This window comes from Poecilia formosa, unplaced genomic scaffold (genome assembly GCF_000485575.1).
Source record: "Poecilia formosa unplaced genomic scaffold, Poecilia_formosa-5.1.2 Scaffold486, whole genome shotgun sequence".
Classification (NCBI taxonomy): domain Eukaryota; kingdom Metazoa; phylum Chordata; class Actinopteri; order Cyprinodontiformes; family Poeciliidae; genus Poecilia; species Poecilia formosa.
This window is the reverse complement of record NW_006800425.1, coordinates 205,276-276,928: the sequence shown is the minus strand read 5'-3', so window position 1 is coordinate 276,928 and position 71,653 is coordinate 205,276. Positions and strand designations below refer to the sequence as shown.

General features: G+C 37.8%; 4 protein-coding genes and 2 long non-coding RNA genes across 10 annotated transcripts in view; 3 read left to right on the top strand and 3 right to left on the bottom strand.

Annotated features, from left to right (window-relative positions):
• Nucleotides 1-11,369, bottom strand: part of tmem198aa (transmembrane protein 198aa) — a 34,954-nt gene extending 23,585 nt beyond the window's left edge. Inside the window, exon 1 of the mRNA XM_007578644.2 lies at nt 10,935-11,369. The gene's annotated coding sequence lies outside the window, so the exon portion shown is untranslated. The remainder of the gene's footprint in view (nt 1-10,934) is intronic.
• Nucleotides 11,370-13,132: 1,763 nt separating this feature from the next.
• On the top strand, nt 13,133-29,243 carry bin1a (bridging integrator 1a). Of its 5 annotated transcripts, XM_007578638.2 has the most exons (20): nt 13,133-13,466; nt 15,293-15,373; nt 15,494-15,548; nt 15,646-15,740; nt 16,992-17,087; nt 17,434-17,544; nt 17,628-17,720; nt 18,451-18,536; nt 18,679-18,754; nt 19,163-19,218; nt 20,124-20,168; nt 21,267-21,336; nt 21,789-21,911; nt 22,092-22,175; nt 23,357-23,377; nt 25,696-26,082; nt 26,550-26,612; nt 26,837-26,911; nt 27,029-27,130; nt 27,414-29,243. In XM_007578638.2, exons 1-20 carry the CDS (start codon nt 13,380-13,382, stop codon nt 27,513-27,515), a joined length of 1,908 nt encoding a protein of 635 aa, XP_007578700.1. In that variant the 5' UTR covers nt 13,133-13,379; the 3' UTR covers nt 27,516-29,243. The 5 variants fall into 5 exon arrangements, with proteins under 5 accessions (XP_007578700.1, XP_007578702.1, XP_007578703.1 ...); XM_007578640.2 differs by lacking the exon at nt 20,124-20,168; XM_007578641.2 differs by lacking the exon at nt 22,092-22,175 and having other exon boundaries at nt 13,134-13,466.
• LOC107833957 (uncharacterized) lies at nt 19,225-20,021 on the top strand. Its single transcript, XR_001659724.1, has 2 exons — nt 19,225-19,896; nt 19,939-20,021. It is a non-coding gene; the product is annotated as an uncharacterized LOC107833957 (long non-coding RNA).
• A 3,476-nt stretch (nt 29,244-32,719) lies between the features above and the next one.
• Nucleotides 32,720-42,337, bottom strand: LOC103156546 (indian hedgehog B protein-like). Its single transcript, XM_007578637.2, has 4 exons — nt 41,560-42,337; nt 39,430-39,587; nt 39,099-39,202; nt 32,720-33,646 (listed from the first exon to the last, which is right to left on the bottom strand). The coding sequence occupies exons 1-4, from the start codon at nt 41,863-41,865 to the stop codon at nt 32,910-32,912; spliced, it is 1,305 nt and encodes a 434-aa protein (XP_007578699.1). The 5' UTR covers nt 41,866-42,337; the 3' UTR covers nt 32,720-32,909.
• A 7,602-nt stretch (nt 42,338-49,939) lies between these two features.
• LOC103156545 (uncharacterized) lies at nt 49,940-52,447 on the top strand. The gene is made up of 2 exons (XR_478156.2): nt 49,940-50,099; nt 50,383-52,447. It is a non-coding gene; the product is annotated as an uncharacterized LOC103156545 (long non-coding RNA).
• A 3,243-nt stretch (nt 52,448-55,690) lies between these two features.
• On the bottom strand, nt 55,691-65,307 carry LOC103156544 (indian hedgehog B protein-like). Its single transcript, XM_007578636.2, has 4 exons — nt 64,530-65,307; nt 62,400-62,557; nt 62,069-62,172; nt 55,691-56,617 (listed from the first exon to the last, which is right to left on the bottom strand). The coding sequence occupies exons 1-4, from the start codon at nt 64,833-64,835 to the stop codon at nt 55,881-55,883; spliced, it is 1,305 nt and encodes a 434-aa protein (XP_007578698.1). The 5' UTR covers nt 64,836-65,307; the 3' UTR covers nt 55,691-55,880.
• Between the last annotated feature and the right edge of the window lie 6,346 nt (nt 65,308-71,653).

The following is a 71,653-nucleotide window of genomic DNA, read 5'->3' as shown; positions in this document are numbered from 1 at the left end:
TAAATTTTCAGAAGATTTGAGTTATTCGTCTGTTAGATTACAGCTTTGGATGAGAAAGCAGTACATACTGTGAATAGCAATTTCCTATGTATCAATCAAATCAATCAAATTTTATTTGTATAGCACATTTCAGCAGCAAGGCATTTCAAAGTGCTTCACATAATTAAAATAAAAACAGAAAAAAAAATAAAAAGAAAAGAGGTCCGAGAAATATTTTGACAATATATTCTGGAGATGGTGACAGTTACCAGACTGTCCGTTTCTCAGGGTGATTGTATGCATTAAAGTGGATAAATCATGTAAAATCCACTTTTTAACCCTCAAATACCTATGTTGTGTACTTTGAGTGCAAAACATTTTAATGTATTCTCTCCCAAGGTAGCATGGATATGTTTATATTCATTTTGGGTCATATTTTTCAGTCTGTTCGTTTTTCTCTATTCTCTTACATTTTCTTATCTATTACTTCACTGTATTTGCTGTGGAACATCATGTGCTAAACAAGGTCATGGACTTTTGGGTAATCAATTTTGTGAATCGGCCATTCTGTTCCCCCCGCAGTGATTTTGTACTTAAACTTCAGTTGTGCCGAACAGCAGGACAATGCCAATAGAGCATACTACTTGGCAAAGTCCACCATATTCAATATTTTCATCATTTGTGGATATTGGTTCTAGATACCTTTTTACTTTGTCCAGGTGTGAGAGTAATCATGCCTGACTATTAATGCTGGTGAAAATACCTGATTTTGAGTTGGTGTGGACAGCTTACTAAACAAAAAAATCAGCCCTTGAGTGTTTTTTGTGCTTACTAAGATCTTGTTTGAAGAAGCTGGTAAGGGGTTAGATACATTTTCAAAGCATTGTGCAGTAAATTTATCTCAAGCGGAGCCACACTGCAACAAATTTCTAGGGCAAAGAAGACCATCACAACTCAAAAATGCCATGCATACAGAAATATTCTGCCACCGAAAGAAATGTAACTAAAAGCTATTGAGATGTTTCTGTTTACTTTGTACCCTGCCTCACTTTGCACACTCTGTCTGTACAGTACAAACTGAGTCACCGTGGCATGCTGAAAGCTTGGATTGATTAGATTTATGAGATGACAGATTAGCTAGACCATTTTTTTCCTGTTTTGGATGTTTTATGAGGCGCACTCATAAACATCATTCCTCATCATTTTATTGCCTGGCGCTTCCAGAAGCACCATGTCTTTCTATTTTTTTCTTGGCGCTCCTGGATTGGTTGCCCTCCCAGTAGCAGAAAAAGAAACAAATAGACGTTAACTTCTGCTCTGGTGCTAAGACGGTTTCCACCATGGATATTAATGCACATTCATTTATTACATTATATTTGTGTGTTAACTACTGACATAGGTAGTTATAACAAAAAGTCTCAAATATTCACAGATTTTAGCTATGCAAAGGTGACTTTGGTCACTAACCCACTCGAATACCGGAGGTATCAAAACAAGAAACAGTGTGGCAGCAGCTTATATCCGATCATTCTTAAGTGAAATGTTACTGAGTTAAACCTTGTTAATACCACTGAAGCTAATACCCAAATGTCAAGCTTGTTTGCTTAATGAGGCTAATGAGTATTATAGATACAACAAGGATGAGAAAAGAAAGAAAAGAAAAAAAAAACAAGATCAATTGAGCAGCTTGCTTTACTAAATTAATTCGCAGCATCTGGATAAGCCAAAAATTGCTGCAGTCAAAATGTGATGGGTATTATTTTAATTTACTCCAAGTCTTATAAACCCATCCGACAGTGCAATGTCTGGATGTACAGAACAAAATAAAATAAATGCACTGACGGAGTACCATTACATATTGTTCATGAATTAGGCAGCAAAAAAGAAAAAAAGTCAACTCCAACATCAACAATTTGTGTTCAGAATATCTGATGCTCATATTCCTCAGGTTTGAAATATTTGCACAGGGTTGCTTCCTATCCGCACAGCTGCTTACCACGTCTAACTCCTCGTCGGCTAGCGTAGTGAAAACAATATGTTTAAAAGTGTTGTCATTTATATGCGGCATTGAAGGAGAAGAGAAAGTGAGAGCATGCATGAGCATATGAGTGCTGATCTAATGATTACTAACAGTGTGACTGAGCCTCAATCCAGGCCATCTGCCACAGGGAAGACTACTGCTGTGTGCTTGTCTGCGTTGGCAGCTGGGGGGGGATGAGCAGAGAAATAGTCTGCTTGGGACTCAATACAAATCACAGATGAAACTGTCATCCCAATCCTGCTCAGTGTTGACTAAGAAATACAGTATGTATGTTTATAGGTATTGCATTCACTTACTGAACGATTACTGGTCAGACATCGCTTTGAAGATGTTATTTTTATTTTAATGATGATGAGAGCAGCTTACTAAACTCTGTACATGTAACTATTGACCTCTAATCCAAAATACCATCCTCTTGAGAGATAATGGATTTGACATTGATCTGCCGCTTGCAAATATTTGCTACGATGACTTACAACATGTTTTCTTACATGGTTACAGTTTAAAAAACTCTAAAAATGCCTCACTTAAAAAAATAAAACATGCTATCAGTAGTAGAAGTCCAAACATTCACTATTTCCATGCAGTATTAAGCATATTTTGCTTAGATATGAATTTTGGATGTTTGGATGTTTTGCTTTACGTGCAAAGAGTGGACTTTGGGGATTTGTCTGCTATCTAATGTAATTTACAGACAGAATATTTGATTAATTTGTCAACAAATTCACTCCTGATGAAAATGATGCAGGAATGGTAACAAAGTAGATTGTACAGTAATAGTGATCTACACCTCCCATCATCACAGTTGGCATAGTAACCAGAAAGGAGCAGACAGCCTTGCTTCATTGAAAATAACTTCACTGTTGCATCCTTGATTGACTGGCTTGCCAAGATGGAAATTTTACCCTCTGTACAGATTCTGCATATATTGGATATCCAAGTCCTGCAGCTAAGCAATATAACTGAACAGGTTAGATGAATTACACCTTGACACTTCATAGAAAATCCAATATCGCTCATGTAGGATTCTGTAATTTTGTATCTGTTGCTCAGGAAACTGGTTTTGAACAAATGTGAGCTCAGTTTCACATTTACCACAAATTTAAGATCTTCCTCACAAATAAAATAAAGGAGCAAACACATGCACTACACCCTAACAAAATATAAATTTTTAAATGGAAAAGAGATATTAACAAAATAGGTTTCGTGACACATTCAAGATAATCTCAGAAGCCTGACTGTTTTCTTGCTAAAAAAAAGGACTGGAATGATAACCCCAGCTTGAAGAGAAACACTATTTGGTTCATAAGAGACACGCCAATTTGGCAATGCTACAGGGAAAATGAAGAACATAAAATTTCTGATTTAACAAAACAAAACGAAAGTAAGATTTCACAGATCATTGTGTTTTAAAGAACCAATGGTCAAAGCAAAATGTCCCAGTCAGTGTTTGACCAATCCACATTTTAAGCTTTCGGTATATGAATGCCAAAAAGGTATTGAAAATGTGTACATGTCATCCTGAATTTTCATACTGACCCATAAAAAAAGCTCCCATCTTCTCTTTGCATCTGATTTCCACTATCTACAAAACGGCCGAAACTTAGTTGAGAATAAAAAAACAACTAAATTTTGGCCGTTGTTTTTTTTTACAACAGATGGAACTCTGTTGTAGCTGCAACAGAGTTCCATCAAACTACTCTGACAGCGATATCGAAGGAACAATAAACGAACAAGATTGAGTCTTGAAGCACCTATTACTAAAGTCAGACGCTGAAAACAGTAAGAGGTTATAAGGAAAAGGCAGTGGAAGCTCTCAGGGCGGGGGTAAACTGAACAGCAGTCAGAAGACGGTTGCAGCCGCTGTCACGCAGCACCGATTTCCCCCCACAATTTCTGACACTGATCGACATTTGTCACCGCTCATTTGCTGTTGTGCGAGAGCTAAATCTGGCAGTTGTTTTTTTCTGTCACACCGAACAACTGCACACCATCAAATTTAGCTCACTGATGGAAATTTTCTTGAAATTCTTTCATGATGAAAGACTGAGTAAATGATTCCCGTGTAAACGTAGCTTCAAAGAAGCTCTGTTCAAAGTAAATCATCTGGTTCAAGTTTGTTCAGTTTATGTGTCTTGAAATTTGAATTAGATTAATAAAATCCAGTCCAGCGTCACCAAAAAAACTTCTGAATAGCCCTACTTTAAAAATTGTTCAAATGTACCAAAAAGAACAAACTTTTATGGTGGCTAACAGAAGCAAAGGTTCCGTTACAGGAACTTTAATATGAGAAACAATTATGTCCTCAGTAACGTGTATGTAACTGTGTGCGCCTTAAAGTTGGTGGCCTCAGCATTGATCCATATGTAAGCCTTGGTCATTGCTCATGGCCTGAAGGAGAGGTGACAGGGGAGTAAAGAGGCTTTCATCAGATTACGGCTCATTCTCCGTCTTTCACCGTCCCTCTTTTCAGCACTGAGTATCTCTCAGCTGCTTTCAGCCACTTGGCTCCATCCCTCCTCTTTTCACTGCTTTGCTGAAAACTGGACCTGCTTTAAGCGACCGCATTAAATTCGTCTTCAGTCCCACAAGGATTCATTGCCTTTTCTGACCTAGCCTGAAAGTGGCTATTCAAGAGCAGGAATGTGACAATTTGAAGTACGATGTATTTTTGAAATGTTTTTTTTTTTTTTTTTTTAATCATATTCAGGTATTTGAGGTCAGAGTTTTTTGTTTTAGTTGAAAAAACACTTGTGTTTTTACCAGTAATTCCTCCATTATTGGGGCTGATAAAACAGCAGGGATGCAAAAGATCAAGTGATATGCGCGTTTGGCCGCTGGCCAATATTGTGTGGCTTCTGGCCTGGGCTAGAGTGGAGTAGAGGGAGATGTTTTAATATGATTAGCTCCGGTGAAGCAAATTGTTTCACATAAGTCTTGTCTAATCTACCACAGCTTTGAGAACACCACACCAGTATTGGCTCACATCCTTTGCCCTGCAGCTGTCTCACAAATTGAATTGTTGCCGTTTCAAAAGAGTGAAAGTTAAACATCCTGCCGCTGACCGCATCAATGTCATTATCTCAACCCTGTAGAGTGGAGATTGCAACAAAGGCCTTATTGTTTAAATAGAGACAACTGCTCTTAAACCATGACAAAATGATGATATGATGGTAAAAGCTTTCATTAATACATTTACTTGTAAAACGTAAGGAATCTTTCCTTTTGAGTATAGTCTTCAACTGTAACTAAAGACTCTTCTTTGTAATAGTTACCAGCTAGTTTTTGTTACACGTATATACAAGTATACAAGTTTGAAAATTGTTACTTCAACATTTGCATGCTAATAGAAGGACATACACTTCTAAATAAGTGCAAAGTATTAGTGAAAGAGTTTTAATTTAATTGTGTAAGCTAGAATCTCATAATCTTTCATACACAAAGACCCAACTGTTCAAATGGCGATCAAAATTACAATTAATGGAAAATCTCTGTAATAAAAAAAAGTCTTAAAAGATACAATTAGCTTCCTACAGCTACCTGTTTGCTTTGAATAGTTCTAGGATTGTTTTATCTGCATAACTTATTAAGGTACCCAGCAAGAATAAAATCAGAGGACTGAAAGGTTTCTTTGTGCACATGAAATAAAAGTAGGTTGGAATGAAATTGCATTGTGTGGGTGTAAAATTGGAATATAAACTGTCAAAGGGGTGAATAAACTATTCTGTTCTATTAATGGCTGCCTCACACAAGCTGAGACCTGGAGTGAATGAATTCAATTTATTTCCGCGAGCAAAACACAAACAGTAGGTTTTGGCCGAGTAGGGGCGAGCAACTAGGAGGAACACACTCACATCACCTGCTGTTTCTATTAACCGTGCCTCTCACATGCCTGTCCCTCTGTAGGCCTGTCCTGAATAACTGAATTTCAATGCAACGTCTGCTTCAACCACTTTAATTTGTTAGCCAGTTTCACTGTGATCACACCACCACACACACACACACACACACACACACACGCACACACACACCTACACACACACACACACACGCACACACACACACAGATCAGTCAAAAATATCCAGTCACAGTTAGATTTAAATTGAAAAAGCGAACAAATCTGCTTAGAAAAACACAAAAAGAATACCATGCAAAATGATCCGAACCCCTGGATGTTTCCACATCTTGTAAAGTACATCACCAGCTTTAATGTAGCTGATTCTCCCACCTGAGCTGTAGATCTCTGTAGCTGCTGCACAGTTACAATGAAGCCGTTTTTAATGCTCTCCTTGGGCTGTTGATGTCCTGATATATTTGCTGTTTTGCCAGATTCCATTTTCAGATGATTGACATAGGTGGGGTCAACTAATTAGGCGACTTTTGAAGACTAATGTAAGCGCTAGACTTTATCTATGGGTATAGGTAGAGTAAAGGACACTAAACAGAAACACAGCACACTTTTTAAATTTTTATTTGGAAAAAAAAATAAATGTTTCATATTGTGTATCCTTGTCCTTCTGATTTATAATTAGGTGCTTATTTGTGTTGGTGCCTGATAAAATTTTACAGTGACAGTGTTGTGTATTTTCCAGACACATAGTGTCATGTCATTTTATAGCACAAGCAAGTAACTATGTTACCATCAGCAGTTAAACAATGGTGTATATATCAAACGTGACTTAAAAGAAATTTGACTTTATAATTTGAAATTAATTTGGACTCTGTCTCTTTAAGAAACCCCTGCTCTTTCTGACACTCTACCTTCACCATGTCATCACAACAGTGCCTTCCCACTACGCCGCTTACGTTCTTTGGAGCTTTGGACTGAGAAGTAGATTCTATGATAAGCACGGCAGGTGCGCACTCCCACCAGATGTGTGTAAATTGCTGCTGCCGCTAGTCTGAAGGAGCTGTGTGGGGGAGGGGTGCTATGTGAGGCGGAAGCTCAGCCGGAGACCCCAGCTTCATGGAGGGGCTTTGTGGAAACAGGCAGCACTTTGCATGAGCAAGTGATTAGACTCCCCTGAATGGTTGCCATGGGAGATCAAAGGATTTTTTTTTTTCAAACATGCATGACAGAATCAAGGTATGTTTTTGTATTTTGTGTTGCCATTATAACATGTTATAAAGCTAAAAGAATTGTTGATATTACATAATACCCCTTCTTTAAGAGTATACATTACAGTTTCTGCTTGTTACATAAAAAAAGAGCTGAAAAAGCCCAAGCAGTCTCAATACCTTTTTAAGGCACCATATTTTAGATTACTGGAACCCGCTACATGGCAGGAGGTAAGGGCACTAATGTGTCTGTTGTGATGGTATGCAAAGACCCTTCCAGCAACAATATAACAGCCAAACACAAACATGCAACATAGTGCGCTGCATTGCCAGAGGGTTGTTCCACGCTGGGATTTCAATGAGCTGTTTGAAACCAGAGGCTCCCAACATGACACTATCTGCATCATGCTGATGGTGCACAGATCGGTGTGGAGAATTTAGCCTGAGGTGCTCTTATATTGTGAAGGGAGCGCACTTGTGAGCTGAAAACTAACACGGAGGCATATCCGGCCACACCTTTCTTCCAGTTTGAATGGCGTTTATAAAATCAGCCCAAGTGTGTGTTAATGATATTAGGATTGACTTTTTACCCTTTCTGGGCTTTATTCTCTCATACTTTAATTTCCTTTCTCTGTTAAATTTGCTTCCCCGTCTTTGAGCTCACATCCTTTCTACAAACACATACCAGAAACACTTATTTCCTCTAAACTTCATATATCAGTTTTAGGAGCTTAGGCTCCTAAAACTCCAAATATACACACACAATTCAATGTTCCCCATCCACCTTATTTGACCTCCTCCCTAAAGCAAAATGAAGAAAAATACTAAGGTTTTCTGCACACTAGACACAAGTCTCTGCAGTTTTCTGATCGGTTTTCTTAGCTTGTGTTTGCCACACTAATATAACTCTTTGTCAGAGTGGACAGTATCTCAGTGATGTCCTCCAGATGAACGATAAGTTGCCTTGTATCGATTTTCAGATTAGCTTTCGATTCTAACTTTTAATTATTTTGGTGGTGAGATCTGTCCTTTATCATTAAAGTGTTGGAATGGAAGTATTTCGTCTGTATACTTATGATGTTAAAAATGTCTCCCTTTTCTTCAGGCGTCAGACTGTTTTTTGGAGAGGATATAATTTAACACTTTTGATAAAAGAGAGATGCCATAAGGACAAGGAGCTTTTCAGATCTGGCCAGACTCCTCATCAACTGAGCCTGTCGCTTTGGCTAAAGTCCCAAGTCTGAGGACTGGTTGGCTCACAGTAATGGTTACATAAGTGTCAGGGAAGTGCCATAAGGGAAACTCACTGGGGATGAATGCGTAGGTTTAAATTTCAATACATGTCACACATCTCTATAGCTGCTTGGTGCACCCCAGTATCTCTGCCTTGTTATTTTATTTTATTTTTTTTGCTAAACAATGTAGTATTAAAATACAAAAGTCACTAGGATGCAAATGGGTCATTAGTTAAGCAATATCAATGTCTGTACTATGATATAATAACAAATTACTGCAGAGGATCCTTTTGTGAAACATCATGAATTACACCTAGTGTTAATGAACTTCCTGTCTTTAAATCTATTATTGTAGATCAGAAGCTGAGCTCTGGTGAAACAGCAATGATTCTAGACATGCTGTGCTGGAAAAAAAAGAAGAAAAGAAAGTAAAAAAGAGACATAAAGTCAATTGTGTGTTCCAAGAATTGATTATCTTATCTATTTACTCCCCTTAAGGTTATCTGTTTGAACAGAAATATCAGCTCAAAAAATGAATCACAAACCGAAGGGGAATTTTCTTAAGGGAAAAAAACTTAACACCTTTCAAGGCAAGGATGCCTGTAGGCAGACATCAGGACGCTCTCTGAGGCTTCTTCAGACCAAGACCAATGTATGATGTTGACAGAATGCTATTTAATAAAAACCTACGTGTTCTTTTATTCCTTTTCATATTTAGCTTTATTGATTACTGTGCTCTATGTTGTTTCTGTATCTCTGTTTAAATCAGTACCAGAACTATGCGCACACAACTTTCACAGCGCCATGCAAATATGTTCACACCAATTGAAACTGTTGATATTTGCCACATCACAATCAAAAGCTTCAACGTTATGTCAGAAAGCAATGCACAGCAGTATAAAACAGTTCTGAAGGTTCTCAAGAGACAAGGCAAAATCCAGTGCATCCATGGTATGCAAAAGGGACCTAATATGTACATACCGCAGTAGTCAACTATAAAGAAAGGCGAATAAAATGGCTGACCACTTGAGGTTACAAGCGAGGTGTTGAGAGTGTTAAAGTAGCATGATGGGACGTAAGGTGTGATCCATGGTAGAGCTGCAGGAGCTGCAGAAAGTCACGGCTCAGGTGGGCGGAATCTGACAACAAGATAACCACGAGGTTTGCTGTGAACTCGATAAATCTGAAATTTGTGGAAGAGTGGTAAAATAAAAGAATCTTTTGATAGAAAGCCTTATAAAAATATATGGTAATACAAGGTATGTTTGACATGAGCTATATGTTTGGAAGGACACCAACTCTGCACATCACCATGAACACACCAGTCTCCACTTTGAAGATTGCAATGATGTCATCATGCTTTGAGAATGCATTTCTTCAGAAGGAACAGAGAACCTGGTTTGAGTTGACAGGAAGATAAATGTTCCTAAATATCAGAGAGTCCTGGAAGGAAACAAGTTAGAGGCTGTTAGACAGAGAGAAGGCCGACTTTCCATCAAGACAACAACCTAAAGCCAGGGCTGCAGTGAAATGGTTCATATCAATGCTTATAATAGGTTTTAAAAGTACACTGAAATCCCTGCTGAGCATGGACCTCACTTTTAAAGTCATGTTCCATTTATTTTCCATTTATTTTTAAGAGGCGTCAGTTGAGAGAAACCCTTTTCTTTTCTGTGACCATATTTCTGTCGGCAGATGCTCTCCATCCAGTCTGCCTGAGTTTGAGCTGCTTTGGAAAGAGGAATGGGCAAATGGCTAAGTCTCTGAAGCTGTTACACACATCTCAACTATAGAGAATGTTCAAACCTTGCATTGTCTTTGTCCGATTGTCAACAATTAACGTCATGCTGGTCTATCACAAAAAAAAAATAAAATAAAGAAAACACATTTAATTTATGTTTGTAATGGGAGATAATGTGAATAAGTTTGAGCAATATGAATACTGTACTTGTATTTTAACCACCAACCATAGATAGATAGATAGATAGATAGATAGATAGATAGATAGATAGATAGATAGATAGATAGATAGATAGATAGATAGATAGATAGATAGATAGNATAGACAAATAGATAGATAGATAGATAGATAGATAGATAGATAGATAGATAGATAGATAGATAGATAGATAGATAGATAGATAGATAGATAGATAGATGCAGGCGCGAATCAATTTGACTTTCTGTGTTTAACCCGTGTCCAACCCCGTTATGTCCAGAGGAGTCAAATTCACCCTTTATTCTCCTCTCCATTATGTATTCCTCACACACGGAAAGTATCCGTGTGGCTGTCACTGATATGTGACCTGTGAGTGGTCTCGGAGCGCCCACCTCTCTCGTTGTGGAGCACCAAATGTTCTCTCAGGCATCGGTTTGAAAACAATAGAGGGAAAAACAATAGCAGCGCCGATGCGCCATGTGTCCACGGTTCAAACTGACAGGCATGTACTGACCACAGAAAAAACCTGCCTAAGAAGCTGCGCTGTGATAAAGGTGGACTGTTCATTCACTAAGAAAGAAAGAAAAAATAGACTAAAAACAAAAGTCGTTTTTATTTAAAGCTCGGCGATCTATAGTTGAAATGACTGTAATTTGCGGTGAACAAAGACATCTCACTCACCTCAGAAATGCAACATATTGGCGTTCTCTTCTATTGTCATTTTTCGCAGCTCCAAAGCGCAAAAGAAAAAAAAAAAGAAAAAAAATCCCCGTCCCTCGTCGAACTTGGTTAGCTTTTCCAGTCCAACATCACGTCTCCAAAGCACGCGGGAAACTCCAGAAACCTCACCAAAGCGAGGATGAAACAAAGCTCAACTCCTCTTCCCTTTCCTTCACTCTTGGCTTCAGTTCCCCACTCTCTGACTGCCTTTCTTTCTCTGCACAGACAGACAGACAGACAGACGCGCAGCCAGTATAGCTACGACCTCATATATTATTAAACACCTTTAATGGACAACTGCGGCGGATGGACGGAGAGGGGGGGTGCAAAAACAAAAAAAATGGAACGATGCCTTTCGATATTTATTCCGTGTTTACATCATGTACCCAATTATCTCCATTCAGAACCATCAGAATGTGCACTTCCTTTGTGCGCCCAGTCTCCCTCTCTCTCCCTCTCAGCGGGTTGAACCATTCCCTCAGCGCAGTAGGGGGGACGTTAGGATCTATTCATGAGAGTGTATGGGAACGAATGGGTTTGGTGACTCGTGGCCAAATGTTGTTATTGTTGTGGGATAAAGAGATGGGGGAGCTGTGAGGGTGATAGGGGTGGGAAGAAAGTGAGAGAGGGATGGGAGAGGGGATACATGCAAGTAACTGAATTAAAGTGGGAGATTTTTAAGGCAGTAATCTATAGAAATGGAGAACAAAAAGCCAATCTGAACAAATGTTCTGCTTTGGTGTGAAACAGGCTCCGTCTTTCTTTGTTGTTGTTTTCTTACACTGCGTCATACTGGAGACTGGGTGATACCCTGAAACGACGCCTTCACACACCATTTGTTTCCCCCGCCTCTCATGTACAAACAGAGGTTCTCTCAAGCATCCTGTCAAGCTCCACTGTGGAACAAATTTATAATTACACCCCGCATCCTCACGGTGGAGACGTAAAAAAACCAAACAGACTGCTGCCTGTCTGTTCCTGTGAGTTCAGGACCTAGGAGAGCTCCAATTTAACTCAACTCCACCTGTTTACCAGTAGCGCTACCAATGGGTAATGGAAACACCCGCAAATGTGGTGCCCTTCTTTCAGGCAGCACATTTAAAATTCAAATGTATTTATTTTTGGTTTCCAGTGCTTCTGTTGTCTATCTACACCTAAAAGTTTAGATTTCATACACAGAACTCCATAGAATTTCATCACTTGACTATTAAATAGATCAACCATCGTGGACTTTCGCTTGTTGTATTTGTTTACTCTTTTCCGTCTGATCACACTGCTTGTTCTGTCTGTTCCACCCCACAATAAATTAAAGGTTGGGGAAAACAAGTGACGTGCTGGTAGCGCCCCCTCCTGGAGAAAAGTTCGCTACTTGTTTGGAAGTCAGGCACATTTTGAACAAGATCAAACCTGTTGTTTTGTTGAACTTGCTTCAATACTGACCCTATTAGAAAAGACAGCGGGGGTTCAAAGTGCTGCTTGATGAGAAAGCGGAGCTGTCAGCTCGTGTGGTGCTGAAGCAGGTTTTTGTTCTTGAGCTGCTGGGACATCAGTCTTAATTATTATCAACCTGACGCAAGAACGTTGTGAAAATAAAAAATAAATAAATAAAAAATAAATAAATAAAACGAATGGACGTTAGCAGAATACAAAACATATAAAAATCATAGAGTATTTTACAGGTTTCAGTTACACTTTAAATCTATTCTGATCGAACTGCAATTCTTTCTAACCTGTGCTTTTCGAAAACACATATTTTATACAGCTATACTTGAATAGCTTGTTTAAATATGTTTTAGGGAATTCAAATAACCGATTCATTTAACAGATGAGTTGCTCTTTAGAGACAGCCTACTTTAGGGGGGGGGGAAAAAGCCTGTCATGATCCTTCATGTTATATAATATTAATAGCTGACTCCAGCTGTAATGCCGCACTACTACCGTAAAAAAAAAAAACTGATAAAAACAGTTCATGTTCACTTTAGATTTTGAAAGGAAATTAATACCTCCTCGCTCCCGCTTCAAATTTTATAACAGTAAAAACAGAGTTCATGAATTTTCCCTGTCTGTTTGTATTTTGCGTACGTTTACATAGGTGTTCAGTTTTTCCGTGCAGACAAGAGGAAAAACGAGAGTATCTGTACCTTTAAGATCATCGCTCAGCATCCTCCTCCTCTGTCAGGGACGCGCGCACACGTACAACAGCCCAACATTACAGAGAACAGGCTACAATCACGCTTTGCCCACACATCATCATCATTATTATATAGAAGTTATTATATAGAATTTGCATTTGTCATCGTCTTTTTCCTATTTGGACATTGATGAATTTGCCTCAGCGGTCGCCGTAGCGGTCCAAGCGATCAATTTCCTTCCCTCCTGCATCCAAAGACTGATCTGCGCTGCAAGATGGCTGAGCTGAATTTGGGGAAGGGGCTGACAGCTGGGAAAGTGGCCAGCAACGTTCAGAAAAAGCTCACCAGAGCCCAGGAAAAGGTAATATGTGCCCCGCCATCTGCCTGTTTAAAAAAAATTAATAAATACATGGGGAATTATGGTGGTTAGGCCTTTTACGCGCTACGGAGCAGCGCTGCCGCATCCTCTGCTGAGGCGCAGTGTCGCATCACGACACCATAAGAACAAGGATGATGTGTTTGTGGTTGTTCGTTTTAAATATGTCCTGTCCTTAAATATTCTATCGATGGACACGTGCAAATTGCTTATAAAGTGCATCTCATTGTAGGCTCACGCATATTTTAGTCTTATATGCCTGGTATTTTAAAAACCCGATGGTATACAAACAGCTAAACGAGTGGATTTTTCTCAGTTAAGCTCCACTCGTGTACACTGTGTATCATTTCAGCATTAAACACTTACGCTTTCTGCAGGAAGTGACATATAATAGGCCTGTGCTTTCAAGCACCTGCACGTTGCGCAGAATGAATGCGAGGTGGCGCTGTTGGTCATCCAAAACACATGTATAAATAGGAACAGGGCAGATGTTTTGCTACTTTATCTATGCAGGACGACTGCGCATTTTCCCGTTTAATGTAATTGAGTGTTTATTATGTGCCTAGATGTCCTTCACTGTCATATGCCTTGCAAAAATAGTAAAACCTTATTAACATATTTGCATGTTGCCACAAAACAACAAATGCTAATGTATTCTGGTGGGATTTTATGTGATAAATCGACCCAAATAACTGCCTAACTGTGAATTACAAATAAGTTGTTTCAATGAAAAAAAAAAACCCTCTGAAAACTGTGACATGCATTTATATTCTGCCCTTTGACTACAATTCATAAAATCCAGTAACCAAATGCACCCACAGTCACTCAATTAGTTAACAAAGTCCATTTGTGGCATCAGAGATTTGTTTTAGAGAGCATTTGTGAACAAATTAATCATTGAACACAGTTACATTTATTAAACTAAAATGGTATGACATAAATGCAAATATACTAAGTATGGTGATCCACAAGGCCGGCGGTCCTGGCAAGGAGAACATTCATCAGAAACAACCAACTTCTCCATGAAATCTCTGGAGGAGCAGCAGTGAGCTATAGTTCAGGTAGCTGTTGGGAAAAAAAAAAGTAAACATTATAATGCTCCATATAAATCTACCTTTTTTTGAAAATCTGCAAAGAAGACATTCAATTTTCAAAAGAAGCCAGTAGACTACCCATTTGCAGTTTTCCACAAAGTCATGAAGTTTACACACTAAGCAAGTACATACATTTCATGGGTCAAAAAAGAGCAAAACATTTCAGCCAACAAGCAAAGTGTTATACATGGCAGAAAACTAACTGCACATCACCCACCATCTCCTCTGTGGCATACTGTGGTTGCCATATGCTGTGGAGATGCCGAATCCCAAACATAATTCAAATTGGAAAACGTGCACAAAATTTAAAAAACATCTCTTACTTCCAGACACTCTTCATCCAGTCTGACTGAGGTTGACCTATTCATCACAAATCAACGGGGAAAATGTTCCCTCTCTGGATGTGCACAGCTTGTATAGACATACTGCAGAGAATTTGCAGCTGTAATTACAGAAAAAATGACGATACAATCCATCATAGTCAGTTCTTGTGAGCGCACAAGTGTAGCTCAGCTCTTCTCTTTTTACATTTCGAAAATATCTTTCTTATTCTTTCCACTCTACATTTATATGCTGCTTTGTGTTGTCAATTACATAAAATCCAATTGAAATGCATCGAGGTTTGTGGTGGTTACATGCCCTCTCAATGTTATGTTTACTGATCCATCTAATGTTATCATTTCCCTGGTTTTGATCACTCATTTCTTTGTTTGACAGGTTCTACAGAAGCTTGGCAAAGCAGATGAGACCAAAGATGCTGCTTTTGAGGAGTGGGTCATCAACTTCAACAAGCAATATGTGAGCCTACATGCATACACTTCGTTATATGTGCAAGTTACTGAATAAATCAGTGCAACATTAGTTAAACAGCTGTAACACATATTTTAACTATGGACTTATGTTAAACCTCATCCTCAGACTGAAGGCAGCAAACTCCAGAGGGACCTAAGAGCATACCTTGAGGCAGTTAGAGGTACGGTCACATCCATCCAAGTCAAGCAAGTCTGACCATCATTGGGGGAAAGAAAAAAATCACTTCCGCTTATTTGCTTTTTGTTCATGTGTTTTAGCTATGCACGAGTCCTCCAAGAATCTACAGGCATGTCTAGGTGACATGTATGAGCCGGACTGGTATGGCAAGAATGAAGTGGATTCTATTCTGGAGGTCAGAAATGATTTTTCTTTATTGTGCTGAAGTACACCACAATGGTCTTTGTGTCTGCATGAGGGGATGAATTTCTTTTCACTCAGAGGTCAGAACTAACATTAGCAGACTAGGTGTGAAAAATCTATCCTGCTGGCTACTACAAAGATTCTGGCTAGCAACAGCTGCAAAAACCAGTGTAAAGCAGAGGTGGCTAGAAATACATGGGGCATTCATTTTAGTTTTATTTATTTAGCAGCATAATATTCTATGAATCATTTTTACAGCATTTACAATATTGAATTCTAAACATAGCAATGATAAAGACTAAGAAAATGTACGCCACAGATCACTGCAAATATAATTTTATCGAGCAGTAAGAATTTGTGCTTACTGTGAGAGAAAAGAAGGGTCAAGCAATGAAACATGGTGGTCTTAAAATGTAGCAGCAGTACTACAATACATTTTAGAATAATCTGGACTGGCTCTGGCTTTAAACAGCAATAAAATAAATATTTACATCAGGAAAAATAGAAGGGGTGTCCACTTTTTGATCTTGCATTTATTTTTTGTACAAGGCTAGAGCAACATAGCTGTAGCATGACTTTTATTCACCCCTTAGTTAAAACGCAAAGAAGGAAAATATGCTTTGTATTTAAACGACACAGTAGGAAAGGAAATTTGGATACTAAAAGTGGTTGAAACATTGTCAGGGTGGAATAGATGGTTCAATAAAATCTGATGTTTGACATTTTTGTTCAATTTAAATTTGAACAAGGCAATGTGTTTTCTTTGGTGAAGTAAAGAAGATGGACTGATAACTTTCTAATGTGTTTAAGAGCAGCTCTAGGAGTGTTTACACACCTTAAGCATGCCTGCACTTCAAAAGGAAAGTATTATTTACAATAGCATGATTCCCTGATTCCCAATGCATGTTTGGTTTAAAATGATAGAGGGGAAATAAATAACTTTGTGTTTTACATCAAAATATTAAAAGCAAATACAAGAGGGATCAACAACGCCTCTTTGAAGTCTGACCTAAATGAACAGCGGAGAGGCAGAAGAATTTGTGAAAAATTAAGCTATTTTTACAATGTAGTTCTTTTTCTTAGCATTTTAAAACCCACATACAATAAAACATTATCAAAAAAAAAAAAAAAAGACTGACCATGCCGCTCCTCATGACTTTGTAAATGTGCAACACTGATATTAGATTCTAACGGCATGCCTTCTGTTATTGTTAATGACCGTGCATGTTAATCCATCATGCAGGACTGTGATGTGCTTTGGACTGATTACCATCAGAAGTTGGTTGATCACGCTCTGATCTCCATGGATACCTACCTGGGTCAGTTCCCTGATATTAAGGTAAGCTGTGAATTCATGACCTCAACCCAGGATTCGTTGCATTAGTCACCGATCCACTGGCACCCTGGATTGATTTGAATGTAATTCGTAAACCCAGAGTATTATAGATAAAGCAGGCTATGCATATTTTACTAAACTGAGATCCAAGTAAAGAGTAAAACTTGTACTGATGAAGGTTCTGTCTGCAGCTCAACACTTACTGTAGTTTTTTTCTTTCTTTCTTTTTTCTTTCTTTCTTTCTTTCTTTCTTTCTTTCCTTCTCTCTTTCTTTCTTTCTTTCTTTCTTTCTTTCTTTTTTTCTTTCTTTCTTTCTTTCTTTCTTTCTTTCTTTCTTTCTTTCTTTCAGGCTCGCATTGCAAAGAGAGACAGGAAACTGGTGGATTACGACAGTGCCAGACATAACTATGCTGCTACACATAAGACTAAGAAAAAAGACGGAGGCATTAAAATTACAAAGGTAAATGTAATTTATGTGTTTCAACATAGATTGCAAATAAAATGAACACAGGCTAATACGTAAATATGTTTCCACTTTTTTAGCCTTCCACCTTGTTGGAAAGAGCCACTCCAGGCTGGGCTCAGGGCATCCTGTCTGCACACAACCTTGCTCAGACCAGTCTCTCCAAGAGCCAGGTACTCTGTAGAGTTTATGGACAGTGAGATTACTTTATAAAGAAATCAGTGATGAACGAGTCCTTATACAAATACTGATATCAGATAGTTGGAATTAACTTGATTTACTATTAAAAATTAAAAAAAAAAAGTGCTAGATAAATTCTCCATTGAATAATGAGTGCATATTGTTTTTGTATAATTTATAAAAATAAAATAAAAAATCACATGAACTATTAGCAAGTATGACTGTGTGCATGAGTAGTGGATGGAAAGTTGCAGCCGCCATCTGGTTGGGTGCAGCACTTCTTGTTATTGACATTTCCAGGATTATGTAATATGCAGTTAAAGAGTATTGTGAACATTTCACCTCATTGTCTGTTGTCTGTGTATCCACTCCTATGTCAACAGATACATAATGAGGAATCAGAGTTGTATTGCAGCTGCATTATTGAGATTTGAAAAACCCTCTTATGAACGTCATGGAAGAAACGTGGTGCAATAGTATTCGTGACTTTTTTTTTTTTTTTTACATTGTGATGTAATAACCATGACCGAGTTTGAGACTACAGCAGGTAGTACTTTAAAATAATAAAAGAAATATATATTTAATACATACAAACAAATACATTTGAAAAGCTTAGACTGTTCACGAGGCCGCCAGGGATGCAGCATGAGTGAAAACACATAATTAAGTTAACACGTCTTAGCCAACAACGTGGGTGTTTGCTTGTTTGTTTGTGTATTTCAGGCTGAGGAAGAGTTAGAAAGAGCCCAGAAGGTGTTTGAGGAGATTAATCTTGACTTGCAAGAAGAGTTACCTTCACTCTGGAACAGGTGTGTAATTTTTCTGCATACAAGTGCCTGTTTAGATTGTTTTATTTGCTCACTAAGATACCAACCAAATATCAATGCTACAGTTACCCACGTTGGATTCAGCAGTGACATTAATATCTTTTTCTCTCTCTGCTTTCTCCAGTCGTGTTGGATTTTATGTCAGCACCTTCCAGAGTTTGGCGGGCTTTGAGGAGAAGTTTCACAAGGAAATCAGTCGGGTAAGACCCTTCCACAGACCTCCAGTACAGACAGGGCTCAGGGTGGATACGGGAGTGGATTAGATTACTGACACAGTATATCAGGTGGTAGGTAATGGAAAATGTTGACTACGTGAGACAGAAACAGTCTCGCATCAGTTGATCTAGACATGTTGAAGTGTCTGCAGGTTTTATTCTTCTGTCTTAGCATGAAATGTGTAAATAGTGTCTAATGAACATTGAAAACTAGGCAAGGAAATAAAGGGAGTTACATTTGGCAGTACATTGTCAGAAAATACAAAAGAGAAGAGAAAAAAAGCACAACATAGTAATACTGGTGTCACATGAGGCAAAATACTTTGGAATTATGAAATACTTTTTTGTGTTGCATGTCGCATTTCACACTTTCACTCTCTGATATATTTGCAGTTGGATCAGGATTTGTATGATGTGTTGGAGAAATTGGAGAACAGCGACACAACCAGGTTGGTTTCTCGTATTTTAATAAAACTCCTAAATGCCTTCTAGTGGGTTTGATGAGCAACAATCATGAAACAGTATATAAGGATCAAAAGAAAATACACCCTCAATTTACTGTGTGCTTGACCTCAGTGTCAGGAAATATTGGTTCAAGTTGGCCCCATTTCTAGCAAATAAACTGGTGACCTCTAAATGAGTTTAAGCCAAAGCTCAAGCATGAGAAACAGATTCTGCTGTGGCCTCATTTATTAACAAAGATAAAACAAAATGAGGTTTGTGGAAAGCTAAGTACCCTAGTATACTGCCAGCATGCATTTTTTAAAAGGCTTTAATAAATAAAACCAAACAAGTGTCAATGTAGTACAAGCAGCTTAGATTATGCCTGAGAGAATTTAAGAATTTTATTTTATTTTTATTTTTTGACAAGAAGCATTGCTTTGTTCCTTGATTTAGATTGGCAGCTCAAATCGTTTTGAAAACCGTATCGGAGTAATCATTTTCAGGGTAGTATATCTCTGATTTTGTATTCCTGACCATTGATAGATGAAAAACTCTGGCTGGTCTTTTACCCAGCACAATAATTAGTGGTTTGTGTCATATAAATCAGTTTTTTTTAGACCTTGTTGCTTGTTTGATAAATGTTTATGGATAATGAGGTTATTACATGATTAACGTGAAGAGAAGTTTCACAAAGAAATCAGTTGGGTAAGACCGACTGGTTTCAGTCTTACCCGACACATATCTTACGCAAGGCACGTATCTTGCCATATGTGTCAACTGACACCTGAATTTTATTTTGGTTTAACATGAAAAAAAAAATAGATAGCATTAATAAATACATCTAGCACTGCGAAGAAAGGAAAATCAAGCAGTAACCCAGAAACCCCCTTACCTTAACTTCCCCTTTCAGAAGGACTAGTGACCTTGGCACAGCATCGTCAGGACCCAGCAGGAGGTAACTGGCAACAGTTGTGGTAACAGCGGTGACACAATGTTTGTCTGTCCTTCTAACCTGACCTGTCTGTACAGCTGGTGTATGTCAGTCAGTCTGCAGATGTGGGTAATTTCAGGGAAACCAATGCTTGATTGTGGTAGTGATTTCACATAATGAGAAAGTTGAGTGCTTGGAGCTGGAGCTAAAAAAGGAGCAGAGCAAAACCTGCACATGTTTATTTGATGCCACAACAGGCAAGAACGGTCCGCAATAATTAATCCTGAAGATGTTGCTTCTCTCCCCAAATGGGCCTTGAAGGTTCTAAAAATAATAAAACTGAAAAGAAATGATTCCATGGTGTTGGCAGAGCTTCACCTAAAGGTGTGTGTGAGGAAAAACTCCTCAGCAACTGGGACAAACTATTACATGGGAAACGCCTCAGTGAAAAATTTTATAACATTATCAGATCTGGTAATGTATCTCAAACAATAAAATATAAGCATCTATCTCTCTATCTGTCTTATTATGCTACTACATTTGGAGATTTGATGACTTTAAGACGTTTCCAGGTTTATTGCGTTGTTAATAACTTTGACTGACACCAAGTGGATGGGAGCGACTGTCAACTTATGTATAGCGAATATTCTCCTCAGCAGTTGCTGTTCAAGTGTTATAGCAACAGGTTTTTCAAAAATGCATCTTGGCTGGCCTTTTGAAATGACGACTGGACAATGTTGCCTGTTGCAGCAGTGATGTGCAAGTGTATGCTCGGCTCTTCAATAACCTAAAGCTTGGAGTTTTTGTTTATCAGCGGCAGAATATTTTCCCTACAACAGCAAATGCATCTCACACTGTTCACACATAAGGATTTATTGGAGGCACCAAGTCTGCTTGCATGGTAGGAGACGGACGGCGAGAACGGATGCTCACTTTTCTTGCATGACAGCTTTTACAGTGACATGTTCTGCTTGGACTCTTGTAGAGCATGCCCTGCTATCTTCCTCAAGTCGGTTTAACTTTTGAAAGCTGTTCAATACTTTCTTTCTTGTTGCTGAGCAGCTGTTTGCCACTACAACCTCTATACTTTCTTATTGTCTTTTTCATGTCCTTTTTTCTTAGTGAAAGAGAGGACTCTAACCACACTCTCAGACCAGGAGGACCACCTCCAATCCCCAAATCCCCATCCAAGGTGAATTTTCGCAGATGTTTCCTTCTCAGAGTTGAAAGAGTTGGGCCTGAAAGTATCATCATGAAATATTGCTGTTTTTAAAGGGCAAATAATATTGATTTTTTTTTTCTTTTACAAATTTTCATTTTCAATTGTGTTCATGCTTGTAGATCGTAATAAAAAAAACGTAGTTTCTGTGTCAGTGATCAAGAAATAAAAAAAATAACACAAGATAAAAAGGAAAAAGAGGCAGCAAAAGGTTATCTAAACCACAGAATGTTGAACTTGTGGAATGAAAGGAGAAATAGCAAAGTCTCCTGTTGTAATGTGATTCATGAACTTATGTAGTGATTTCTTAATTAAAGAGGAAGGAGAAGAGGAGAAATGTTATTTGAGTTCGGGAGCTTATAGACCTAACAAACCGACACCCTACAGGGGAATTTAAAAGTGCTCTTTTATCTTCTAAATTTTAGTTAAGACCAGCAGTGCCTCCGCCACCTAAGGTAACCCCATCTAAGGAACTAAAAACTGAGAACATCATCAACCTGTTTGATGCTGCAGCAGCTCCTGATATCAATGTCACCTCTCCTACAGAGGTAAGTGAGTAGCAGCTCTCAATTAACCATAAACCAGCCCTCTAACTTTCCTCTTTTCCAGGACAGAAGAGCCAACCTTTAATTCCTGGCCTCCCAAAAACATATTCTATTCTGTTTCCCTAAGTCGTTGAACTTTAAACCCAGTTAGCCAATGAGTGCTCCTGTTCCTGTCATTGTCAGTTTGACAGTCCTGCAGTCAACAACCTGTTGGATATGGACCTGGAGTGTTTCAGTGAAGCAGCCAAAGTCTCCACAGTCTCTCAGGTGGACCATTCATGGCATGAACATAGCGATCGTAGAGACCTCCACCGTAAGAAGTGCCAGTCTTTACAAGAAATTTCATGTTCTGCTCAGATTCCCCTGCGGTTTATTTTACAGTATTTATGAATGGACTCATCCACTGTCACATTGCTGTTCCGATTAAAGATGTCAGCCAAATAAATATTCAACTTTTGGTGACATATTAAATGCTCTACATATTGTGCAAATGGCAGTTGACCTAAAATATACTGAATTAGCGTGACAGGTCTGATAGAATATGAAATTGCTTGGTAAGCTTGGCACAGTTTGAGGTTTTTGCCTGCTCTGTTTCTTTCCAAAACAACTAAACCCAAGGTGGATGATGGCATGACGATCTTTTTAGACCTGCTTCTAGTGACCACTTCTTTCTGCTTTGGCACTATATCCACGGATCACATTTGGCATGAACTCCAGACTGTAGCCCTGCTGTGATGTCATTTGTTTCTCTTTAGTACTGGACAAGTCTAATATGACGGTAGTGTCACCAATAGATACTGGTTATTTATATTTATATTTATAGATTATCGTTCTAGCGATCAATACAAGGAAATTTGATTGAGATTTTCTGTCTGAAAAAAATGCATATTATCTTAATTAATGTTTTGAGGTGTGGAAATCATGTGAAGATTAAATGCTGGTTTGAACATAAAGATTGTTTGTATCAAGCCTCTGTTCAGAAACTTTAGATTTTCCGTGACAGATAGTGTAGACTGGCGCCATTTTGGGTGAAACAAAGTCGTTCCACTGCAATTATTTACACTGAATAGAACGGAGTAATTGCTTCGGCTTAACAAGAAACTCAATTGACAGATTAAGGCATCAGAAAAATAATTATCGTCATCATAATAACAATAAAGGAAAGCAGAACCAGTCAAAAGGTGTACTCTGAATTTCTGGATTATTGTGTGACGCTCCAGAAGGCTTTGTCGTTGACACATTTTGTACAAACCCTTTTTTTTATGCGTGCAGTGATTAATCCTCCATGATTTAGAGCTCCCTACATTATTTTATTTTCTTCTTAAATCTAGTGCTGTGGGCTTGTAGTTTCAGAGCATGGGTCCTGCTGTGCAAGTTTTACATTAAATTCAACAGAAGTTATGAAAAATTATACTGTCATGCTCATGTTGTCTCTCTATTTTCCTCAGCCAGCTAACTGGGACTCATGGGTAAGTATAGCATAAAATGTACAACGGTTATAAAGAAAATATGGAATGTGCTCAAAATTGTTACTTACAGAAAGATTTGAAGATGTATCTATGAAGTAGCAATGAGTTAATTAACGTTGTGAACCCATTCACAAGTCACACCCATGTCTTTTCCATTGTGTTTCTTTTGCATTTTTCCTTTTGGTATAAGAAAACATTTTCCATCTTTTGGTCTCGCTTGTTTTTCCCAAATCTGTGTGAGTTTTGTCTTTGTGCTCAATGTTGTAACAAAACACTGAAGAAATTGCTTTGCAACACAACTTGAACTTGGGAATGTGCTCGAGTCAATTCAGTTTCAAATTGACAGAATACTGACTAGCAGTAAAGTGGGTGACTCACCGTGCAGTTTCATGTTTCATGTTCAGATTTGACAGCATGGCGATAAAATACAGAATGTGTACGAGACTAAAACTCAGACATCGCTTGTTTATTTCAATATAAAAAGATGTAGTTCTTAATCTGTGTGGTCTGGAAGAATTTGTAACTGAATTCCCTCCTTTCTTTGGTTTTCCTTCATGTCCTCGTGTGTTCACATGTTTTTATAACTAAACATGTAACACTTGACCTTCATGCTCACATGTGACACACATGGATTGTGATTTTTTTTTTTTTTTTTTTTATAAAAGCTTAGTGAAGTTGCTCACATCCAAATTGCTTGTCAAGAATTCATAAGCAGCTTCCCCAAGCCTTGCGTGTTGGTAGACCATGTGACCATCAACTAACCCTTTTTTTAAAAATCCTGCCACTGTAAAAAGAGATGTGTCTCAAAAATCATTGTGTACTTGTATATCAGAACTAAAGATAGAGCAAGCTTTTTTTCAGAAATGTTCTGATGATACAAAGGCACTAAGACCACACCTGCAACGCAAATATTCAACATTTGTTTTGGAGGTGAAACAATACTTCTGTTTTGTATTTCTGCTTGTTACTGCTGCCCTCCCTGTTTTTCCTTAACCTTTGGTTATAACTGAGCAATATCTGTAAAGGTTAATACTTTATGCTAAGTTCTTGTAACCTAATATGGGTATCCTTAAATCTGCTGCAATTAAAAATTGCAAAACTAATTTGTGCCACATTAAAATAATGCAGATAAATTGAAAAGTTCTGTGCGGAATTTCTTCTGTTATAAATTATTAATAATAATGTTTTTTTAAGACTTTAAGTATGTAAAGTATTAACCTCATTACTTACTGTTTGATTTTTTTTATAGACTAAACTCCTCTTTTGACAATGAATATACATATATACAACCATGTTTCCAAAAAGTTTTAAATCTGTGGGAAATGAGCAAAAGGTGCAAAATGTTCATCTTTTTGTTCTTTTAATTTGCAAGAATGCAAAACGGTAGAGTTTAGTTTGCTAGTTTGCTTCCTATTTTGCATGAATTAAGTAGACAAAAAGTTTTTGTCAGATTTTACATTGAACCGAAACAAATGCATCATCTTTTTCCCTCTAATATGCAAATAATATATTTTAACTGTGGGCAAATTTTTAACTTTGAGGACAAATTATTCTTTCACCACAGTGTGCAACTTTTTTGGAAACAAAGCAATAACCCAACCCTTTTGAACCCTTTTTCTATATTAGATCTCGCTCCTACATTCTTTTTTGTACAGTTGCATTTAAAATTATTCAACCTTCATTTGCTTTATTGGTAAAATATGTAAACTTCAAGCTGTTTGCAATAAACAAATTAAGAAAATGTTATCTATATAAAAAAATCTCTTCATGGGGTTGAATAATATTGGTACTGCAGTCATCATTGAACAGAGGGTTTAACCCTGACTTTTGAACAAAATCTACAGAAGCCCTAAGGGAACATGGGTAAAAAAAAATATGTTGGTTTCTTGTATTTGAAGCACATGAGAGAATAATATTAAATTTGATGAGAGATATAACTTACCTTGTCTTCTTTTAGTCTTTTTTAGATGACATTATCAAATTCTTATTCTCGTAAAGTTATGCAGCCATTTTATATTTATTATATCTGGTGTGCATGAAGATCAACTGTTTTTTTTTTTTTTGCTATTATTTTTATTTTTACCCACATCCCCTGAGGGGTTCTGTAAAAATCCTTGCAATTGGTAGATCTTATAAGTTTTATTTAACTAATTAAGCTGTTCTTTTTCCTGCAAACTCATGGAAAATGTCAATAATTATCCTGACCTCACTTTAATATTTAATATCCATCTGATTTTTAACAGCCTTCATTGTGTATAGAAAAAAAAACAACTTGTTCTTTTCTTCTGACCACTTGAAAACTGACCCTTACCCTTCAGTCGGAGGATGCTGACGCACAGGAAGAAGAAACTCAGAAGCACTTTGACCCTGTTGCTGCTGCTACAGAGGCCTGGGGTGACGATGGTACACAACCCATCCGCTATGATCCCATAGCAGCAGTCTCACAGGGCTGGGGGGATGACGGGACCCAACCTGTTCGCTATGACCCTGTGACTGCATCGCAGGAGGGATGGGAGGACGATGGGAGCCAGGCGGCTCACTACGATACAGTAGAAGAAGCCCAGGAGGGATGGGGTGACGAATTAGAGCAGCCTGTCAAAGAGGAGCCAGCTGCAGTTGAAACACCTGCTGACGAGGCTCCGTCTGATGTGGTTGAGGAGGACAACAGTCCAGCTGCTCCCGAGCTGGATGAAAAAGAGGGTCAGGTAACTGCGGACGTAAGAAAATGGAGAGATGCATCTGGACGAAAACAGTGGATGCATCAACCATTAACAAGGAGAATTGAGCATGCAGAAACTAAGTAAATGTATTTTGTAAATACATGTTGACATGGAATAATTTAGGATGCATCTGGACCAGGGGTGTAGATGCATCAGTCGAGGTTGAAGAGGTCAGGCTGAAATAGAATAAAAGAGATTATGTTTTCAACTGAACAGTTGGTTTCTTTTGCTGATAAACAGCGTTGGTATGCAACAGCATTTTAAAATGAATCATGCAACTTATTTTATCTTACCTCCTGTGGTGGAGCTTAGGTTATAGACTTCTTGGCTCGTGTTTTTGTCTGTCCTTGTTTCGTTTACGTCTTCACCCGTTCATTATTTCCTCGTCTTTCATGGCCTACTCCTTCTCTCCGTTTGAAATCCCCTAATGCTTCTTGCTTTTCTGGTTTCAGAGAGATTCCTCAGCACCACCTCCTGAGCCTGAAGCAGAAGAAGAAGAACCAGTAGCAGAGGAGGTGTGTGAAGAGGGATGAATCTGAGTATGGAGTAGAAATGTTGCTGTTAGATTTCTAGAAAATGTGAAACAAATGAGTAAATAACAAGTGTTTGAGGGATGCAAAAATCTTTCCACTGAACACACAATTTCTCCGCACTATATCAGAAGATGTGTTCTGAAAAAAGTGCCTAATTTTATTTGCCTTGTCAGTAATTCTTGCCTTTTTTTGTGTCACACCTGCAGACTCCCACCACAGCAGCAGAATCAACACAAGATTCATCAGAGACTGCAGACATGCCTCCTGGCTTCCTGTTCAAGGTAACACACACACACACACACAAATAAATAAATTACAAATACTGTACAGCTGAGGATATAATAAACAGATACATTTAAAAAGCTCATTAATATCAACCTTTGTGATTAAAAAATAAGGTCCAGGTGATGCATGATTATGCTGCCAATGACACGGATGAACTAGAGATGAAGGCTGGTGATGTGGTGCTAGTGGTCACCTTCGACAATCCAGATGAACAGGTACGTGACCTCATTATCTCTGATATAGCTAAGGAATCCCGCCATGTAATGCTGCCATTAAATCATTAAAACCTTCTACTAACACCACTAAAATAGTTCTTGTCATTGTGTGACAGAATACAAATTTATTGTCACTGTTTTTCATACAAAGTTGAAGGTAGATGATTTTTTTTCCAAACTGGAAAAATAGCTCAAATAAAAAACTTCTGGCACTGCACATGTATTAACATACCAGAAGCACAAAAGCAGCTGGGTCATTTATTTGTCCTGTTTCTTCCTGTAGGACGACGGCTGGCTGATGGGACTGAAGCAGGACGATTGGCAGCAGAAAAAAGAAAATGCCACTAAAGGAGTATTTCCTGAAAACTTCACACAGAGGCTGTGAAAGAAGGGGCACGTTCCTTTTGTTGATGCCTATTTATGTCCTTCTCCTCTCTTCCCCCTCAATACTGTATCCTACCAAGGACTTTGGCCATATAAACAGAGCTGTGATAGCCCTGGATGAAGTCATGCATTTCTAAGATCTGCTGCACTGTGGATCTTTTTATTTACGTTTCGTTTCTCTTTTTTCATGAACAGATGTAGCCATTTTGTGGGTCTGTTTGCCATCACACTGCTCTGTATCTGAGGAGTCCTGCTCATTCAGGATCACGTGTACTGGTAGTAACCTGTTCAGTGGCTACAACGGAAATCAATTTCTGATGACTCAATCTTTGTCGTGTCATGTCGCATCAACTGAAATTTAAGATTTGTTATTTTTGTGGCAGATTGAGAACCGTGTAAAATATGTAAGATGTTGCCAGATGTACTAGAAAACCCGAAAAAAAAAACATATTGTTGTAAAAAGTAAGTACATCCTCTTTCAGTTACAAGGTTTACTTGAGAAGGACAGTGCAATACGTCACGTTTTAGTTTGTTAATAGGCATGAACCAGTTATCAGTGTCAAGGTGTATCGAGGTTTTAAAAAAAGTAGAGTTTAAAAAAAAAAAATACAACAATGTTTAGCTTTACCACTCATAGGTTTAAAATTATTTTACGAAGATGCAGGGGAAAGTATGAAACGCCATGCTGACCGTCCCCCATGTGGTACCACACACTGCCAGTCAGCTGACTGAAAGAAGGCTCTTACCCTGCTTCCCCTCTTACAGGATGGTGAAATTTGGCTGTTTGTAGGTATTTTCAGGCAGGAAAAACACTGACAGTGAAGCGGACTCTTGACATAAACCTTTTCCGCATCTAAGCTTGCGAGGTTAGGGCGACATAATTTTCCTATGCAGTAAGATTACAAAGCCTCTCCTGAATTTTGAGGCTGTTTATTTTGGACTGTTTCTTGTATGTAAAATCGAATTTTCAATATATAAATGTACAGTAGCATTATTATAACTATAATAAATCAATGCATTTTATTGATTTAACAGCAGTACAAATGTGCTTCTGTTCTAGTCTGAACAAAGCCAATTAGATCATGTTAAATATTTTCATTTGGAATATTTTTAGGGAAGTACAACAAAACCGTTTTAGTTACAGTTCACACTTCCTCAATTCCCTAAGACCTAGAAATAACCTAATGTTTTTTGGGGGATTAAGTTTTGATATATAAATGTGTTGAAGTGAAGGAGGGTGTACTTTCATTTTACCTGTGAATATAATAATAATATAAGACCTACATTTTGTTTTACAAAGATAAAAAGGGGCAAAAGTGCTATTCTGTAGCTGACCAAATAGGCAAAAATCTTCACTTATTAGTCTAGTCACAAAAGAGTAAAATAAGTACCATTCCAGAAAATGCAATTTTATTTAATCAAAACTGAAAAATAAATAATTAAATACATAAATAGAAAGAAAAAACTTTTAATAATACTCTCGTCTGATCAGTCAAGACGCTTATCTCATTGCTGGTGGAGTTAATTTGATCGATTATTAAACTCCTCACACATTGCCTTCAGGACATGTCCAGCAATTCCTATATTCTTACTTTCACTGTTTACTTGTGGAAAAGGGGCCCTTGGTTGTTGTTGTGTTAGTATCGAGTCTGTGGTGGCATAAGTACAATCCTGTTGTAAAAAAAAAAAAAAAATCAGATAGTGACAAATGTAGAAAGCAGCAAATTCAGACAGACAACGGGACTCCAACATCAACAATTCCCCGAGAAGCTAAAAAATAGAAATCTCTATAATATATTTTGAAATAGTTTGAAGTTGTGTGGTATGATCTTGTTTTCACATGACTCCAGATATGCATTGCTCAGGCTGGCCATAAAGCTAGCCAGCATCACAGAGAAGCTGCTGCTGGTAGTATAATAGATGACACACTAATTATAGTCCAATATATAACAACTGAGCCAGCCTAACTCATAAAAAAAAAAAGTGCCGAAAACAGTTTCCTCTGTTTGCATAGAGACTTCTAAACTCCAATGCAGATGTTTAAGATTATGCACCAGAGCAACTTCTTTTATTTTTATACGCTGCCGAGCAATGATTACATATAGCCTAGTGTAACTATGTCGACGTAATTGCCAACTGAGGATGATCTGGAGTATTTTGTACTTATCTGGGGTTCACTGCTCTCAGTGTAGATGCATAGATATGTAGTACTAACCCAGTCGTTCATTCAGACTCTAACTTAAAAATCTCAAATCTCATTAGGTTATTAGTGTGTAATAGGCACGAGAGAGAATGCGAGTGAGTATGTGCGGTGTCTGGGGAATGCAAATGTTTATCTGTAGGAAAATATTATTAACGATACCACCACCACTTACAGAGGAATACAGTCAACTGCATTAATGGGAAGGTTATATGATGTTACAGAGGCAAACATATGGGTCTTTTTCCACTGGCTGGTATTATGGTTCCAGGTGTTATAGTGCATTTGTTGTGTATCAGTGTAATTTTTTCCAAGCTGTGATGACAGATACATATTCTAAGAAGACATTCATATCTGTATGTGAGTAACTGTGAGCATGCTGACTTTCCACGTGTTGTTGTGTGAACACCCTTAATTTAAGGCGGTGATACTTGGGTCACTTTTGAGGCAGTTGCAACAAGCTATTTATTTTCTTTCTATATTTTTTATTACTTTTTTATGGCTACTCTTGGTAAGAGAGATGGTGCGGGCATTACATGGTTTTCTTTTTCAACACTTTCTCATACATTTATCAAATTTTTTTTGTTTGTTTTGTTTTGTTTTTTTTTTTTCCCCATCTGCCGTGCCTCAAAATGTTTCTAGGTATCGTGGTCCAAAGCAGAGTTAATTATAAGGGAGGCAGGACTCATAGAGATAAAGTTCATACAACCAGACTCAGGTGCACAGATTTTTTTTAAATGCTTTTCAGTATTTAGCCACTGTGGATGTGATGTTTTTTTTCAATGTGTATTTGAAAAAAAAATCTCAAATGTGAGAATAACCACCTTCATATTTGGGTAAATCACACAGTCATGCTTTGTTCTAAAATTTTGTGTATGAATTGGAATGTTTTACCTGGGTCTGGTTCTGTCTCCAGCTTTATGGATCAGTCTCTAATGGTGGTATCTGGGATATGACAAAAAGATTTTTTTTTTCCCTGTACCTAAATGACCAGTAAAAATAAAGATTACTTAGAATCTGCTTTACTGTTTTTATCTTCCTTTGTAGTAAGTGTAATCATGTTTAGGAGGAAAACAAACATATGATTTATCTCATAGTTACATTTATTGATAGGCCATCTTTTAAGCAAACTGGTCTACTGTGTCTTGCAAAAGCATACCCTTCTGTAAACTTCTCAACAACTTTATTTGTGACCTGTCTGCAGTGTGATTTGGCCTTCATGAAGCCCATCGTAAAGCTAAGGTGAACTCTGAAATCAAATGAATGCACAAAACTTTACTTAGGGGCATTAGGGTAAAAAAGATGCATGCGACACTTTTAAGATGTTCAATTTTCAAATTGCAACAAGAAAGAATAACAGTTATCCTTTATTTAATTTGGTAGTACATCAAAATGGAAACAGTCCAAGTGGTTTAAATTATGTTCCAAGTAACTGCATTTTGCTGCAAATATGTGGAGTTCCAGCAGAGTGTGCTGTTTTCAAATAATAACTCTTCACCCTAGAAGAAAAACAAAACAAGCCCCTATCATCCACAGCAGCAAAGTGGAACTTCACATGGTGCTGCTGTCCTTGGTACTGAAACCAACAAGCAGACCACCCTTTAACCACAGTCATTCATGCATTATGCTGGTAACAATGATAAGTAATTTTACCAACAGATAGTCAGTCGTTGGATGTCGTTTGAGCAAGTATAATGTGTATGCTTTTCTCACCTGGACCGTAAAATGTAAAAGGCAAAAAAAAAAAAAAAAAACTTTTTCCAGTAATCAGACATGATTATCAATTTATTACACTCCAAAAAGGAGAAAATAAATAAACAAGACAGGACACAATTCGTTCTTTAAAACTTTTATGTGTCAAATACAAAATTTATATACAAAGTTGCCAAAAATAATAATACAAACAACATTTTTCTAAAAATAGATCTTTAAATAGTTTATCCAATAGCTTTAATATACATATTTGACAATATTCCTGCGAAAAATGCCTTGGAGTTACAAGATAATTGCATTGTGTTTTTTCATTAAGCATTTTAAAGTCAACACCAGAAACAGTTTAGGCAATCTGAAATATATATTAGATATTTCTACATTTCTATACAGCCTTCCATAAAATTAATATTGTCATTGATAAAACAAATTTGCTGCTCCAATGTGGGTGTTTCAAAAGAGATGAAGCACAAACAATAATCCGATATTGGCATTGTTAAATTAGAAACTCTTTTCTATGTACTAATTGTGATAATTACTGATATTTAACGAGATGCATAGAAGATAATACAGTAGTTGAAAAAAGCCTGAGTCATATTACTGACCTGAAAAGTGACACCCTAAGACAATGATCAAACAATTATCTCTTCAATAATACACCTGATAAAAAAAAAAACATAAACATTGTAGATAAACATGTGAATAAGAGAAAGATCAAGTAGTTTTAAAACTGATGGAAGACTTGAAAACAACTGAGAAGGTGAGCAAGTTCACCGTACAACTATCTGTAGAGAAAAAGTCGTGGCTTTATACACACTTTCATTCCCTGCCATTTAGTGGCTTTTTTTTAAGCCTTCTTATAAATGTGTAGCAATTTGTGTATCAATGCTCTACACCACACTGAGTGGACTTTAAAAAGAAATAACAAGGCTTAGATTTTACAAAGAGCGATGAAGGAGATAATTCTGGAAGTAAACCTTTACATTATTCCTACATAGTTGTAAGTGTATAAATACCTATTTACATACAAAAGCTCGTCAGCTTTATAAACTTTTCTCTTTTCTCACTCTCCCCCTTAATATTCTTCAAATATTTATTTATTTATTTTTTTTTGTGTGTGTGTCAACCTTCTTCTTTCAGTGTCCCAAAACGGGGATCATGTTTATACACAAACAGTGAGGGTTTTCAGAAGGAATTGAACAATTTAGAGACAATACCTGTTTTAGCTGAATAAGAGCTCCAGTTGTCAGTCTTTATGTTAATGCAAATGAAATTATTCCCTCCTCAATGTCTTACACAAAGACATACATAAGAGATTTATTGAAGTACAGCAAATACAGGCACTTGGAGTACGTATAAAGTATATATACACTTTTGATCAGTCTTCTTCTAAAAACAGTTGTGCTTTTCCATATTGTGCCCCTGCATGCAAGCAAATAAAATATGCCACCGGTCTGATATTTATTCGTCCTCCTTAAGTTTATGTCACTGGTCAAAGGCCCAAGGGTGGAAGTGTTCAGTACCCAGCAGCACTTTCCCCAGCCTTTGCAGAATCCAGGGGTACCAGTGGAGCCCATCGTTCTGCACTTGAGATTGTCCTGTTATTCTGTAAATAAGTCTCAAAGGAGCCAAGACCCAGTGGGACAAATAGTGACTGTCCACGGCAGCGTAGCAAGATGCTAACACGCTGTTCACCACTATAGACCCATGCTGGGTGAGCGGGGCATACAGCCCAGTGCTTGTCTGCTCCTCAACAAACGTCACAACTGAGAGTCTTGGATCTGACTTTGATCTGCCAGAAGATGTAAAGACACACTGTCCAGGCTGGACTTCGCTGGCAAAAACTGTCCTCATACCTGCCTCATGTCCCCTCCTCTGCCAAATGGAACCAAAAAGCTTTGTGTCCTGAGATGTTTCTTTCTGCCCTGACCCGGTCAGTCTGCTGGGACATTCTGTGACAAAGATCAGGTGAGCGGCCGTGAGCGTGATGTTATGCCCCCCATCCGTCCCGATAACATAGAAGGTCCTGGTGGCATTGGGCTGGCGGTCCAGAAAAGACACAACGGGGCTGTAGAGGAGCGGAGCGTGGACATCTGTTGAGGAGGACGCAAGGACACGGTCGCCGGGGAGGAGGTCACGCATCTGTTTGATGCGCCCACCTTCAATGGTGACCTGAGCGTCGCCAGGGAAACATCCTCCGGTTTTGGCTGCCACTGAGTGCTCTGAGGGAGTGAAAGAAGAAGAAGAAAAAAATATCCATCTATTTATTTTATTTAAATCTATGAAGTTGTGCTCTTTATTGAATGGTTTAGTTTGATGTACAAAACATTAAAAAAAGAAAACATAAAGAAGGGGAACATGTGGTTGAAATAAAGTACTGATACGTCCTAGCTTGATTTTCATGGTGAAGTTTTCTAGTACAACTAGCTAGATTCATTACACCTGCTCCTTATTCCAGGTCACTTAGTGATCCATAAAGCAGGTGAGACTTTGACACGGACTCAAGAACAACATTATCTCAATTCAATCACTGAGGGGTTGTTAACATTTGTATAGCAGTATGACTCAGGTTCAAACTATTTGCTCTCTGTCTGCCTTTGGTCTCTCTCATTATAACTGAAAGTCAAGTGCATGACCAGAACAAATTTCAGAAACACATTTTCCACTGGTTGCTTATGAGTTGACATATTTTATGAGTGTTGCTTTCACCCTTACTTATCTTGGATATGCAAAAAAAAAAAAAAAGAAAATCTTTTTAGACTGTACCTGGAGCTAATTCAAGTCTCTTAATTTTTTTTCTTTTTTTTTAAGAATGATGATATTCACAAGACGATTATAGAGAGATCACTGGAATTTCTAAAACGCTGACCTACTTTCGCAATTTATCATGTTTAATGGGTGCTGCTCTAAGAAAAAAGAAAGCAGCAAAAAGTAATTCCAATATATGTCTGGGAAGAAACGCCTCTTCACAAATAATTAACCATAACTCTTACAAATTAAAAAAATTCTATAAACACTTTAATAACAGACTGGATGTTCTTACGGTACTCACTGAAGCTCAATATGGATTTAGAGAAAATAGATCATCTGCACTAATAGATTCACTAGATAAATTGAAACATTCAATTACGTAACAATGGCTTTTGACACAATAAATCTTGACGTTTTACTTATGAAACTTGAGTAGTACGTAATCAGATGAGCAGTATTATAATGGGTATGGAGGTATTTGATGATCAGAAAACATTTTGTTAAGAAGAATGAATTTTGTCTCATATGTTTGAACATTCCTTGTGGAGTCCCCCAGGGGTCAGTGTTGGGCCCAAAATTGTTTGTTTTTCATGATCTTTGCAAAGTATATGTTCTTAAACTAGTTTTATCTGCAGATGGCACTATAATATTTTATTATACTGGGCTATAAATAATGAGACGACTAAAATATATTTGATATACCCAATGGCTAATCGTAGACAAATTAGTTGGAAATCGCATATAAAGTGGATAACAAAGTATAGAAAAGCATATCTGTATTAATATGAAGCCAAAAAGGTTCTGGGTAAGAAAGTACTTTTAAGCTAATTTGAATAAAGGAGCAAATTATTTGATAGGATCAGTTGGAATGTATGTATGATTGAATTGTAATGACTTATTTTGTAAAATCCCTCGAGATGACATGTTGTGGTTTGGTGTCATATAAATAAACTGAATTGAATTACATACATTTTTTTTGTTAATTATATTTAATTTAGACATGGGGTAGAATTAATTAAGTTTGTACTCCTGTCCATGCCATCCTTGATATGAGATTGTATTCAGTTTATTCTTTGCTTCTTACACTTTTGTCTTCTTTACTTTTTATTATTGGCATTATTATGATTGTTTAGGGTGCTAATCCGCTGTTGAAAAGCAGTTGTTGCTTCATCCTAACTCTCAGTCAAAAGTAGTTGTCCTGTTTATGTAGTTGCTTTTGTTTATTAGTTAATAAGGCTTGTTTTTTTTGTTGATGGCTTTTTAAGGCATACATTGATAAATTAAAATCGTTTTTCTCAAATAGATTTTGCATGTTTATTCTTTCAATAGATTTTAAAATAAAACTTAACATAAATCTTTATTTTAGTGCAATAATTGAAAATTCACAGTGAAGGTTACACATTCTTTTCAACCATCTTTTCTGCCATTGAGCCATGTTGAGTATGACGGTCTGCAGAAAAGTAAGAGACTCAGTTCAACTCACTGCTCTCTGTCACCTGCTTATTTAAGGGGATTTGTCACTGCAAGGCAGTGATTTGATGCCATCGTCCGGGATCCGTTAGACAGAAGTTTTTTTTGTTTGTTTGTTTTTTTTTTATCATTTAAATGTTTAACTCATCTAGGCTGGATTGTTTGATAAAGGCGATCAAACGTGATTTTGAATTTGTCTGTATGAATGAACTGAATTCATTTCTTTGTAACATTCCTTGAGATGAAATTTGTTCTGACTTGGTGATATATACACATAAACTGAAACCAAATTGAATGTTTGAGATAAAAAGTAATGTCGTTAATCATCTATGGCTGATCAACAAAATAAATAATATTCTTCTACATATATCCAGTAAGACTGGTTGGGTTAAGACGATTAAAGTTTAACGTTTCACCTTGCTTCAGCTTTAGATAAAACACAGAGTACAAGCTTTTAAATCAAAGTTGAAGATGTATACAATGTATACTATTTTTTTCCCCTACTGTCTGATACTAAATCAGAATAATCCATTCCTGTTTTAAGTCAGCTAGAGTTGCCTCATTTATTTTAATTAGCTAAATGCCAGAATAATAAGGGAGACACGTTTTGGAGTTATGTCGCCCTTCTCACTGAGAGACATTTCAATCCATGTGATCAGATTTAACTGTGGATAGTGATATTGTCTTTCCAGCATCAACACAAGTTCTTTTTTTTTTTTCTGAGATTGTTTTGCACATTTTGGATTAAAATATGTTCATATGTGAGACACAGAACCTGCCGCCTTAATGGATGAAACGATGGCTGGAAATTCCCATAGTGTTCATACTGGCATATTTGAATGGGTAAGTGTGGCACATTCAGGGATCTGGGAATTATACCCAAGGATTAAGAAATTAATAAAAAATAATGATAATAATTTAAAAGTAATTTCTTCATCTGTCTTGTATTTGGAAATTAGAAACAACTTTAGTAACCCTAACTCATAAGGCCAGAAACAAACAAAACAAAACAAAACAAAACAAAAAAAAAATCAGGTCAAACAATGAACAATGTTTTGTCTTTTATTACAGATCATATGCATATATCATTCAGCTGTATTAAATGGTAGATAAAATTACTTGTTTGGCCTTTGAGGTGCAGTTCTTCACCCAGAATTGCCTGCACAATATATCATGCTTAACTCTGCCTGGATTAATGTTCCCTTTAAGATGCAGTGAGATGAGGTGGCAAGAAAGTGTAGTCGGCAAGAGCTAATGGATAACCTGCTGATTGTATCACCGCAGTCAGAGCACGGACCGAGGTCACGGAGGCAGGAAAGTACACAGACTCAAACGTGGTTCTAGATACCGTTTGGACTGCAGAGATTTAAACCAAGTGACATCCTTATTTTTGGTTGCTGTGAGGTTAAAAAAAAATCCGACTAAATCTGACAGAAATAAGAAATCAATCTTATTGATAAATAAAGGTGCATATAGTTACGTGTGTATGTGTGTGTGTGTGTCTGTGAGGGAGGCTTGTCTTAAGGCAGTCCCAAGTCAGCCAAATATTTGTTCAAGGTGTGTGTGGGTCTGTAAGCCCAAAGGCTGCACAAAAAGGAGGCCTGTGATAAGATTCAGATAAGAGATCTGAAAGAAACTCACTGGAGGCAAAGCAACGGCAAAAACAAAGAGAGAGTTAATCATCTCACAGCCTACTAACCTAGGCAGACTGCTAGAGTGTGGTTTGGCATCAAATAACTGGTGGTACCAGACGTGGGTATATGGGTTTCTAAAATGTTTCAAAAGTTACATGGAATGTTGTCACTTATTGTTTTTAGGAAAATCTAATCTGGTAAAGAACCTGTGGTGGAAGATGTAAGTTAGCTGTAACAATAAGACATGGCAGAAGCAGTCTGTCAGAAATGGAACCAAGGCATTCACATTTAGACTCGATGGACGTACAGTAGTATTCAAAAGTATTCATGTCCCTCAAACCTTTTCAACTTTTTGTCTTGTGTCAACCACAGCATTTTTATGGACTGTATGTTATAGATCAACAAAAAAAATAGTGGGTAACTATGAAGGAGAAGAAAATCGATGCAGATTTTACATAATACATTTACAAATAAAAATCTGAAAAGTGTTGTGCAAATTTGTATTCAGTCCCCCTGACTCAAATCTTTCATTGCATTTAGAGCTGCAGATCTTTTTCTGCAGATCTTTTGAGTAATGTCAGTTTTTCACATCTACAGACTTAAATTCAGTTGTCCATTTCAAAAAATAAAAAATAAAAAAACACAGCTTAAGCTCAGTCGGACAGCATCTCTGAACTTAAATCCAATTTAGCTCTGGTGCTTTACAGTGTCATTGTAACATATGAATATGGTTTGATCTAAACCGGGGGCTTCCCCAAGTCCAGTCCTCAGGATCATCCATGCATCCACTCTCCAACACACACAAATCAAATGGCTGAATTCCCTCATTAGTACGTCACTCGGCTCTGCAGAGGACTGGCAATGAGCCGTTCATTTGACTTGAGCGTGCATCGACTGCAGGATAGTAGCTCTCGGTGGACACCGCCCTGATCTAAACCATTCCATCAGCTTTAGGTCATCAGTGTGAGGCGAACCTCCGCTCCAGTCATTCAGGTTTTCATTCAGGATTGCCCTCAACTTAACTCTAGCCACGTCACCAACTCCAATCAGCTGCCATCACCCTTTTTTTTAAAAAAAAAAAAAACATCTCCACGTCATGATACTACCAATACCATGTTTCTAAGCAGACATGTTGTGTTTATGGTTTTCTTCCATGTAACCCAAAAAGTTCAAATTTGGTCTCATCTAACCAGGGCATCTTCTTCCACATATTTCCTGTGATTCTTTTGATGATGACGGATTAAGCAGTGATCTTTACTTACTATTTCATAATTCAATGATATCTAAATGCAACCTGTTGGCCCACAAATTTTTTGAAAGGTATCAAAGTATAGCAGTAAATGAAAATCATGTATTCTTCCCACTTTGTCTACTGTTTTTTGTTGGCCTGTCACATAGACTACCAATAAAGTATGTTTAAGTTTGTGGTAGAACTGCAGCAAACTATGAATGTCAAGGACTAGGAATACTTTAATAGGCACGGCATTTTCATATGTGCACTACATTCTGGAAAAATAGGTATGTAGCACAGATAGTATACGTGCCAAATTCTGATAAACTGATAAATTTATCATAAGCCCTGACGATAAGATGAGACTGCATAAAGCAGAGATCACAGGTGCACACCCTGTTTTGATTGGTTCCCAGTAGGCTTTGCACACAAACACCTTCACAAAGTGATAACACAGGTGCTCAAAGCGAGGCTGCACAAGTAGGGAGTCACCCCACAAGGTGTCTCGCATCAACCTCATTAGTGCTAACAACAGCTGGCCGCAAACACAAAAAAACACTTTGAAATACACATAAAGGTAGTTCTTACCTGACTTCACGCTACAGTGAACGTGGGCTTTAGACTCATAGTAGACCCAGTCAAATCCAGCCTCTACAGCCAGGCGGGCCAACATGGCATACTTATTTTTGTCCCTATCAGAGAAAAAGGTCTGAATCAAAATAGCAAAAAAAAAAAAAGACATCTGCAAAAGTCAAGAAATATTCAGTTCTACAATTAGATTTTAGAAGTAAAGTACATATAGTTTGCTTTTTGAAAGCTTCACACGTTAGCTTATTGATAGGTTTAATAACAAATCATTCATAATTTCAAAGAGCTTAAATGTTAGTCTCAAAATGTGTATCAAGCTTGTTTCTCTTACTTGTCTGAGGTGGTGATGTCGACAGCACGCCCCTCGTAGTGCAGCGAGTCGATTGAGTGATGACCATCCTCATCCCAGCCCTCTGTTACTCTCAGCTTCACACCTGGCCACATGTTCATCACAGAGATGGCCAAAGAGTTCAGCTTGTCTTTGCAACGCTGGGCGAGACAAAGAAAAAGCAAAAGAAGTTAGAGAAAAACAATCGAGGACGATTCAGCTTCTGTTCGGTTTATTTATGGAGCACCATTTCACCACAAATACTCTCTCGAAGCACTTCACAAAACTAGCCAAAGAAATTCATTTTATAAGAACATATGAACAAACCCATCCAAAATATTCTACTCCTAAATCATTTTAAAATCAATTACATTTGTATTTGATCATAGTCATATTATAAAACACTCAAACACAATCAAAGCTTTTTTATGTACATTTAAAATCAGTTATGTATTGACCAAAGTGCTTGAAAAAGAGTAAAGTGTAAAGCTTTAGCAACAAAGAAACAATAAAAAAACAACTTTAAGATACAATTAAAGAGGTAACAGTCGAGAAGCTTTTTGTACCTCTGGTTTTGGTTCTAAATTTGTATTTGCAAATGTTTAACAATAGTTGTTATTTAAATATCAGAACTCGTGCTCGAGTGTGATGGTGTAGTAGTGTATAAATTTATACAAAGTTTATCTGAGGGAGCCCAGCTGTTTGAATTGAATCACTCATTTTGCATAAATTCAATTGAATCAAAAAAACACATTAGTGATCCCAAAGCGGAAGTTTAAAAATTCACTTAAGTCAATCACTTATCAAGCATGAGGTGACAGTAGAAAAGACTGACTCCCATTTAACAGGAATAACCTTGGTTCTGTTGGAGTGATATTGCTAAATTATGTTAAAACAACAACCCATCCGATCACACCGAGTCACTGAGTACACAACAATCCCTCATTATGAGCAAGCACATGGAGACAGTGGACAGAAGTGACTCTGTAGAAATGTCTTTGAGGATCTGGCCCAGGAGGGGGCTTATGCCAGAGCTGGATGGGAATTAAGAAAACAGTGCAGACATACAATGATCACAGAAACAATAGACTTTGTGGTAAATACGACTCCATAACTGTCTTTATCTAGAAGAGAGGCACAATAAATCAAAAAGCACTTTGCCAGTAGTACAAGAGTGAGAATTACATGCGCATTTATCTAGTTGAAGGATTATGGTTTTGTTCAGGAAATAGATACGTTTATACAGAGAAAGACAAAGCCAGATTGATCTTCACGAGAAGAATAAAAAAGATGGGCCGAAAAGCTGACTCTGTGAGACCAAATTTTGATCAACGAGTTTGGCTTTTTGGTGATTCAGCAATGCCAAAAATTGACCAACAGACTCTAGAAGTATCATTTAATTTAAAACAACTCATATCAGTTCAATAGATGTTTCTTTTAAACAGTTAAAAAAAAGCATAAAGAGCACAAAAGAAGAAAAAAAAAAGTTATGCACTGAAACCAAAACGTTGAGTCTATGAGTATAACAATATGTGCACTTCAAATAATTGCTGCGAGTTCCAACTGTGTCAGGTGAATGGTCAAAGTACACACAACTGTGATTGCGGTGTTTGCTTGACATCCATTCAATGCGAATACACAAACCAGGCTGAAAGTCAAGGAGTGGACATGCATTTTAATGATTTGCAAATATGAGAGGTTATTGCGTAAAATAACCACTGCTCAAGCTGGCAGGATGCAACCGGCATAAAAATAGATGTCTCTTATGCAAAAGCATGAAATGAATCGAGGGTTAGGACTACTTCCCAATGATTCACTTATGTCCGGTCAAATGGAAAATTATAGCCAGATTGGGGTCAGTGAAGGCAACACTTGAAGGCAGCCTCCGCAGCGAAGTATGTCAGGTAGCAGAATCCAGAGGTGAAACCAAGAGTTAATGGAATCAATCACTTTGGTTTAAACATTCAACTGACAGCAAACATTCAGCAGACAATTGGAAGCAGCAGCGTGGCTAATCTGGTTCATTCAGCTCAGTGTAATTTGATCTCCCTGATAAACAAAATGATCTCGAAAATGGCACTTTAACCGAGATAAGACCCTGTTCCGTATCCCGCCTCCCCCACCCAGCTTTACCTGAGTCATAAGCCTGTCTGCGCCCGTGTCCTCCTCATCTTTAAAGATTATGTCTGTATTGTAGTTCGGCGTGAGCTCCTTGAAGCGCTCGGAGTTGCGCGTAATTTTCCCCTCGGGTCGCCCGCTCGCTCCCAGGGTCTTTTCGGCCACGTTTGGGCTGAACTGCTTGTAGGCGAGCGGGATGAGCTTCTTGGGGAGCCGCCTCTTGCCGTATCCCCTCCCCGGCCCGCAGCCCTCCGAAGCAGGTGCGAGGAGGAGGACAGAGGCGCACAGAGAGGCTGCGAGAAGGAGGAAGGAGATCCGCATCGCCCCGGGGAAAGGAGGGAGGACTCTCCCGTGGGGGAGAGAGAGAGAGATGTCTTCAGTGCCACTCCGGTTTAGTTTCCATTTGTCCGGGAAAAATAAAGCACAGCGTCTGAAAATATTGGATGAAATAAGGTCATCCCCTGGTCTCCATGAGGCACCATTGGAATACCAAAAAAGTTTGTTTTTTCTTTTTTTTCTTTTTTTGTACGTCTACAAACTAGAGGAACTCCGCTCTGAGCCGCCTGACGGAATCAGCAGTAAGTGTGCTGGCTGTAAAGTCCGTGTATTTAAACAAACAGGTTCAAAGTCGATTTGGTGGGTGTGAGAGTTAAAGAGAGAGAGTGCGGCTGCTGACATCCAAGTTGCAGTGTTGTGGTTTCTCTGCCCTCCTCTTTCTTGTGCACCAGGGTATCTGGAAGAACATCGGCCCCTTGTGCGCTCTTTTTGCTCGATGCCCTGCTCTGGATTTCTCCATATGCGACAAGCTGCAGCTTTCCAGTTGAATTGAAGGGAATTGGGTGATCCACAGTGATCTGTTGCCACTTCAGACCGCACCCTGCCAGTCCTGCCCTCCCCTCCTTCTTCTCCTCCTCTCTCCCTCTGCGCTCGCTGTCCCTGCGCTCTGCCACCCAAACCCGCCCCTCCTGGGCACAGGGCGCACTGGAGAGTCCGGTCCTCATCTGCTGGAAGGCAGGAGAGCCTAAGGGCTTTCCCACCGTTCCTTCTCTGTCTTTGTCCTTGACCACCTTCCATGTTGATGAACGGTTTTTGACATTAAACAACAAAATCAATTAATCTAATCAATTTCGCAGAGGCTGCCGATGGTTTCTCTCAACTGGATTCCAACCCCATCTGATCGAGGGGGATTGGTTGACTGTTTACCAGTAGAGAAGTAGAATCCTCTGCTTAAATGACTCACTGATTTTTTGGGTGACTGAATGTCTGGTTGATTTACTTTATGAGGGTAAAACACATAACCATTTCCAATCATGCATCAACATAAACCCTATTATGCTGCCAAACCTACCAAAGAGGCAGCAAAAGATGCAATTGTTTGTACCTCAGAGGTTTGTTGGTGATCAATGGTGAAAAGGCAGCATAATGAAGACCAAGGAACACTGGTCTTCATTTTGTTGTCATCTGATCAGATGTTTGTTTCTGGCCTACAAAACAAAACCCAGTATTGTGAAAAAAACAAAAAAACAAAACAAAAAACACTCCATATCTTCCTAAACACACCACACACACGTTTAGTTCAATTCAGCTTATTTATGTAGCACCAATTCATATCAAAAGGTACTCTACAGGTTTACAAAAAAAGTAATTTCAAATTAACTACACAGACTTTCCAATTGGCCCTATTTATCAAACAGTACATTAGGCTCAGATAATTATATCAATGTAGTTTCTATCTTCTATCTGAATGAAAAGTAAAAAGTTAACAGCAGGAGAAGAAGAGCGTTTAGTTGTTGGCAGTATCTCAGCTGATCCTCCCTCTGGGAAGGTACTATAGCCAAACATAACTTCAGACCAGATGTAACTTCTATGGAGGGAGAAAAAAAGTAAAACATGTTGAAACATGGTAGTGTCAGCATTATGCTGTGGGTATGATTTTCTTCAAAAAAATGCTTCAACTCTTTGTTCAGAGTTGGAGCAAAGATGGATTGAGCTAAAGTCAGGGAAATCCTGTCTGTCAGAGGCTGCAAAAGATGCTAAATTTTCAGTTTCACAATGACCCTAAACCTATAGTCAGAGTTACAGTGCAGCATATTTATGAACCTAGAATGATCAAGTCAAAGTACATACCTAAATCGAATTGAGAATTCAATCAGTAAATATGTGAAACTCTTAGATACATATCCCCAAAGACGTCCAGCTACAATTACCACTAAAAATAGGTACATAAAGTACTGGCTCAGCAGTGAGCCAAAACCATGAATCATTTTGTTTTTTCTATTTCTCTACAAACACAGATTATTTTATTTCGCTAACACATACAATCCCGATAAAATACAATTAAGTTTGTGGTCGTAGCACGTCAAATGTGAAAACGATACTTTTAAAGATACTACGTGTGTTTGATGCGATACATTTTAGTTCCCAGTTTTCTGGCTGCATGTGCATGACACACATGAAAACCAGCACACACATGCACATCAGCAAACTCAGTCCCTCCAAATTAGCTCTTCAAATATTTGCCAGGAGAAAATCAGTGGTCTCACCACTGTTTCTCAGGGCTGCCTCCTTTGAATGAATTGAACTGTGCAGAGCTGAGGGTTTTCCACAATTTGTGTTTTATTATTTGTGGGTGTAAACACCATAAAGAATTTCTTACTGCACCGCTGCTTTTTTCGTGTATCTAGGCGGAACAGAGAAGGGCAAAGAGAAGGATTCCCAAACAGTAAACAGCCAGCTATAGCTGTGTTTACCCTCCAGCTAAAATAGAACCTCTTTGGACACTTGTGTAAATTGAAACTTTCCTGGGGGGGAACAAACAAACAACGTTTGACAGAATCAAAAATTGCCATTAAGATGGTAAAGTTTCCACCTCCATAAAGTAAGAAGGCTGTGATAAAGTTGAACTTTGCTGCGGGTACAGAATGTCTCTTTGCGTCTAAGCAAAAAACATATAGAACATTTATTAGAGTTTTGTTTTCTTTTTCATCCAATCTTCTAATGATTCCATTTGAAATAAACTCAACAAATTCTAATAAGAAATTTCTGATGAGAAACAGGTCGGAGCATTGCAGTGGAAGCCATAATGTGCCACTTATGTGAAAGTAAATCTGTTGGGTTTCGCTCTGGCATTCAGGGAGCTACAATTCTGAGAGCTTCACTGCCAGACAGGACACATATGACAAAAATTGATATATGATATGATAAAGAAGCATCACCAGAATCTCAAGTGTGAACTGTAGATGGCACAGCCACTTTTTAGTTGACTTCTTTCAGTTGTATTTTAATTGGTTTGTCCTAATGTGAGTATGTGAGGGGAAGGTTTACTACTCAAAAAAAAAAAACAGCCAAAGGAAATGTAACCCAGCTTCTAGACAAGACACAGGGTGTATTAGACCTCTGTCCAAAGGTTGCCTAATCCACCACTATCATCTCTGAAGCTCAGCAATTAACAGAGGTTATCTTGGTTATCTATAACACTTTGCACTTTTCATAAACAATATGTTTTTGTGAGGTGATAGGTACCTTCAAAAAGAATATTGAGACGTGTTTTGACAAGAAATCTTGTCGTGCAAGATAGAAGTGGCTTGATTTAGCTCAGTATGGCAGCTAACCAGTAATTAGTACCTATTAGAAAATAAAGTCAGATAATGAAGGAAGGCTACATCAAAGACTTTGGGCTCCTTTCAAACTCTGTGAAAAATATAGATGGAAACATTGATGCATCTGGGCAACCATTCTGTGTTCAAACTAAAGACTTTTCCATTAGTAATTGAGAAAGGTATAAATCAGTTTCAACAAGCCATTTTTAAAACTTCAACTGTTCAATAAAAATAAACACTATTTTCAAAATTTTCAATCTTTTATATTGATTTCTAATCTTTAGCAAAATGCTTCTGTTATTTCACATCAGAAACAGATTTCTTGGTTGATTGGAGAGATTTTTAAATCTTAATCTGCAATAGGTATAAATTATTTCAGACTTAACTGTATTAAACATATAATGATGGGTCTGGATCTTCCTTTACACCTAGTGAACTACTGTCAGATGTGGACTTAGACAAGCCTTTATATTTCATGGTGGTGTTTATTTGTTCTTTAATTTTTGTGACTGAGATTTAAAAAAATGGCAATGGATTAAAATTTCCACTCTAAGGCTAAGATTCACTTTTAAAGACATGGATATGACCGTCCTTGCTGTCTGTAAGATTAATTAATTCAGATTAAATGTAAAGTGTTTCTTTCCCTGTTGGTTTTCTATAGATTTAATGGGGCTCAGGTGGTAGGGATTTGTTCTGTAACCAGTGGGTTGCCGGTTCAAACTTCCACTCTGTCTGTCTCAGTTGTTGTGTCCTAAATCAAGACACTTCACCCTCCTTACCTGTCAGTTGTTAGTGGCACTGATTGATTAGGAAACTCACTTTTATCAGCGCCAGGGCAGTTCTGGCTACGAGATAGCTCGCCACCATCCGTGTCTTGATTTATCAGACTTGATAAAGAACAGGCCACTAACTATTTGGTTTTTAGAGTTTAATTTTCCAAACATGGCAATGCTTCTCACTCTATGGCCCTCTTTGACTCTGACGTTTTTGAACTTAAAGACCTGCTTGAATTTTAACAGGTACTACAAATCTAACTTTTTAATATTTATTTATTGAGAATGAGAATACTAACAAATTTGATTTGACTGTTTCAGCACAGATGCATCCAAGTATTTTGAATACTTTTAAATCCAAAATAAACTTGACCCACTCTGTTTCAAGAACCCGCTGTAGGTTCTGTGATGACATGAGTGTTTTCAGCCTCTTAAGGTCCTTTTTTTTCAGGTAAGCTTGCCTGTATGTCCAGACTAAGGCATCCTGGCAGTGATTTTGTTTGTCACCAACTTGTACAGTTCAGTAAAATGGAATCAAATTCATTTTAGGCCATATTAAATCAGTTTTGAGGAGTGTCATGACACAGCACAATGTATGTCGTAATAAAGTGTGAGCGAAATTCCTGTTGATTATTTGCAGTTGAAAATCCTTATACAAATTATATGTGAACCTGGGTTTGCAGAAGCTTGGCTTTCCTTTAAGTATAATCATTTTGTGGGTGCCAGTTGGTGCGTGTGAGTGTGTGTCTCATCCTTCCTTTGAAGATCATAAATACAGGAGTGGTTCAAGGGAAAACCGTCTTTTTTTTTTTTCAGTGTGGCTGTCGACAATGCTTCAGAAGTGGTCACGTTTTCCAATCCAGTCATCTCTCCCTAAATCTATTCATCTTTTAGTTAAGTTATGCTCCCCTAAAAAGACACCATAGCCTTTCAAGGAGACAGCTTTCTGATCAGGTCAAACCAAATGGAAGCCTGATCTCAAACCAAAATCTTATTTTTTTTTTCCCCCCAAAACCGTTTATCAAGCTGTCAGTTTCTGTGACCTGTGCTATTCCTGTCATCTTTTTTTTTTTTTTCCAGACATTTAAATGGTTTGCATGCTGCAAGGTATCAGCTAAAACATATAGACACTCATATTAGGCTCCAAAAGCATGGAAAAACAGACACACAAAAAAGACACACATATGCAGGCATGTGCACACAGCACACAGTCACCAGGCCAGCTGACAAGCCAACCAAGCATCAGGCCCTCGCTCATTGATGTTTGTCAAAGTTATTAATTTTCTCTGTGAAATAAGAGGCCATGGTGGCAGGACAGAAGGAGATGGGTGCCAGCCCCAGAATCTCCCTCTGCTTTCATCTACTGACACCGAGGCTCTAAAAGTCCACAGCCTTTACATGGGCATCGGGGTTACCCACGCATACCCAGGGCCCTAACCAACAAAGGTTCTGTGTCGTCCAAAAGGAGGAAGATACAGATGAAAGACATTTTTTTCAGAAGATGAAAAGAAAAAGATGGAAATGGCATAAACTGGATCACACAAAAAGGTTTAAGTAATGAGAAAACTGTGTGAGATTAACAGTTTTCTATTAATTGAAGTAAACATGAATTAATTCATTATTAAACAATTGATGGAAATTGTTTACGCATTTAGTGGGAAAATGATACAACATTAGGTACAAAGTAAAAAAAAAAATGTGTTCTACTTGTTTTACGCCAGTTTCAGTTTCAGTTAACATAAATATTAAAACCTGCATATAATATTTGACTTTAATCTCATCAAAGTGAAGTTTTCAAGTTAGCTGTTTTTTCTCTTCTTGGAGTCTGAAGACATTTAAAAAATATACATTTGACCTTGGCTTGATGACAAATGTCAAATGAAGCTGACTGAGAAGACTGTGATTTGACTCATAAGGAGTCTTACCAAAATCTGTTTGACATTATTTTTTTCACTATTTTATCAGACAGGTTTGCTTTTCAAGCTCTTACTTTTGTTAATCATAAACAAGCAAAATATGTCACCTGTCAGCTGAGTTTGGATAGGATATTAAAATAGTAGAAGGGAAAACAGCAATATTCTGCACAGCTGTCAATATGGGATGACAGTGTCAATGTCAGCAGCACATAAAAACTTAAAGTTGAACATTATATGTTTTAACAGAAATAAAGGGTTTTCAATAATATTTAGATCATTTCACCCTTTTACTCTTACTTAATTAAGGAACTTCTACATCCTGCAACTCATTTGTTCTTATACAGGTCAGCTAATATGAGGCTGTGACTACTTTATATGGTGAGTTATGGCCATAACAGAGGTGGACTGACTTCAACCACCCTCATCTTTTCACAAAACAAAAGGAGTCTTCCTGTCACCTTGAGTCTGATGTGAATGCTCAACCTTTACCCAGGCATTTGTTCAAAAGGTCAGTGCAAAAGCATTTTTTTTTTTTTTTGGACAATGTGTACTTGCTCGGCTCACTGTGAGGCAACATTTGAAGGTGACCTCATATTTGAAGAGCATAAGTAGAGCCTCCTGCACAACCAGCAAGAATGGAGTAAGTGGTCTCAGGATAGTAAGTTAACAACAACAAAGCACTTGTCTGTTCCAGCAGTCATTTTACAGTGCATACAATGATAAAACCAGCTGACTAAATATCCTGGAGCTTAGCTTGGGTTGCCAGGTGACGGGCTGGGCTTTGCTGGGGTTGTTAGGTGAGAGGCGGTGCCTGCTGATTTGAGACATTACATTCCAGAGGTTTTTGAAACGGGTAATTTTCCAGATACCAAAAAACATTAACTCATTTCCAAAAACTGGCAGCAGTAGGGACCCAGATGGAAGAACAAAAATGTGCAAAATGTGAATTTTGCACAGTACATTCCTTTTAACACCCAGAGACTACAGAAGCACAGAAATAAATGATTTTCATAGTAAATCACACACTGTCTCAAACCATAATATTGGTCAAAGATGAACATAACTTGAAACAGTGTCTTAATTTTTATTATCTTCTTTAAGAATAGTTTCTTCAGTTTCCCACTTTGTTTGAAAGAACGTCCAAATATTTGGGATAGGCACAGGAAATGCAGCAGTTTTTTTTTTTTTTTTTTTTTTTTTTTTAAGAACCCAGTGCCTTCTTAAGTGAGAAAGCAGGAAGTGAGTAATGAAGTTTGAGAAAACCAAGAAGTGGTGTGAAAGGATTATGGGGCAGTGAATTCCATAAGGGACATTATTTTGTAAACAAGTGAATTTGAGTTGTTTTTCACAGTAAGCTTGCATATTTGTGGTTTGTGGTGGGTTTCTGTAATTGGGGTTAAAGGTAACTCAAGGTAACAACAGCTGGTGGTTAAAACCACTATTCCTCTTCCTCCTCCTTTTTTTCCCCTTTTTGTCCCTCAACACACACTAGAGCATCCAACCCCAGACCACAATAAACACCTACCGCTATCTTTATGTGTGAGGGGCATGGGAATCAAAGAGGTTTCATAAATCTCACTATCTGTTATCGTCTCTGACAAGTTGATAGCATGTCCTGCTGTGCTAAACTAATATAAATCATTCACACATTTTGCCATATATTTTTGGGAATAAGTGCCACTTGGTCAGCACCAGTACTTTAGAAGTTAAAGTGTAGCTAACATGGCAGCCAGTGAAAACCACAATGACCAAAAGTGTCTGTCAATGGTTCAGAGTGGCACCAGTACCAGTCTTTCTAAAGGCCAGTTCAGTGTAGAGTGCTTGGTCAGAGTAGACAGAAGGAAAATAGGAGCAGGAGGGTATAAAAAAGGAGCACAGGCTAAATGTGTCTTGGAGTTAGCGGGTAAGGCTAGCCACCACATGGCTAAAGCAAACAAAAAGCTTCCCAGGGGACTGAAGCAGGGTAAAGCTGTGCTCTGACATTAAGTACAAATGCATGAAAGAGTTGGAATCCATTTAGAAGTAAAGATACAAGTAACCCAACTGATTATTGGGTATTTATCACAAGCTCATGACAACATAACATGCATTATTAAAAGNAGGATATAATAAACAGATACATTTAAAAAGCTCATTAATATCAACCTTTGTGATTAAAAAATAAGGTCCAGGTGATGCATGATTATGCTGCCAATGACACGGATGAACTAGAGATGAAGGCTGGTGATGTGGTGCTAGTGGTCACCTTCGACAATCCAGATGAACAGGTACGTGACCTCATTATCTCTGATATAGCTAAGGAATCCCGCCATGTAATGCTGCCATTAAATCATTAAAACCTTCTACTAACACCACTAAAATAGTTCTTGTCATTGTGTGACAGAATACAAATTTATTGTCACTGTTTTTCATACAAAGTTGAAGGTAGATGATTTTTTTTCCAAACTGGAAAAATAGCTCGAATAAAAAACTTCTGGCACTGCACATGTATTAACATACCAGAAGCACAAAAGCAGCTGTGTCATTTATTTGTCCTGTTTCTTCCTGTAGGACGACGGCTGGCTGATGGGACTGAAGCAGGACGATTGGCAGCAGAAAAAAGAAAATGCCACTAAAGGAGTATTTCCTGAAAACTTCACACAGAGGCTGTGAAAGAAGGGGCACGTTCCTTTTGTTGATGCCTATTTATGTCCTTCTCCTCTCTTCCCCCTCAATACTGTATCCTACCAAGGACTTTGGCCATATAAACAGAGCTGTGATAGCCCTGGATGAAGTCATGCATTTCTAAGATCTGCTGCACTGTGGATCTTTTTATTTACGTTTCGTTTCTGTTTTTTCATGAACAGATGTAGCCATTTTGTGGGTCTGTTTGCCATCACACTGCTCTGTATCTGAGGAGTCCTGCTCATTCAGGATCACGTGTACTGGTAGTAACCTGTTCAGTGGCTACAACGGAAATCAATTTCTGATGACTCAATCTTTGTCGTGTCATGTCGCATCAACTGAAATTTAAGATTTGTTATTTTTGTGGCAGATTGAGAACCGTGTAAAATATGTAAGATGTTGCCAGATGTACTAGAAAACCCCCCAAAAAATATTGTTGTAAAAAGTAAGTACATCCTCTTTCAGTTACAAGGTTTACTTGAGAAGGACAGTGCAATACGTCACGTTTTAGTTTGTTAATAGGCATGAACCAGTTATCAGTGTCAAGGTGTATCGAGGTTTTAAAAAAAGTAGAGTTTAAAAAAAAAATACAACAATGTTTAGCTTTACCACTCATAGGTTTAAAATTATTTTACTAAAATGCAGGGGAAAGTATGAAACGCCATGCTGACCGTCCCCCATGTGGTACCACACACTGCCAGTCAGCTGACTGAAAGAAGGCTCTTACCCTGCTTCCCCTCTTACAGGATGGTGAAATTTGGCTGTTTGTAGGTATTTTCAGGCAGGAAAAACACTGACAGTGAAGCGGACTCTTAACATAAACCTTTTCCGCATCTAAGCTTGCGAGGTTAGGGCGACATAATTTTCCTATGCAGTAAGATTACAAAGCCTCTCCTGAATTTTGAGGCTGTTTATTTTGGACTGTTTCTTGTATGTAAAATCAAATTTTCAATATATAAATGTACAGTAGCATTATTATAACTATAATAAATCAATGCATTTTATTGATTTAACAGCAGTACAAATGTGCTTCTGTTCTAGTCTGAACAAAGCCAATTAGATCATGTTAAATATTTTCATTTGGAATATTTTTAGGGAAGTACAACAAAACCGTTTTAGTTACAGTTCACACTTCCTCAATTCCCTAAGACCTAGAAATAACCTAATGTTTTTTGGGGGATTAAGTTTTGATATATAAATGTGTTGAAGTGAAGGAGGGTGTACTTTCATTTTACCTGTGAATATAATAATAATATAAGACCTACATTTTGTTTTACAAAGATAAAAAGGGGCAAAAGTGCTATTCTGTAGCTGACCAAATAGGCAAAAATCTTCACTTATTAGTCTAGTCACAAAAGAGTAAAATAAGTACCATTCCAGAAAATGCAATTTTATTTAATCAAAACTGAAAAATAAATAATTAAATACATAAATAGAAAGAAAAAACTTTTAATAATACTCTCGTCTGATCAGTCAAGACGCTTATCTCATTGCTGGTGGAGTTAATTTGATCGATTATTAAACTCCTCACACATTGCCTTCAGGACATGTCCAGCAATTCCTATATTCTTACTTTCACTGTTTACTTGTGGAAAAGGGGCCCTTGGTTGTTGTTGTGTTAGTATCGAGTCTGTGGTGGCATAAGTACAATCCTGTTGTAAAAAAAAAAAAAAAATCAGATAGTGACAAATGTAGAAAGCAGCAAATTCAGACAGACAACGGGACTCCAACATCAACAATTCCCCGAGAAGCTAAAAAATAGAAATCTCTATAATATATTTTGAAATAGTTTGAAGTTGTGTGGTATGATCTTGTTTTCACATGACTCCAGATATGCATTGCTCAGGCTGGCCATAAAGCTAGCCAGCATCACAGAGAAGCTGCTGCTGGTAGTATAATAGATGACACACTAATTATAGTCCAATATATAACAACTGAGCCAGCCTAACTCATAAAAAAAAAAAGTGCCGAAAACAGTTTCCTCTGTTTGCATAGAGACTTCTAAACTCCAATGCAGATGTTTAAGATTATGCACCAGAGCAACTTCTTTTATTTTTATACGCTGCCGAGCAATGATTACATATAGCCTAGTGTAACTATGTCGACGTAATTGCCAACTGAGGATGATCTGGAGTATTTTGTACTTATCTGGGGTTCACTGCTCTCAGTGTAGATGCATAGATATGTAGTACTAACCCAGTCGTTCATTCAGACTCTAACTTAAAAATCTCAAATCTCATTAGGTTATTAGTGTGTAATAGGCACGAGAGAGAATGCGAGTGAGTATGTGCGGTGTCTGGGGAATGCAAATGTTTATCTGTAGGAAAATATTATTAACGATACCACCACCACTTACAGAGGAATACAGTCAACTGCATTAATGGGAAGGTTATATGATGTTACAGAGGCAAACATATGGGTCTTTTTCCACTGGCTGGTATTATGGTTCCAGGTGTTATAGTGCATTTGTTGTGTATCAGTGTAATTTTTTCCAAGCTGTGATGACAGATACATATTCTAAGAAGACATTCATATCTGTATGTGAGTAACTGTGAGCATGCTGACTTTCCACGTGTTGTTGTGTGAACACCCTTAATTTAAGGCGGTGATACTTGGGTCACTTTTGAGGCAGTTGCAACAAGCTATTTATTTTCTTTCTATATTTTTTATTACTTTTTTATGGCTACTCTTGGTAAGAGAGATGGTGCGGGCATTACATGGTTTTCTTTTTCAACACTTTCTCATACATTTATCAAATTTTTTTTGTTTGTTTTGTTTTGTTTTTTTTTTTTCCCCATCTGCCGTGCCTCAAAATGTTTCTAGGTATCGTGGTCCAAAGCAGAGTTAATTATAAGGGAGGCAGGACTCATAGAGATAAAGTTCATACAACCAGACTCAGGTGCACAGATTTTTTTTAAATGCTTTTCAGTATTTAGCCACTGTGGATGTGATGTTTTTTTTCAATGTGTATTTGAAAAAAAAATCTCAAATGTGAGAATAACCACCTTCATATTTGGGTAAATCACACAGTCATGCTTTGTTCTAAAATTTTGTGTATGAATTGGAATGTTTTACCTGGGTCTGGTTCTGTCTCCAGCTTTATGGATCAGTCTCTAATGGTGGTATCTGGGATATGACAAAAAGATTTTTATTTTATTTTTTTCCCTGTACCTAAATGACCAGTAATAATAAAGATTACTTAGAATCTGCTTTACTGTTTTTATCTTCCTTTGTAGTAAGTGTAATCATGTTTAGGAGGAAAACAAACATATGATTTATCTCATAGTTACATTTATTGATTGGTCATCTTTTAAGCAAACTGGTCTACTGTGTCTTGCAAAAGCATACCCTTCTGTAAACTTCTCAACAACTTTATTTGTGACCTGTCTGCAGTGTGATTTGGCCTTCATGAAGCCCATCGTAAAGCTAAGGTGAACTCTGAAATCAAATGAATGCACAAAACTTTACTTAGGGGCATTAGGGTAAAAAAGATGCATGCGACACTTTTAAGATGTTCAATTTTCAAATTGCAACAAGAAAGAATAACAGTTATCCTTTATTTAATTTGGTAGTACATCAAAATGGAAACAGTCCAAGTGGTTTAAATTATGTTCCAAGTAACTGCATTTTGCTGCAAATATGTGGAGTTCCAGCAGAGTGTGCTGTTTTCAAATAATAACTCTTCACCCTAGAAGAAAAACAAAACAAGCCCCTATCATCCACAGCAGCAAAGTGGAACTTCACATGGTGCTGCTGTCCTTGGTACTGAAACCAACAAGCAGACCACCCTTTAACCACAGTCATTCATGCATTATGCTGGTAACAATGATAAGTAATTTTACCAACAGATAGTCAGTCGTTGGATGTCGTTTGAGCAAGTATAATGTGTATGCTTTTCTCACCTGGACCGTAAAATGTAAAAGGCAAAAAAAAAAAAAAAAAACTTTTTCCAGTAATCAGACATGATTATCAATTTATTACACTCCAAAAAGGAGAAAATAAATAAACAAGACAGGACACAATTCGTTCTTTAAAACTTTTATGTGTCAAATACAAAATTTATATACAAAGTTGCCAAAAATAATAATACAAACAACATTTTTCTAAAAATAGATCTTTAAATAGTTTATCCAATAGCTTTAATATACATATTTGACAATATTCCTGCGAAAAATGCCTTGGAGTTACAAGATAATTGCATTGTGTTTTTTCATTAAGCATTTTAAAGTCAACACCAGAAACAGTTTAGGCAATCTGAAATATATATTAGATATTTCTACATTTCTATACAGCCTTCCATAAAATTAATATTGTCATTGATAAAACAAATTTGCTGCTCCAATGTGGGTGTTTCAAAAGAGATGAAGCACAAACAATAATCCGATATTGGCATTGTTAAATTAGAAACTCTTTTCTATGTACTAATTGTGATAATTACTGATATTTAACGAGATGCATAGAAGATAATACAGTAGTTGAAAAAAGCCTGAGTCATATTACTGACCTGAAAAGTGACACCCTAAGACAATGATCAAACAATTATCTCTTCAATAATACACCTGATAAAAAAAAAAACATAAACATTGTAGATAAACATGTGAATAAGAGAAAGATCAAGTAGTTTTAAAACTGATGGAAGACTTGAAAACAACTGAGAAGGTGAGCAAGTTCACCGTACAACTATCTGTAGAGAAAAAGTCGTGGCTTTATACACACTTTCATTCCCTGCCATTTAGTGGCTTTTTTTTAAGCCTTCTTATAAATGTGTAGCAATTTGTGTATCAATGCTCTACACCACACTGAGTGGACTTTAAAAAGAAATAACAAGGCTTAGATTTTACAAAGAGCGATGAAGGAGATAATTCTGGAAGTAAACCTTTACATTATTCCTACATAGTTGTAAGTGTATAAATACCTATTTACATACAAAAGCTCGTCAGCTTTATAAACTTTTCTCTTTTCTCACTCTCCCCCTTAATATTCTTCAAATATTTATTTATTTATTTTTTTTTGTGTGTGTGTCAACCTTCTTCTTTCAGTGTCCCAAAACGGGGATCATGTTTATACACAAACAGTGAGGGTTTTCAGAAGGAATTGAACAATTTAGAGACAATACCTGTTTTAGCTGAATAAGAGCTCCAGTTGTCAGTCTTTATGTTAATGCAAATGAAATTATTCCCTCCTCAATGTCTTACACAAAGACATACATAAGAGATTTATTGAAGTACAGCAAATACAGGCACTTGGAGTACGTATAAAGTATATATACACTTTTGATCAGTCTTCTTCTAAAAACAGTTGTGCTTTTCCATATTGTGCCCCTGCATGCAAGCAAATAAAATATGCCACCGGTCTGATATTTATTCGTCCTCCTTAAGTTTATGTCACTGGTCAAAGGCCCAAGGGTGGAAGTGTTCAGTACCCAGCAGCACTTTCCCCAGCCTTTGCAGAATCCAGGGGTACCAGTGGAGCCCATCGTTCTGCACTTGAGATTGTCCTGTTATTCTGTAAATAAGTCTCAAAGGAGCCAAGACCCAGTGGGACAAATAGTGACTGTCCACGGCAGCGTAGCAAGATGCTAACACGCTGTTCACCACTATAGACCCATGCTGGGTGAGCGGGGCATACAGCCCAGTGCTTGTCTGCTCCTCAACAAACGTCACAACTGAGAGTCTTGGATCTGACTTTGATCTGCCAGAAGATGTAAAGACACACTGTCCAGGCTGGACTTCGCTGGCAAAAACTGTCCTCATACCTGCCTCATGTCCCCTCCTCTGCCAAATGGAACCAAAAAGCTTTGTGTCCTGAGATGTTTCTTTCTGCCCTGACCCGGTCAGTCTGCTGGGACATTCTGTGACAAAGATCAGGTGAGCGGCCGTGAGCGTGATGTTATGCCCCCCATCCGTCCCGATAACATAGAAGGTCCTGGTGGCATTGGGCTGGCGGTCCAGAAAAGACACAACGGGGCTGTAGAGGAGCGGAGCGTGGACATCTGTTGAGGAGGACGCAAGGACACGGTCGCCGGGGAGGAGGTCACGCATCTGTTTGATGCGCCCACCTTCAATGGTGACCTGAGCGTCGCCAGGGAAACATCCTCCGGTTTTGGCTGCCACTGAGTGCTCTGAGGGAGTGAAAGAAGAAGAAGAAAAAAATATCCATCTATTTATTTTATTTAAATCTATGAAGTTGTGCTCTTTATTGAATGGTTTAGTTTGATGTACAAAACATTAAAAAAAGAAAACATAAAGAAGGGGAACATGTGGTTGAAATAAAGTACTGATACGTCCTAGCTTGATTTTCATGGTGAAGTTTTCTAGTACAACTAGCTAGATTCATTACACCTGCTCCTTATTCCAGGTCACTTAGTGATCCATAAAGCAGGTGAGACTTTGACACGGACTCAAGAACAACATTATCTCAATTCAATCACTGAGGGGTTGTTAACATTTGTATAGCAGTATGACTCAGGTTCAAACTATTTGCTCTCTGTCTGCCTTTGGTCTCTCTCATTATAACTGAAAGTCAAGTGCATGACCAGAACAAATTTCAGAAACACATTTTCCACTGGTTGCTTATGAGTTGACATATTTTATGAGTGTTGCTTTCACCCTTACTTATCTTGGATATGCAAAAAAAAAAAAAAAGAAAATCTTTTTAGACTGTACCTGGAGCTAATTCAAGTCTCTTAATTTTTTTTCTTTTTTTTTAAGAATGATGATATTCACAAGACGATTATAGAGAGATCACTGGAATTTCTAAAACGCTGACCTACTTTCGCAATTTATCATGTTTAATGGGTGCTGCTCTAAGAAAAAAGAAAGCAGCAAAAAGTAATTCCAATATATGTCTGGGAAGAAACGCCTCTTCACAAATAATTAACCATAACTCTTACAAATTAAAAAAATTCTATAAACACTTTAATAACAGACTGGATGTTCTTACGGTACTCACTGAAGCTCAATATGGATTTAGAGAAAATAGATCATCTGCACTAATAGATTCACTAGATAAATTGAAACATTCAATTACGTAACAATGGCTTTTGACACAATAAATCTTGACGTTTTACTTATGAAACTTGAGTAGTACGTAATCAGATGAGCAGTATTATAATGGGTATGGAGGTATTTGATGATCAGAAAACATTTTGTTAAGAAGAATGAATTTTGTCTCATATGTTTGAACATTCCTTGTGGAGTCCCCCAGGGGTCAGTGTTGGGCCCAAAATTGTTTGTTTTTCATGATCTTTGCAAAGTATATGTTCTTAAACTAGTTTTATCTGCAGATGGCACTATAATATTTTATTATACTGGGCTATAAATAATGAGACGACTAAAATATATTTGATATACCCAATGGCTAATCGTAGACAAATTAGTTGGAAATCGCATATAAAGTGGATAACAAAGTATAGAAAAGCATATCTGTATTAATATGAAGCCAAAAAGGTTCTGGGTAAGAAAGTACTTTTAAGCTAATTTGAATAAAGGAGCAAATTATTTGATAGGATCAGTTGGAATGTATGTATGATTGAATTGTAATGACTTATTTTGTAAAATCCCTCGAGATGACATGTTGTGGTTTGGTGTCATATAAATAAACTGAATTGAATTACATACATTTTTTTGTTAATTATATTTAATTTAGACATGGGGTAGAATTAATTAAGTTTGTACTCCTGTCCATGCCATCCTTGATATGAGATTGTATTCAGTTTATTCTTTGCTTCTTACACTTTTGTCTTCTTTACTTTTTATTATTGGCATTATTATGATTGTTTAGGGTGCTAATCCGCTGTTGAAAAGCAGTTGTTGCTTCATCCTAACTCTCAGTCAAAAGTAGTTGTCCTGTTTATGTAGTTGCTTTTGTTTATTAGTTAATAAGGCTTGTTTTTTTTGTTGATGGCTTTTTAAGGCATACATTGATAAATTAAAATCGTTTTTCTCAAATAGATTTTGCATGTTTATTCTTTCAATAGATTTTAAAATAAAACTTAACATAAATCTTTATTTTAGTGCAATAATTGAAAATTCACAGTGAAGGTTACACATTCTTTTCAACCATCTTTTCTGCCATTGAGCCATGTTGAGTATGACGGTCTGCAGAAAAGTAAGAGACTCAGTTCAACTCACTGCTCTCTGTCACCTGCTTATTTAAGGGGATTTGTCACTGCAAGGCAGTGATTTGATGCCATCGTCCGGGATCCGTTAGACAGAAGTTTTTTTTGTTTGTTTGTTTTTTTTTTATCATTTAAATGTTTAACTCATCTAGGCTGGATTGTTTGATAAAGGCGATCAAACGTGATTTTGAATTTGTCTGTATGAATGAACTGAATTCATTTCTTTGTAACATTCCTTGAGATGAAATTTGTTCTGACTTGGTGATATATACACATAAACTGAAACCAAATTGAATGTTTGAGATAAAAAGTAATGTCGTTAATCATCTATGGCTGATCAACAAAATAAATAATATTCTTCTACATATATCCAGTAAGACTGGTTGGGTTAAGACGATTAAAGTTTAACGTTTCACCTTGCTTCAGCTTTAGATAAAACACAGAGTACAAGCTTTTAAATCAAAGTTGAAGATGTATACAATGTATACTATTTTTTTCCCCTACTGTCTGATACTAAATCAGAATAATCCATTCCTGTTTTAAGTCAGCTAGAGTTGCCTCATTTATTTTAATTAGCTAAATGCCAGAATAATAAGGGAGACACGTTTTGGAGTTATGTCGCCCTTCTCACTGAGAGACATTTCAATCCATGTGATCAGATTTAACTGTGGATAGTGATATTGTCTTTCCAGCATCAACACAAGTTCTTTTTTTTTTTTCTGAGATTGTTTTGCACATTTTGGATTAAAATATGTTCATATGTGAGACACAGAACCTGCCGCCTTAATGGATGAAACGATGGCTGGAAATTCCCATAGTGTTCATACTGGCATATTTGAATGGGTAAGTGTGGCACATTCAGGGATCTGGGAATTATACCCAAGGATTAAGAAATTAATAAAAAATAATGATAATAATTTAAAAGTAATTTCTTCATCTGTCTTGTATTTGGAAATTAGAAACAACTTTAGTAACCCTAACTCATAAGGCCAGAAACAAACAAAACAAAACAAAACAAAACAAAAAAAAAATCAGGTCAAACAATGAACAATGTTTTGTCTTTTATTACAGATCATATGCATATATCATTCAGCTGTATTAAATGGTAGATAAAATTACTTGTTTGGCCTTTGAGGTGCAGTTCTTCACCCAGAATTGCCTGCACAATATATCATGCTTAACTCTGCCTGGATTAATGTTCCCTTTAAGATGCAGTGAGATGAGGTGGCAAGAAAGTGTAGTCGGCAAGAGCTAATGGATAACCTGCTGATTGTATCACCGCAGTCAGAGCACGGACCGAGGTCACGGAGGCAGGAAAGTACACAGACTCAAACGTGGTTCTAGATACCGTTTGGACTGCAGAGATTTAAACCAAGTGACATCCTTATTTTTGGTTGCTGTGAGGTTAAAAAAAAATCCGACTAAATCTGACAGAAATAAGAAATCAATCTTATTGATAAATAAAGGTGCATATAGTTACGTGTGTATGTGTGTGTGTGTGTCTGTGAGGGAGGCTTGTCTTAAGGCAGTCCCAAGTCAGCCAAATATTTGTTCAAGGTGTGTGTGGGTCTGTAAGCCCAAAGGCTGCACAAAAAGGAGGCCTGTGATAAGATTCAGATAAGAGATCTGAAAGAAACTCACTGGAGGCAAAGCAACGGCAAAAACAAAGAGAGAGTTAATCATCTCACAGCCTACTAACCTAGGCAGACTGCTAGAGTGTGGTTTGGCATCAAATAACTGGTGGTACCAGACGTGGGTATATGGGTTTCTAAAATGTTTCAAAAGTTACATGGAATGTTGTCACTTATTGTTTTTAGGAAAATCTAATCTGGTAAAGAACCTGTGGTGGAAGATGTAAGTTAGCTGTAACAATAAGACATGGCAGAAGCAGTCTGTCAGAAATGGAACCAAGGCATTCACATTTAGACTCGATGGACGTACAGTAGTATTCAAAAGTATTCATGTCCCTCAAACCTTTTCAACTTTTTGTCTTGTGTCAACCACAGCATTTTTATGGACTGTATGTTATAGATCAACAAAAAAAATAGTGGGTAACTATGAAGGAGAAGAAAATCGATGCAGATTTTACATAATACATTTACAAATAAAAATCTGAAAAGTGTTGTGCAAATTTGTATTCAGTCCCCCTGACTCAAATCTTTCATTGCATTTAGAGCTGCAGATCTTTTTCTGCAGATCTTTTGAGTAATGTCAGTTTTTCACATCTACAGACTTAAATTCAGTTGTCCATTTCAAAAAATAAAAAATAAAAAAACACAGCTTAAGCTCAGTCGGACAGCATCTCTGAACTTAAATCCAATTTAGCTCTGGTGCTTTACAGTGTCATTGTAACATATGAATATGGTTTGATCTAAACCGGGGGCTTCCCCAAGTCCAGTCCTCAGGATCATCCATGCATCCACTCTCCAACACACACAAATCAAATGGCTGAATTCCCTCATTAGTACGTCACTCGGCTCTGCAGAGGACTGGCAATGAGCCGTTCATTTGACTTGAGCGTGCATCGACTGCAGGATAGTAGCTCTCGGTGGACACCGCCCTGATCTAAACCATTCCATCAGCTTTAGGTCATCAGTGTGAGGCGAACCTCCGCTCCAGTCATTCAGGTTTTCATTCAGGATTGCCCTCAACTTAACTCTAGCCACGTCACCAACTCCAATCAGCTGCCATCACCCTTTTTTTTAAAAAAAAAAAAAACATCTCCACGTCATGATACTACCAATACCATGTTTCTAAGCAGACATGTTGTGTTTATGGTTTTCTTCCATGTAACCCAAAAAGTTCAAATTTGGTCTCATCTAACCAGGGCATCTTCTTCCACATATTTCCTGTGATTCTTTTGATGATGACGGATTAAGCAGTGATCTTTACTTACTATTTCATAATTCAATGATATCTAAATGCAACCTGTTGGCCCACAAATTTTTTGAAAGGTATCAAAGTATAGCAGTAAATGAAAATCATGTATTCTTCCCACTTTGTCTACTGTTTTTTGTTGGCCTGTCACATAGACTACCAATAAAGTATGTTTAAGTTTGTGGTAGAACTGCAGCAAACTATGAATGTCAAGGACTAGGAATACTTTAATAGGCACGGCATTTTCATATGTGCACTACATTCTGGAAAAATAGGTATGTAGCACAGATAGTATACGTGCCAAATTCTGATAAACTGATAAATTTATCATAAGCCCTGACGATAAGATGAGACTGCATAAAGCAGAGATCACAGGTGCACACCCTGTTTTGATTGGTTCCCAGTAGGCTTTGCACACAAACACCTTCACAAAGTGATAACACAGGTGCTCAAAGCGAGGCTGCACAAGTAGGGAGTCACCCCACAAGGTGTCTCGCATCAACCTCATTAGTGCTAACAACAGCTGGCCGCAAACACAAAAAAACACTTTGAAATACACATAAAGGTAGTTCTTACCTGACTTCACGCTACAGTGAACGTGGGCTTTAGACTCATAGTAGACCCAGTCAAATCCAGCCTCTACAGCCAGGCGGGCCAACATGGCATACTTATTTTTGTCCCTATCAGAGAAAAAGGTCTGAATCAAAATAGCAAAAAAAAAAAAAGACATCTGCAAAAGTCAAGAAATATTCAGTTCTACAATTAGATTTTAGAAGTAAAGTACATATAGTTTGCTTTTTGAAAGCTTCACACGTTAGCTTATTGATAGGTTTAATAACAAATCATTCATAATTTCAAAGAGCTTAAATGTTAGTCTCAAAATGTGTATCAAGCTTGTTTCTCTTACTTGTCTGAGGTGGTGATGTCGACAGCACGCCCCTCGTAGTGCAGCGAGTCGATTGAGTGATGACCATCCTCATCCCAGCCCTCTGTTACTCTCAGCTTCACACCTGGCCACATGTTCATCACAGAGATGGCCAAAGAGTTCAGCTTGTCTTTGCAACGCTGGGCGAGACAAAGAAAAAGCAAAAGAAGTTAGAGAAAAACAATCGAGGACGATTCAGCTTCTGTTCGGTTTATTTATGGAGCACCATTTCACCACAAATACTCTCTCGAAGCACTTCACAAAACTAGCCAAAGAAATTCATTTTATAAGAACATATGAACAAACCCATCCAAAATATTCTACTCCTAAATCATTTTAAAATCAATTACATTTGTATTTGATCATAGTCATATTATAAAACACTCAAACACAATCAAAGCTTTTTTATGTACATTTAAAATCAGTTATGTATTGACCAAAGTGCTTGAAAAAGAGTAAAGTGTAAAGCTTTAGCAACAAAGAAACAATAAAAAAACAACTTTAAGATACAATTAAAGAGGTAACAGTCGAGAAGCTTTTTGTACCTCTGGTTTTGGTTCTAAATTTGTATTTGCAAATGTTTAACAATAGTTGTTATTTAAATATCAGAACTCGTGCTCGAGTGTGATGGTGTAGTAGTGTATAAATTTATACAAAGTTTATCTGAGGGAGCCCAGCTGTTTGAATTGAATCACTCATTTTGCATAAATTCAATTGAATCAAAAAAACACATTAGTGATCCCAAAGCGGAAGTTTAAAAATTCACTTAAGTCAATCACTTATCAAGCATGAGGTGACAGTAGAAAAGACTGACTCCCATTTAACAGGAATAACCTTGGTTCTGTTGGAGTGATATTGCTAAATTATGTTAAAACAACAACCCATCCGATCACACCGAGTCACTGAGTACACAACAATCCCTCATTATGAGCAAGCACATGGAGACAGTGGACAGAAGTGACTCTGTAGAAATGTCTTTGAGGATCTGGCCCAGGAGGGGGCTTATGCCAGAGCTGGATGGGAATTAAGAAAACAGTGCAGACATACAATGATCACAGAAACAATAGACTTTGTGGTAAATACGACTCCATAACTGTCTTTATCTAGAAGAGAGGCACAATAAATCAAAAAGCACTTTGCCAGTAGTACAAGAGTGAGAATTACATGCGCATTTATCTAGTTGAAGGATTATGGTTTTGTTCAGGAAATAGATACGTTTATACAGAGAAAGACAAAGCCAGATTGATCTTCACGAGAAGAATAAAAAAGATGGGCCGAAAAGCTGACTCTGTGAGACCAAATTTTGATCAACGAGTTTGGCTTTTTGGTGATTCAGCAATGCCAAAAATTGACCAACAGACTCTAGAAGTATCATTTAATTTAAAACAACTCATATCAGTTCAATAGATGTTTCTTTTAAACAGTTAAAAAAAAGCATAAAGAGCACAAAAGAAGAAAAAAAAAAGTTATGCACTGAAACCAAAACGTTGAGTCTATGAGTATAACAATATGTGCACTTCAAATAATTGCTGCGAGTTCCAACTGTGTCAGGTGAATGGTCAAAGTACACACAACTGTGATTGCGGTGTTTGCTTGACATCCATTCAATGCGAATACACAAACCAGGCTGAAAGTCAAGGAGTGGACATGCATTTTAATGATTTGCAAATATGAGAGGTTATTGCGTAAAATAACCACTGCTCAAGCTGGCAGGATGCAACCGGCATAAAAATAGATGTCTCTTATGCAAAAGCATGAAATGAATCGAGGGTTAGGACTACTTCCCAATGATTCACTTATGTCCGGTCAAATGGAAAATTATAGCCAGATTGGGGTCAGTGAAGGCAACACTTGAAGGCAGCCTCCGCAGCGAAGTATGTCAGGTAGCAGAATCCAGAGGTGAAACCAAGAGTTAATGGAATCAATCACTTTGGTTTAAACATTCAACTGACAGCAAACATTCAGCAGACAATTGGAAGCAGCAGCGTGGCTAATCTGGTTCATTCAGCTCAGTGTAATTTGATCTCCCTGATAAACAAAATGATCTCGAAAATGGCACTTTAACCGAGATAAGACCCTGTTCCGTATCCCGCCTCCCCCACCCAGCTTTACCTGAGTCATAAGCCTGTCTGCGCCCGTGTCCTCCTCATCTTTAAAGATTATGTCTGTATTGTAGTTCGGCGTGAGCTCCTTGAAGCGCTCGGAGTTGCGCGTAATTTTCCCCTCGGGTCGCCCGCTCGCTCCCAGGGTCTTTTCGGCCACGTTTGGGCTGAACTGCTTGTAGGCGAGCGGGATGAGCTTCTTGGGGAGCCGCCTCTTGCCGTATCCCCTCCCCGGCCCGCAGCCCTCCGAAGCAGGTGCGAGGAGGAGGACAGAGGCGCACAGAGAGGCTGCGAGAAGGAGGAAGGAGATCCGCATCGCCCCGGGGAAAGGAGGGAGGACTCTCCCGTGGGGGAGAGAGAGAGAGATGTCTTCAGTGCCACTCCGGTTTAGTTTCCATTTGTCCGGGAAAAATAAAGCACAGCGTCTGAAAATATTGGATGAAATAAGGTCATCCCCTGGTCTCCATGAGGCACCATTGGAATACCAAAAAAGTTTGTTTTTTCTTTTTTTTCTTTTTTTGTACGTCTACAAACTAGAGGAACTCCGCTCTGAGCCGCCTGACGGAATCAGCAGTAAGTGTGCTGGCTGTAAAGTCCGTGTATTTAAACAAACAGGTTCAAAGTCGATTTGGTGGGTGTGAGAGTTAAAGAGAGAGAGTGCGGCTGCTGACATCCAAGTTGCAGTGTTGTGGTTTCTCTGCCCTCCTCTTTCTTGTGCACCAGGGTATCTGGAAGAACATCGGCCCCTTGTGCGCTCTTTTTGCTCGATGCCCTGCTCTGGATTTCTCCATATGCGACAAGCTGCAGCTTTCCAGTTGAATTGAAGGGAATTGGGTGATCCACAGTGATCTGTTGCCACTTCAGACCGCACCCTGCCAGTCCTGCCCTCCCCTCCTTCTTCTCCTCCTCTCTCCCTCTGCGCTCGCTGTCCCTGCGCTCTGCCACCCAAACCCGCCCCTCCTGGGCACAGGGCGCACTGGAGAGTCCGGTCCTCATCTGCTGGAAGGCAGGAGAGCCTAAGGGCTTTCCCACCGTTCCTTCTCTGTCTTTGTCCTTGACCACCTTCCATGTTGATGAACGGTTTTTGACATTAAACAACAAAATCAATTAATCTAATCAATTTCGCAGAGGCTGCCGATGGTTTCTCTCAACTGGATTCCAACCCCATCTGATCGAGGGGGATTGGTTGACTGTTTACCAGTAGAGAAGTAGAATCCTCTGCTTAAATGACTCACTGATTTTTTGGGTGACTGAATGTCTGGTTGATTTACTTTATGAGGGTAAAACACATAACCATTTCCAATCATGCATCAACATAAACCCTATTATGCTGCCAAACCTACCAAAGAGGCAGCAAAAGATGCAATTGTTTGTACCTCAGAGGTTTGTTGGTGATCAATGGTGAAAAGGCAGCATAATGAAGACCAAGGAACACTGGTCTTCATTTTGTTGTCATCTGATCAGATGTTTGTTTCTGGCCTACAAAACAAAACCCAGTATTGTGAAAAAAACAAAAAAACAAAACAAAAAACACTCCATATCTTCCTAAACACACCACACACACGTTTAGTTCAATTCAGCTTATTTATGTAGCACCAATTCATATCAAAAGGTACTCTACAGGTTTACAAAAAAAGTAATTTCAAATTAACTACACAGACTTTCCAATTGGCCCTATTTATCAAACAGTACATTAGGCTCAGATAATTATATCAATGTAGTTTCTATCTTCTATCTGAATGAAAAGTAAAAAGTTAACAGCAGGAGAAGAAGAGCGTTTAGTTGTTGGCAGTATCTCAGCTGATCCTCCCTCTGGGAAGGTACTATAGCCAAACATAACTTCAGACCAGATGTAACTTCTATGGAGGGAGAAAAAAAGTAAAACATGTTGAAACATGGTAGTGTCAGCATTATGCTGTGGGTATGATTTTCTTCAAAAAAATGCTTCAACTCTTTGTTCAGAGTTGGAGCAAAGATGGATTGAGCTAAAGTCAGGGAAATCCTGTCTGTCAGAGGCTGCAAAAGATGCTAAATTTTCAGTTTCACAATGACCCTAAACCTATAGTCAGAGTTACAGTGCAGCATATTTATGAACCTAGAATGATCAAGTCAAAGTACATACCTAAATCGAATTGAGAATTCAATCAGTAAATATGTGAAACTCTTAGATACATATCCCCAAAGACGTCCAGCTACAATTACCACTAAAAATAGGTACATAAAGTACTGGCTCAGCAGTGAGCCAAAACCATGAATCATTTTGTTTTTTCTATTTCTCTACAAACACAGATTATTTTATTTCGCTAACACATACAATCCCGATAAAATACAATTAAGTTTGTGGTCGTAGCACGTCAAATGTGAAAACGATACTTTTAAAGATACTACGTGTGTTTGATGCGATACATTTTAGTTCCCAGTTTTCTGGCTGCATGTGCATGACACACATGAAAACCAGCACACACATGCACATCAGCAAACTCAGTCCCTCCAAATTAGCTCTTCAAATATTTGCCAGGAGAAAATCAGTGGTCTCACCACTGTTTCTCAGGGCTGCCTCCTTTGAATGAATTGAACTGTGCAGAGCTGAGGGTTTTCCACAATTTGTGTTTTATTATTTGTGGGTGTAAACACCATAAAGAATTTCTTACTGCACCGCTGCTTTTTTCGTGTATCTAGGCGGAACAGAGAAGGGCAAAGAGAAGGATTCCCAAACAGTAAACAGCCAGCTATAGCTGTGTTTACCCTCCAGCTAAAATAGAACCTCTTTGGACACTTGTGTAAATTGAAACTTTCCTGGGGGGGAACAAACAAACAACGTTTGACAGAATCAAAAATTGCCATTAAGATGGTAAAGTTTCCACCTCCATAAAGTAAGAAGGCTGTGATAAAGTTGAACTTTGCTGCGGGTACAGAATGTCTCTTTGCGTCTAAGCAAAAAACATATAGAACATTTATTAGAGTTTTGTTTTCTTTTTCATCCAATCTTCTAATGATTCCATTTGAAATAAACTCAACAAATTCTAATAAGAAATTTCTGATGAGAAACAGGTCGGAGCATTGCAGTGGAAGCCATAATGTGCCACTTATGTGAAAGTAAATCTGTTGGGTTTCGCTCTGGCATTCAGGGAGCTACAATTCTGAGAGCTTCACTGCCAGACAGGACACATATGACAAAAATTGATATATGATATGATAAAGAAGCATCACCAGAATCTCAAGTGTGAACTGTAGATGGCACAGCCACTTTTTAGTTGACTTCTTTCAGTTGTATTTTAATTGGTTTGTCCTAATGTGAGTATGTGAGGGGAAGGTTTACTACTCAAAAAAAAAAAACAGCCAAAGGAAATGTAACCCAGCTTCTAGACAAGACACAGGGTGTATTAGACCTCTGTCCAAAGGTTGCCTAATCCACCACTATCATCTCTGAAGCTCAGCAATTAACAGAGGTTATCTTGGTTATCTATAACACTTTGCACTTTTCATAAACAATATGTTTTTGTGAGGTGATAGGTACCTTCAAAAAGAATATTGAGACGTGTTTTGACAAGAAATCTTGTCGTGCAAGATAGAAGTGGCTTGATTTAGCTCAGTATGGCAGCTAACCAGTAATTAGTACCTATTAGAAAATAAAGTCAGATAATGAAGGAAGGCTACATCAAAGACTTTGGGCTCCTTTCAAACTCTGTGAAAAATATAGATGGAAACATTGATGCATCTGGGCAACCATTCTGTGTTCAAACTAAAGACTTTTCCATTAGTAATTGAGAAAGGTATAAATCAGTTTCAACAAGCCATTTTTAAAACTTCAACTGTTCAATAAAAATAAACACTATTTTCAAAATTTTCAATCTTTTATATTGATTTCTAATCTTTAGCAAAATGCTTCTGTTATTTCACATCAGAAACAGATTTCTTGGTTGATTGGAGAGATTTTTAAATCTTAATCTGCAATAGGTATAAATTATTTCAGACTTAACTGTATTAAACATATAATGATGGGTCTGGATCTTCCTTTACACCTAGTGAACTACTGTCAGATGTGGACTTAGACAAGCCTTTATATTTCATGGTGGTGTTTATTTGTTCTTTAATTTTTGTGACTGAGATTTAAAAAAATGGCAATGGATTAAAATTTCCACTCTAAGGCTAAGATTCACTTTTAAAGACATGGATATGACCGTCCTTGCTGTCTGTAAGATTAATTAATTCAGATTAAATGTAAAGTGTTTCTTTCCCTGTTGGTTTTCTATAGATTTAATGGGGCTCAGGTGGTAGGGATTTGTTCTGTAACCAGTGGGTTGCCGGTTCAAACTTCCACTCTGTCTGTCTCAGTTGTTGTGTCCTAAATCAAGACACTTCACCCTCCTTACCTGTCAGTTGTTAGTGGCACTGATTGATTAGGAAACTCACTTTTATCAGCGCCAGGGCAGTTCTGGCTACGAGATAGCTCGCCACCATCCGTGTCTTGATTTATCAGACTTGATAAAGAACAGGCCACTAACTATTTGGTTTTTAGAGTTTAATTTTCCAAACATGGCAATGCTTCTCACTCTATGGCCCTCTTTGACTCTGACGTTTTTGAACTTAAAGACCTGCTTGAATTTTAACAGGTACTACAAATCTAACTTTTTAATATTTATTTATTGAGAATGAGAATACTAACAAATTTGATTTGACTGTTTCAGCACAGATGCATCCAAGTATTTTGAATACTTTTAAATCCAAAATAAACTTGACCCACTCTGTTTCAAGAACCCGCTGTAGGTTCTGTGATGACATGAGTGTTTTCAGCCTCTTAAGGTCCTTTTTTTTCAGGTAAGCTTGCCTGTATGTCCAGACTAAGGCATCCTGGCAGTGATTTTGTTTGTCACCAACTTGTACAGTTCAGTAAAATGGAATCAAATTCATTTTAGGCCATATTAAATCAGTTTTGAGGAGTGTCATGACACAGCACAATGTATGTCGTAATAAAGTGTGAGCGAAATTCCTGTTGATTATTTGCAGTTGAAAATCCTTATACAAATTATATGTGAACCTGGGTTTGCAGAAGCTTGGCTTTCCTTTAAGTATAATCATTTTGTGGGTGCCAGTTGGTGCGTGTGAGTGTGTGTCTCATCCTTCCTTTGAAGATCATAAATACAGGAGTGGTTCAAGGGAAAACCGTCTTTTTTTTTTTTCAGTGTGGCTGTCGACAATGCTTCAGAAGTGGTCACGTTTTCCAATCCAGTCATCTCTCCCTAAATCTATTCATCTTTTAGTTAAGTTATGCTCCCCTAAAAAGACACCATAGCCTTTCAAGGAGACAGCTTTCTGATCAGGTCAAACCAAATGGAAGCCTGATCTCAAACCAAAATCTTATTTTTTTTTTCCCCCCAAAACCGTTTATCAAGCTGTCAGTTTCTGTGACCTGTGCTATTCCTGTCATCTTTTTTTTTTTTTTCCAGACATTTAAATGGTTTGCATGCTGCAAGGTATCAGCTAAAACATATAGACACTCATATTAGGCTCCAAAAGCATGGAAAAACAGACACACAAAAAAGACACACATATGCAGGCATGTGCACACAGCACACAGTCACCAGGCCAGCTGACAAGCCAACCAAGCATCAGGCCCTCGCTCATTGATGTTTGTCAAAGTTATTAATTTTCTCTGTGAAATAAGAGGCCATGGTGGCAGGACAGAAGGAGATGGGTGCCAGCCCCAGAATCTCCCTCTGCTTTCATCTACTGACACCGAGGCTCTAAAAGTCCACAGCCTTTACATGGGCATCGGGGTTACCCACGCATACCCAGGGCCCTAACCAACAAAGGTTCTGTGTCGTCCAAAAGGAGGAAGATACAGATGAAAGACATTTTTTTCAGAAGATGAAAAGAAAAAGATGGAAATGGCATAAACTGGATCACACAAAAAGGTTTAAGTAATGAGAAAACTGTGTGAGATTAACAGTTTTCTATTAATTGAAGTAAACATGAATTAATTCATTATTAAACAATTGATGGAAATTGTTTACGCATTTAGTGGGAAAATGATACAACATTAGGTACAAAGTAAAAAAAAAAATGTGTTCTACTTGTTTTACGCCAGTTTCAGTTTCAGTTAACATAAATATTAAAACCTGCATATAATATTTGACTTTAATCTCATCAAAGTGAAGTTTTCAAGTTAGCTGTTTTTTCTCTTCTTGGAGTCTGAAGACATTTAAAAAATATACATTTGACCTTGGCTTGATGACAAATGTCAAATGAAGCTGACTGAGAAGACTGTGATTTGACTCATAAGGAGTCTTACCAAAATCTGTTTGACATTATTTTTGTCACTATTTTATCAGACAGGTTTGCTTTTCAAGCTCTTACTTTTGTTAATCATAAACAAGCAAAATATGTCACCTGTCAGCTGAGTTTGGATAGGATATTAAAATAGTAGAAGGGAAAACAGCAATATTCTGCACAGCTGTCAATATGGGATGACAGTGTCAATGTCAGCAGCACATAAAAACTGAAAGTTGAACATTATATGTTTTAACAGAAATAAAGGGTTTTCAATAATATTTAGATCATTTCACCCTTTTACTCTTACTTAATTAAGGAACTTCTACATCCTGCAACTCATTTGTTCTTATACAGGTCAGCTAATATGAGGCTGTGACTACTTTATATGGTGAGTTATGGCCATAACAGAGGTGGACTGACTTCAACCACCCTCATCTTTTCACAAAACATAAGGAGTCTTCCTGTCACCTTGAGTCTGATGTGAATGCTCAACCTTTACCCAGGCATTTGTTCAAAAGGTCAGTGCAAAAGCATTTTTTTTTTTTTTTGGACAATGTGTACTTGCTCGGCTCACTGTGAGGCAACATTTGAAGGTGACCTCATATTTGAAGAGCATAAGTAGAGCCTCCTGCACAACCAGCAAGAATGGAGTAAGTGGTCTCAGGATAGTAAGTTAACAACAACAAAGCACTTGTCTGTTCCAGCAGTCATTTTACAGTGCATACAATGATAAAACCAGCTGACTAAATATCCTGGAGCTTAGCTTGGGTTGCCAGGTGACGGGCTGGGCTTCGCTGGGGTTGTTAGGTGAGAGGCGGTGCCTGCTGATTTGAGACATTACATTCCAGAGGTTTTTGAAAC

Bases quoted from the DNA above. Each gene is read 5' to 3' on its own strand.
- bin1a (XM_007578638.2), top strand. From the start codon at position 13,380: ATGGCTGAGCTGAATTTGGGGAAGGGGCTGACAGCTGGGAAAGTGGCC. The intron at 15,741-16,991 runs GTCAGAAATGAT...TCCATCATGCAG, and splicing joins AAGTGGATTCTATTCTGGAG to GACTGTGATGTGCTTTGGAC. The intron at 27,131-27,413 runs GTACGTGACCTC...TTCTTCCTGTAG, and splicing joins TCGACAATCCAGATGAACAG to GACGACGGCTGGCTGATGGG.
- LOC103156546 (XM_007578637.2), bottom strand. From the start codon at position 41,865: ATGCGGATCTCCTTCCTCCTTCTCGCAGCCTCTCTGTGCGCCTCTGTC. The intron at 39,588-41,559 runs GTAAAGCTGGGT...TGTCTCGCCCAG, and splicing joins CAGACAGGCTTATGACTCAG to CGTTGCAAAGACAAGCTGAA. The intron at 33,647-39,098 runs GTAAGAACTACC...TCACTCCCTCAG, and splicing joins TCACTGTAGCGTGAAGTCAG to AGCACTCAGTGGCAGCCAAA.
- LOC103156544 (XM_007578636.2), bottom strand. From the start codon at position 64,835: ATGCGGATCTCCTTCCTCCTTCTCGCAGCCTCTCTGTGCGCCTCTGTC. The intron at 62,558-64,529 runs GTAAAGCTGGGT...TGTCTCGCCCAG, and splicing joins CAGACAGGCTTATGACTCAG to CGTTGCAAAGACAAGCTGAA. The intron at 62,173-62,399 runs GTAAGAGAAACA...TTTCTCTGATAG, and splicing joins GACATCACCACCTCAGACAA to GGACAAAAATAAGTATGCCA.